The sequence below is a fragment of the Borostomias antarcticus genome, assembly GCF_949987555.1.
Source record: "Borostomias antarcticus genome assembly, chromosome: 15".
NCBI lineage: Eukaryota > Metazoa > Chordata > Actinopteri > Stomiiformes > Stomiidae > Borostomias > Borostomias antarcticus.
The window spans coordinates 5162643-5234731 of NC_140248.1; positions in this window are offsets into that span (position 1 = coordinate 5162643).

The window sequence follows — 72089 nt, forward strand, 5'->3', positions numbered from 1 at the left end:
AGCTACCTATGAAGAACACTCACAACTTTTGTTTCTCTCTACACCTCACAGTTTCCAGAAGAATGGCCCCCCTACACTTGGTGTAAGAAGGCTATGTAGTCTGTGGGCTACTGTCCTCTCCCAGGATGAAGTGTTTAGATTGAAGGCTAAAACCCTCTCCCTGGTTGAAGTGTGTAAGCTATATACTGCAAAAGGTACACTATCCAAACTTCATACTCTTTACCACTCTACCATCCAGTTTGTCACCCATGCCACATACAATACACACCACTGCACTCGTTACTCTTTGGACAACTAACCTTCCCATCAAACCTGTCATAACATTCCCTAGTTTAATCTCATTTGGACCCTTCTCCAACTATCACCTCTCTACCTATGTCACATGTTACACTAAATGCCTCTCACACACTGACTCCTACAAAAGCCAGTTCATTTACAATGGCTCTACACAATATCCAGTCTTAAAGCAGACTTTAAAGATGTACACACATCAATTCTTTATGAACGCTGATTGCATTTGTGTAACAGAAACATGGCTAACATCTGCCATAGCTACATTTGAGCTATGCATGTGACTATTTCTCTGCATGTCAACATCCCACCTGGTCATTGTCCAGGCCTTACATCTGCCTGGGAGTCCCACCTTTACCATCAAGTATCACTGCAAGGATAGCTTGACAATTCAGCAATCTGTGAACAACACTCACACTTCTTGTTTCTCTCTTAACCTCACAGTTTTCAGAAGAATGCCCCTCTCCTACCCATACATTTGGTGTAAGTAGGCTATGTAATTTAAGGTCTACATTTCCATCCAATTGACCTGAATGACTACTGTCAAACTAACGTGGAGTCCATATGCATTCAATTGTAGTGATCTTGATTATTTCAGTTAAACAAGCACATTCTTCATATAAGAAGAGACGACACATTGGTTTAATTCTAGCAATGAAAATACAATGAAAGTGCAATGGGGGTCCCTTTGCACAACAATGCTTATATAAACATCAAAATGTAATCTGACAGTGTTGTGCCCAATTAGTAATTTGTAGAGCATGCCATCAGCTACCCATACAAGCATTATGAACCCCATTTAGCCACGGGGGGCGCTACAGCAATCAATTGCGTTTTAGCCACTTTTAAGAATTTTGGCTCGTTATAGCGTTACCCTTTGGCCTAACTGCTTCATATTTCTTCAGTTACCTCAATATATGCTCTGGTACTACTATATCTGTTTTCGGAAATACCATCCAAGCGGTTAGGCCTCAACAGGAAATGAGCTCTCTAGCGCCCCCATTCAGTTTATTCTGGCCAGTAATGGAGGCTTAGCCTTGGGCTGACATTGTTGATATGACCACAACGTTTTGTGATGTTCCATGCATTCCTTCAGAAGTTATATGCCTTTTTGTGAAAAGCCACACCCTCTGCAATATTCAATTGCTCACAGTGGCTACTTTCATCAAGTTTTCTAAATTATGCCGAGATGGAACTTTAGATATTCATTGCTAGATTCTATAAACTGTGCTTTATGTAGATTGACAAAACTTCCTAGGAAGAGATAGATTTCAAGTGTTTTTCCAAAAATGCTTATTTGTTGCAAATTAACATAATCTGAAGTCATGGCTCCTTGAGGCAAATTTGTTCAACCTGATGAGACATATATGCCTCCAAAGCTTCCAAGAATCTAGCTCCAACGGGGCATGAGATATGATTGTTCAAAGTTTGCATTTTAGCCCCTTTTATGTATTTTGGCTTATTATAGCACCACCATGTGGCCAATCAGGCTCTTCTTTCTCCAGTCACCATTAGACATACCGTGGTACCACTGTACTGTTTTTCGGAAAACTCTGCATGGCGGTTAGGCCTAAAATGAAAATGAGCTCTCTAGCGCCCCCATTTGGTTTTATTGGGCCAATAATGCAGTGGCCGCCTCAGGTTATATCTGCAGAGATGTCTTCAAAGTGGCATGGTGTTCTGCACAACCCTTAAGAAAGTATACCACTTTATGTGAAAAGCCACGCCCTATGCCATTTTCATTGGCTCATAGTTGCTGTTAAATTTAACTTTTTCAACTTTTGCCGAGATGGAATTTTAGATATCGGTCGCTAGATTGTGTGTACCCAGTATCATGCAGATTGGTCAAAGTCTCTAGGAGGAGATAGATTTTAAGCGTTTTTCAAAAAATTCAAAATGGCGGAAAATCTATATAACCGGAAGTTATGGGTCCTTGAGGCAAATTTGTTCATCATGAGGAGAGACATATGTGTGAGAAGTGTCATGTCTGTAGGTCAAACAGGGCCTGAGATATGCCTGTTCAAAGTTCGCAACTTCAGTCGGCTGCTATAGCGCCCCCTTTTGGCCAATCAATGTGAGACTTGCTCCATGGCTTCGGGCCATAAGCCTCTACCATCTTGCAAAGTGTCGTAAAAAGTTACCAATCGGCTATAGGGCCTGCCATAGACTCCCATGGCAGATGAATAATAATAATAATAACACTAACAATTACAATAGGGGCTTCGCCCTTTCGGGCTTGGCCCCTAATAAATATAGCTGCAAGCAGCAATAACGGGGCCAAGCACAATGGACGCAAGAAAGACAACAAGGGAAACGTGGCATTGGAACCATGCATATGAGTGTCTGTGTCACCTGACCAGGTAAATCAGGTTAAATTCATGCAACAAAAATATGATCATGCAAGTGCAAAGACATTCAATTCATCTGACGGCATCAAGTGAGTGTTAGGTCCTTTTTTGCATCTCATTATATTCATTGTAATTTGGGAGCTATCTACATTTTAGGACCTTTTTCTCTGCATGTCTACATGCCACGTGATCATTCTCCAGGCCTTCCATTTGCATGTGAGTATCTATATATGTCGCCTGACCAGATGAATCAGTGCAATCACATTGAATTCATGGCATCAAGTGAGTGTGAGGTTTATTTTTTGCATGTCATTACATTGATTGTATTTTGGTACATATGTTTTAGAACCTATTTCTCTGCATGTCTACATGCCACATGTTCGTTCTCCAGGCCTTCCATCTGCCTGGAAGGCCCACCTTTACCATCAAGTCTCAGTGCGGGGATTTCTTGATAATTCAGCTACCTATGAAGAACACTCACAACTTTTGTTTCTCTCTACACCTCACAGTTTCCAGAAGAATGGCCCCCCTACACTTGGTGTAAGTAGGCTATGTAGTCTGTGGGCTACTGTCCTCTCCCAGGATGAAGTGTTTAGATTGAAGGCTAAAACCCTCTCCCTGGTTGAAGTGTGTAAGCTATATACTGCAAAAGGTACACTATCCAAACTTGATACTCTTTACCACTCTACCATCCAGTTTGTCACCCATGCCACATACAATACACACCACTGCACTCGTTACTCTTTGGACAACTAACCTTCCCATCAAACCTGTCATAACATTCCCTAGTTTAATCTCATTTGGACCCTTCTCCAACTATCACCTCTCTACCTATGTCACATGTTACACTAAATGCCTCTCACACACTGACTCCTACAAAAGCCAGTTCATTTACAATGGCTCTACACAATATCCAGTCTTAAAGCAGACTTTAAAGATGTACACACACATCAATTCTTTATGAACGCTGATTGCATTTGTGTAACAGAAACATGGCTAACATCTGCCATAGCCACATTTGAGCTATGCATGTGACTATTTCTCTGCATGTCAACCTCCCACCTGGTCATTGTCCAGGCCTTACATCTGCCTGGGAGTCCCACCTTTACCATCAAGTATCACTGCAAGGATAGCTTGACAATTCAGCAATCTGTGAACAACACTCACAATTCTTGTTTCTCTCTTAACCTCACAGTTTTCAGAAGAATGCCCCTCTCCTACCCATACATTTGGTGTAAGTAGGCTATGTAATTTAAGGTCTACATTTCCATCCAATTGACCTGAATGACTACTGTCAAACTAAAGTGGAGTCCATATGCATTCAATTGTAGTGATCTTGATTATTTCAGTTAAACAAGCACATTCTTCATATAAGAAGAGACGACACATTGGTTTAATTCTAGCAATGAAAATACAATGAAAGTGCAATGGGGGTCCCTTTGCACAACAATGCTTATATAAACATCAAAATGTAATCTGACAGTGTTGTGCCCAATTAGTAAGTTGTAGAGCATGCCATCAGCTACGCATACAAGCATTATGAACCCCATTTAGCCACGGGGGGCGCTACAGCAATCAATTGCATTTAAGCCACTTTTAAGAATTTAGGCTCGTTATAGCGCCACTCTTTGGCCTAACTGCTTCATATTTCTTCAGTTCACTCAAGATATGCTCTGGTACTACTATATCTGTTTTGAAAAATACCATCCAAGCGGTTAGGCCTAAACAGGAAATGAGCTCTCTAGCGCCCCCATACAGTTTATTCTGGCCAGTAACGGAGGCTTTGCCTCGGGCAGACATTGTTGATATGAACACAAGGTTTTGTGGTGTTCCATGCATTCCTTCAGAAGTTGTATGCCTTTTTGTGAAAAGCCACACCCTCTGCAATATTCAATTGCTCACAGTGGCTATTTTCATCAAGTTTTCTTAATTATGCCGAGATGGAACTTTAGATATTCATTGCTAGATTATATATACTGTGCTTCATGTAGATTGACAAAACTTCCTATGAGGAGATAGATTTTAAGTGTTTTTCAAAAAATGCAAGATTGTTGCAAATTAACATAATCTGAAGTTATGGCTCCTTGAGGAAAATTTGTTCAACCTGATGAGACATATATGCCTCCAAAGCGTCATGACTCTAGCTCCAACGGGGCATGAGATATGACCTTTCAAAGTTAGCATTTTAGCCCCTTTTATGTATTTTGTCTTGTTATAGCGCCACCCTGTGGCCAATCAGGCTCTTCTTTCTCCAGTGACCATGAGACATACCCTGGTACCACTGTACCGTGGTTCGGAAAGCTCTGCATGGCGGTTAGGCCTAAACTAAAAATGAGCTCTCTAGCGCCCCCATTTGGTTAAATTGGGCCAATAATGCAGTGGCCGCCTCAGGTTATATCTGCACAGATGTCTACCAAGTGGCGTGGTGTTCTGCACAACCCTTAAGAAAGTATACCACTTTATGTGAAAAGCCACGCCCTATGCCATATTCATTGGCTCATAGTTGCTGCTAAATGTAACTTTTTAAACTTTTGCCGGGATGGAATTTTAGATATCGTTCCCTAGATTGTGTGTAAAGGATTTCATGCAGATTGGTCAAAGTCTCTAGGAGGAGATAGATTTTAAGCGTTTTTCAAAAAATTCAAGATGGCGGAAAATCTATATAACCGGAAGTTATGGGTCCTTGAGGCAAATTTGTTCATCATGAGGAGAGACATATGTGTGCAAAGTGTCATGTCTGTAGGTCAAACGGGGCCTGAGATATGCCTGTTCAAAGTTCGCCACTTCAGTCGGCTGCTATAGCGCCCCCTTTTGGCCAATCAATTTGAGACTTGCTCCATGGCTTCGGGCCATAAGCCTCTACCATCTTGCAAAGTGTCGTAAAAAGTTACCAATCGGCTATAGGGCCTGCCATAGACTCCCATGGCAGATGAATAATAATAATAATAATAATAATAACACTAACAATTACAATAGGGGCTTCGCCCTTTCGGGCTTGGCCCCTAATAATAGCACTACCAATAACAATAGGGTCTTCGCCCCTTAGGGGCTTGGCCCCTAAATATAGCTGCAAGCAGCAATAACGGGGCCAAGCGCAACGAACGCATCAAAGCCAACGAGGAAAATACGCCATAGCTACATTGGAGCTATGCATGTGAGCATCTATGTCGCCTGACCAGGTGAATCAGGTCAAATTCATGCAACAGTATCATCATCACCATGATCATCATTATCATCATCATCATTATACAACTGCATTCACATTCAATTCATCTGACAGCATCAAGTGAGAGTCAGGTCCTTTTTATAATCTCATTACATTTATTCTATTTTGGTACATATGTTTTAGGACCTATGTCTCTGCATGTCTACATGCCACATGATCATTCTCCAGGCCTTCCATCTGCCTGGAAGGCCCACCTTTACCATCAAGTCTCAGTGCGGGGATTTCTTGATAATTCAGCTACCTATGAAGAACACTCACAACTTTTGTTTCTCTCTACACCTCACAGTTCCCAGAAGAATGCCCCCCCTACACTTGGTGTAAGTAGGCTATGTAGTCTGTGGGCTACTGTCCTCTCCCAGGATGAAGTGTTTAGATTAAAGGCTAAAACCCTCTCCCTGGTTGAAGTGTGTAAGCTATATACTGCAAAAAGTAGACTTTCCAAACTTGATACTCTTTACCACTCTACCATCCAGTTTGTCACCCATGCCACATACAATACACATACTGCACTCGTTACTCTTTGGACAACTAACCTTCCCATCAAACCTGTCATAACATTCCCTAGTTTAATCTCATTTGCACCCTTCTCCAACTATCACCTCTCTACCTATGTCACATTTTACACTAAATGCCTCTCACACACTGACTCCTACAAAAGCCAGTTAATTTACAATGGCTCTATACAATATCCAGTCTTAAAGCAGACTTCAAAGATGTACACACACATCAATTCTTTATGAACGCTGATTGCATTTGTGTAACAGAAACATGGCTAACATCTGCCATAGCCACATTTGAGCTATGCATGTGACTATTTCTCTGCATGTCAACATCCCACCTGGTCATTGTCCAGGCCTTCCATCTGCCTGGGAGACCCACCTTTACCATCAAGTATCACTGCAAGGATAGCTTGACAATTCAGCAATCTGTGAACAACACTCACAATTCTTGTTTCTCTCTTAACCTCACAGTTTTCAGAAGAATGCTCCTCTCCTACCCATACATTTGGTTTAAGTAGGCTATGTAATTTAAGGTCTACATTTCCATCCAATTGACCTGAATGACAACTGTCAAACTAACGTGGAGTCCATATACATTCAATTGTAGTGATCTTGATTATTTCAGTTAAACAAGCACATTCTTCATATAAGAAGAGACGGCACATTGGTTTAATTCTAGCAATGAAAATACAATGAAAGTGCAATGGGGGTCCCTTTGCACAACAATGCTTATATAAACATCAAAATGTAATCTGACAGTGTTGTGCCCAATTAGTAAGTTGTAGAGCATGCCATCCGCTACCCATACAAGCATTATGAACCCCATTTAGCCACGGGGGGCGCTACAGCAATCAATTGCGTTTAAGCAACTTTTAAGAATTTTGACTCGTTATAGCGCCACCCTTTGGCCTAACTGCTTCATATTTCTTCAGTTACCTCAAGATATACTCTGGTACTACGACATCTGTTTTCAGAAATACCATCCAAGTGGTTAGGCCTGAACAGGAAATGAGCTCTCTAGCGCCCCCATACAGTTTATTCTGGCCAGTAACGGAGGCTTTGCCTCGGGCTGACATTGTTGATATGATCACAAGGTTTTGTGGTGTTCCATGCATTCCTTCAGAAGTTATATGCCTTTTAGTGAAAAGCCACACCCTCTGCAATATTCAATTGCTCACAGTGGCTTTTTTCATCAAGTTTTCTAAATTATGCCGAGATGGAACTTTAGATATTCATTGCTAGATTCTATATACTGTGCTTCATGTAGATTGACAAAACTTCCTAGGAGGAGATAGATTTTAAGTGTTTTTCAAAAAATGCAAAATTGTTGCAAATTTACATAATTTGAAGTTATGGCTCCTTGAGGTAAATTTGTTCAAACTGATGAGACATATATGCCTGCAAAGCCTCATGACTCTAGCTCCAACGGGGCATGAGATATGACCTTTCAAAGTTTGCATTTTAGCCCCTTTTATGTATTTTGGCTTGTTATAGCGCCACCCTGTGGCCAATCAGGCTCTTCTTTCTCGAGTGACCATTAGACATACCCTGGTACCACTGTACCGTGGTTCGGAAAGCTCTGCATGGCGGTTAGGCCTAAACTGAAAATGAGCTCTCTAGCGCCCCCATTTGGTTTGATTGGGCCAATAATGCAGTGGCCGCCTCAGGTTATATTTGCACAGATGTCTACTAAGTGGCGTGGTGTTCTGCACAACCCTTAAGAAAGTATACCACTTTATGTGAAAAGCCACGCCCCATGCCATTTTCATTGGCTCATAGTTGCTGTTAAGTTAAACTTTTTAAACTTTTGCCGAGATGGAATTTTAGATATCGTTCCCTAGATTGTGTGTACCTGATTTCATGCAGATTGGTCAAAGTCTCTAGGAGGAGATAGATTTTAAGCATTTTTCAAAGAATTCAAAATGGCGGAAAATCTATACAACCGGAAGTTATGGGTCCTTGAGGCAAATTTGTTCATCATGAGGAGAGACATATGTGTGCAAAGTGTCATGTCTGTAGGTCAAACGGGGCCTGAGATATGCCTGTTCAAAGTTCGCAACTTCAGTCGGCTGCTATAGCGCCCCCTTTTGGCCAATCAATGTGAGACTTGCTCCACTGCTGCGGGGCCTAAGCCTCTATGACTCTGCCTATTTTTCGTAAAAAGCGACCAGTCGGTTATAGGGCCTTGCATAGACTCCCATGGCGGAATAATAATAATAATAAATATAGCTGCAAGCAGCAATGAACGGGGCCAAGCCATTGAGCATCAAAGCCAACAAGCGAAACAAACCATAGACACATTGAGCTACCATTGAGCGACCACTAGCCATTGATATCTATGAAAATACGATGAAAGCGCAATGGGGGTGTTGTTGTACAAAAATGCTTATATTGACATCAAAATGTAATCTGACAATGTCGCATCCAATGAGGGAGTTGTAGAGCAGGACATGGTCTACCCATACAAGCAGGATGAACTCCATCCGACCACAGGGGGCGCTACAGCAATAGATTGCGTTTTAGCAACTGTTAAGAATTTTGGCTTGTTATAGCGCCACCCTGTGGCCGATTTGCTTCATCTTTCTCCAGTGGCCATTAGGAGTGCTCTGCTGCCACTGGACCCGGTTTCGGAAAAATCAGCATAGTGGTCATGCCTTAACCGGAAATGAGCTCTCTAGCGCCCCCCTTTGAATTGATCGGGCCAATAATGCAAAGCAAACCTCTGGATGTATATAGGGACATGTCTATACGTTTTTGTGTTATTCTTTACAAGCCTTCAATAATGATAACCCTTTATTTGAAAAGCCACACCCTCTGCAATGTTCATTGGCTCTTAGTTTCTGTTTTATTCAACTTTTCCAAAATGTGCCGAGATGGAACTTTAGATATTGGTCCCTAGATTCTTTGTACCGAGTGCCATCTGAATCGGTGAAACTTTCTAGGAGGAGATAGATTTTAAGCGCTTTTCAAAAAATGCTAAATAGCCAAAAATTTACATAACCGGAAGTAATGCAACCCCGGGGTGCATTTGTTCCTTGTGAGGAGAGGAATGTGTGTGCGAAGTGTCACCACTGTAGGTCAAACGGGGCATGAGATATGCCTGTTCAAAGTTTTCAAATTCAATCGATTGCTATGGCGCCCCCCTTTGGCCGATCCATGTATATTCCGGTCCAGGGCATCTTGGCATGACCCTCTACTACTATGCACATTTTCGTAAAAAGCGACCTGTCGGTTTAGGTTTTAAAGTCATTTCAAATGATTAGCTTTTCAATTACAAGCTTTAATATAGCTGCAAGCAGCAATAACGGGGCCAAGCACAATGGACGCAAGAAAGACAACAAGGGAAACGTGGCATTGGAACCATGCATATGAGTGTCTGTGTCACCTGACCAGGTAAATCAGGTTAAATTCATGCAACAAAAATATGATCATGCAAGTGCAATGACATTCAATTCATCTGACGGCATCAAGTGAGTGTTAGGTCCTTTTTTGCATCTCATTATATTCATTGTAATTTGGGAGCTATCTACATTTTAGGACCTTTTTCTCTGCATGTCTACATGCCACGTGATCATTCTCCAGGCCTTCCATTTGCATGTGAGTATCTATATATGTCGCCTGACCAGATGAATCAGTGCAATCACATTGAATTCATGGCATCAAGTGAGTGTGAGGTTTATTTTTTGCATGTCATTACATTGATTGTATTTTGGTACATATGTTTTAGAACCTATTTCTCTGCATGTCTACATGCCACATGTTCGTTCTCCAGGCCTTCCATCTGCCTGGAAGGCCCACCTTTACCATCAAGTCTCAGTGCGGGGATTTCTTGATAATTCAGCTACCTATGAAGAACACTCACAACTTTTGTTTCTCTCTACACCTCACAGTTTCCAGAAGAATGGCCCCCCTACACTTGGTGTAAGTAGGCTATGTAGTCTGTGGGCTACTGTCCTCTCCCAGGATGAAGTGTTTAGATTGAAGGCTAAAACCCTCTCTCTGGTTGAAGTGTGTAAGCTATATACTGCAAAAGGTACACTATCCAAACTTGATACTCTTTACCACTCTACCATCCAGTTTGTCACCCATGCCACATACAATACACACCACTGCACTTGTTACTCTTTGGACAACTAACCTTCCCATCAAACCTGTCATAACATTCCCTAGTTTAATCTCATTTGGACCCTTCTCCAACTATCACCTCTCTACCTATGTCACATGTTACACTAAATGCCTCTCACACACTGACTCCTACAAAAGCCAGTTCATTTACAATGGCTCTACACAATATCCAGTCTTAAAGCAGACTTTAAAGATGTACACACACATCAATTCTTTATGAACGCTGATTGCATTTGTGTAACAGAAACATGGCTAACATCTGCCATAGCCACATTTGAGCTATGCATGTGACTATTTCTCTGCATGTCAACCTCCCACCTGGTCATTGTCCAGGCCTTACATCTGCCTGGGAGTCCCACCTTTACCATCAAGTATCACTGCAAGGATAGCTTGACAATTCAGCAATCTGTGAACAACACTCACAATTCTTGTTTCTCTCTTAACCTCACAGTTTTCAGAAGAATGCCCCTCTCCTACCCATACATTTGGTGTAAGTAGGCTATGTAATTTAAGGTCTACATTTCCATCCAATTGACCTGAATGACTACTGTCAAACTAAAGTGGAGTCCATATGCATTCAATTGTAGTGATCTTGATTATTTCAGTTAAACAAGCACATTCTTCATATAAGAAGAGACGACACATTGGTTTAATTCTAGCAATGAAAATACAATGAAAGTGCAATGGGGGTCCCTTTGCACAACAATGCTTATATAAACATCAAAATGTAATCTGACAGTGTTGTGCCCAATTAGTAAGTTGTAGAGCATGCCATCAGCTACGCATACAAGCATTATGAACCCCATTTAGCCACGGGGGGCGCTACAGCAATCAATTGCATTTAAGCCACTTTTAAGAATTTCGGCTCGTTATAGCGCCACTCTTTGGCCTAACTGCTTCATATTTCTTCAGTTCACTCAAGATATGCTCTGGTACTACTATATCTGTTTTGAAAAATACCATCCAAGCGGTTAGGCCTAAACAGGAAATGAGCTCTCTAGCGCCCCCATACAGTTTATTCTGGCCAGTAACGGAGGCTTTGCCTCGGGCAGACATTGTTGATATGAACACAAGGTTTTGTGGTGTTCCATGCATTCCTTCAGAAGTTGTATGCCTTTTTGTGAAAAGCCACACCCTCTGCAATATTCAATTGCTCACAGTGGCTATTTTCATCAAGTTTTCTTAATTATGCCGAGATGGAACTTTAGATATTCATTGCTAGATTATATATACTGTGCTTCATGTAGATTGACAAAACTTCCTATGAGGAGATAGATTTTAAGTGTTTTTCAAAAAATGCAAGATTGTTGCAAATTAACATAATCTGAAGTTATGGCTCCTTGAGGCAAATTTGTTCAACCTGATGAGACATATATGCCTCCAAAGCGTCATGACTCTAGCTCCAACGGGGCATGAGATATGACCTTTCAAAGTTAGCATTTTAGCCCCTTTTATGTATTTTGGCTTGTTATAGCGCCACCCTGTGGCCAATCAGGCTCTTCTTTCTCGAGTGACCATTAGACATACCCTGGTACCACTGGACCGTGGTTCGGAAAGCTCTGCATGGCGGTTAGGCCTAAACTGAAAATGAGCTCTCTAGCGCCCCCATTTGGTTTGATTCGGCCAATAATGCAGTGGCCGCCTCAGGTTATATCTGCACAGATGTCTACCAAGTGGCGTGGTGTTCTGCACAACCCTTAAGAAAGTATACCCCTTTATGTGAAAAGCCACGCCCCATGCCATTTTCATTGGCTCATAGTTGCTGTTAAATGTAACTTTTTCTACTTTTGCCGAGATGGAATTATAGATATCGGTCCTTAGATTGTGTGTACCCAGTATCATGCAGATTGGTCAAAGTCTCTAGGAGGAGATAGATTTTAAGCATTTTTCAAAAAATTCAAAATGGCGGAAAATCTATATAACCGGAAGTTATGGGTCCTTGAGGCAAATTTGTTCATCGTGAGGAGAGACATATGTGTGCAAAGTGTCATGTCTGTAGGTCAAACGGGGCCTGAGATATGCCTGTTCAAAGTTCGGAACTTCAGTCGGCTGCTATAGCGCCCCCTTTTGGCCAATCAATGTGAGACTTGCTCCATGGCTTCGGGCCATAAGCCTCTACCATCGTGCCAAGTTTTCGTAAAAAGTTACCAATCGGCTATAGGGCCTGGCATAGGCTCCCATGGCGGAAAAATAATAATAATAATAACACTACCAATAACAATAGGGTCTTCGCCCCTTTGGGGCTTGGCCCCTAAATATAGCTGCAAGCAGCAATAACGGGGCCAAGCGCAACGAACGCATCAAAGCCAACGAGGAAAACACGCCATAGCTACATTGAAGCTATGCATGTGAGCATCTATGTCGCCTGACCAGGTGAATCAGGTCAAATTCATGCAACAGTATCATCATCACCATGATCATCATCATCATTATACAACTATGTCAAATGTTACACTAAATGCCTCTCTCACACAGACTCCCACAAAGTCACAGTTCATTTATAATGGCTCTACACAATATCCAGAGTCTTAAAGCACACTTTAAAGATGTACACACACATCAATTCTTTATGAACGCTGATAGCATTTGTGTAACAGAAACATGGCTGGCATCTGCCATAGCCATATTTGAGCTATGCATGTGACTGTCTTTGTCACCTGACAAGGTACATCAGGTCAAATTCATGCAACAGCATCATCATCACCATGATCATCATCATCATCATCATCATCATCATCATTATACAACTGCATTCACATTCAATTCATCTGACAGCGTCAAGTGAGAGTCAGGTCCTTTGTAGAATCTCATTACATTCATTCTATTTTGGTACATATGTTTTAGAACCTATTTCTCTGCATGTCTACATGCCACATGATCGTTCTCCAGGCCTTCCAGCTGCCTGGAAGGCCCACCTTTACCATCAAGTCTCAGTGCGGGGATTTCTTGATAATTCAGCTACCTATGAAGAACACTCACAACTTTTGTTTCTCTCTACACCTCACAGTTTCCAGAAGAATGCCCCCCCTACACTTGGTGTAAGTAGGCTATGTAGTCTGTGGGCTACTGTCCTCTCCCAGGATGAAGTGTTTAGATTGAAGGCTAAAACCCTCTCCCTGGTTGAAGTGTGTAAGCTATATACTGCAAAAGGTACACTATCCACACTTGATACTCTTTACCACTCTACCATCCAGTTTGTCACCCATGCCACATACAATACACACCACTGCACTCGTTACTCTTTGGACAACTAACCTTCCCATCAAACCTGTCATAACATTCCCTAGTTTAATCTCATTTGGACCCTTCTCCAACTATCACCTCTCTACCTATGTCACATGTTACACTAAATGCCTCTCACACACTGACTCCTACAAAAGCCAGTTCATTTACAATGGCTCTACACAATATCCAGTCTTAAAGCAGACTTTAAAGATGTACACACACATCAATTCTTTATGAACGCTGATTGCATTTGTGTAACAGAAACATGGCTAACATCTGCCATAGCCACATTTGAGCTATGCATGTGACTATTTCTCTGCATGTCAACATCCCACCTGGTCATTGTCCAGGCCTTACATCTGCCTGGGAGTCCCACCTTTACCATCAAGTATCACTGCAAGGATAGCTTGACAATTCAGCAATCTGTGAACAACACTCACAATTCTTGTTTCTTTCTTAACCTCACAGTTTTCAGAAGAATGCCCCTCTCCTACCCATACATTTGGTGTAAGTAGGCTATGTAATTTAAGGTCTACATTTCCATCCAATTGACCTGAATGACTACTGTCAAACTAACGTGGAGTCCATATGCATTCAATTGTAGTGATCTTGATTATTTCAGTTAAACAAGCACATTCTTCATATAAGAAGAGACGACACATTGGTTTAATTCTAGCAATGAAAATACAATGAAAGTGCAATGGGGGTCCCTTTGCACAACAATGCTTATATAAACATCAAAATGTAATCTGACAGTGTTGTGCCCAATTAGTAATTTGTAGAGCATGCCATCAGCTACCCATACAAGCATTATGAACCCCATTTAGTCACGGGGGGCGCTACAGCAATCAATTGCGTTTAAGCCACTTTTAAGAATTTTGGCTGGTTATAGCGCCACACTTTGGCCTAACTGCTTCATATTTCTTCAGTTACCTCAAGATATGCTCTGGTACTACTATATCTGTTTTCGGAAATACCATCCAAGCGGTTAGGCCTGAACAGGAAATGAGCTCTCTAGCGCCCCCATTCAGTTTAATCTGGCCAGTAATGGAGGCTTTGCCTCGGGCTGACATTGTTGATATGAACACAAGGTTTTGTGGTGTTCCATGCATTTCTTCAGAAGTTATAGGCCTTTTTGTGAAAAGCCACACCCTCTGCAATATTCAATTGCTCACAGTGGCTATTTTCATCAAGTTTTCTAAATTATGCCGAGATGGAACTTTAGATATTCATTGCTAGATTCTATCTACTGTGCTTCATGTAGATTGACAAAACTTCCTAGGAGAAGATAGATTTCAAGTGTTTTTCAAAAAATGCAAAATTGTTGCAAATTAACATAATCTGAAGTTATGGCTCCTTGAGGCAAATTTGTTCAACCTGATGAGACATATATGCCTCCAAAGCTTCATGACTCTAGCTCCAACGGGGCATGACATATGACCATTCAAAGTTTGCATTTTATCCCCTTTTATGTATTTTGTCTTGTTATAGCGCCACCCTGTGGCCAATCAGGCTCTTCTTTCTCCAGTGACCATGAGACATACCCTGGTACCACTGTACCGTGGTTCGGAAAGCTCTGCATGGCGGTTAGGCCTAAACTAAAAATGAGCTCTCTAGCGCCCCCATTTGGTTTAATTGGGCCAATAATGCAGTGGCCGCCTCAGGTTATATCTGCACAGATGTCTACCAAGTGGCGTGGTGTTCTGCACAACCCTTAAGAAAGTATACCACTTTATGTGAAAAGCCACGCCCTATGCCATTTTCATTGGCTCATAGTTGCTGCTAAATGTAACTTTTTAAACTTTTGCCAAGATGGAATTTTAGATATCGTTCCCTAGATTGTGTGTAAAGGATTTCATGCAGATTGGTCAAAGTCTCTAGGAGGAGATAGATTTTAAGCGTTTTTCAAAAAATTCAAGATGGCGGAAAATCTATATAACCGGAAGTTATGGGTCCTTGAGGCAAATTTGTTCATCATGAGGAGAGACATATGTGTGCAAAGTGTCATGTCTGTAGGTCAAACAGGGCCTGAGATATGCCTGTTCAAAGTTCGCAACTTCAGTCGGCTGCTATAGCGCCCCCTTTTGGCCAATCAATTTGAGACTTGCTCCATGGCTTCGGGCCATAAGCCTCTACCATCTTGCAAAGTGTCGTAAAAAGTTACCAATCGGCTATAGGGCCTGGCATAGGCTCCCATGGCGGAAAAAGAATAATAAATATAGCTGCAAGCAGCAATAACGGGGCCAAGCACAATGAACGCATCAAAGCCAACGAGCAAAACACGCCATAGCTACATTGGAGCTATGCATGTGAGCATCTATGTCGCCTGACCAGGTGAATCAGGTCAAATTCATGCAACAGTATCATCATCACCATGATCATCATCATCATTATACAATTGCATTCACATTCAATTCATCTGACAGCGTCAAGTGAGAGTCAGGTCCTTTTTAGAATCTCATTACATTCATTCTATTTTGGTACATATGTTTTAGAACCTTTTTCTCTGCATGTCTACATGCCACATGATCATTCTCCAGGCCTTCCATCTGCCTGGAAGGCCCACCTTTACCATCAAGTCTCAGTGCGGGGATTTCTTGATAATTCAGCTACCTATGAAGAACACTCACAACTTTTGTTTCTCTCTACACCTCACAGTTTCCAGAAGAATGCCCCCCCTACACTTGGTGTAAGTAGGCTATGTAGTCTGTGGGCTACTGTCCTCTCCCAGGATGAAGTGTTTAGATTAAAGGCTAAAACCCTCTCCCTGGTTGAAGTGTGTAAGCTATATACTGCAAAAAGTACACTTTCCAAACTTGATACTCTTTACCACTCTACCATCCAGTTTGTCACCCATTCCACATACAATACACATACTGCACTCGTTACTCTTTGGACAACTAACCTTCCCATCAAACCTGTCATAACATTCCCTAGTTTATTCTCATTTGCACCCTTCTCCAACTATCACCTCTCTACCTATGTCACATTTTACACTAAATGCCTCTCACACACTGACTCCTACAAAAGCCAGTTAATTTACAATGGCTCTATACAATATCCAGTCTTAAAGCAGACTTCAAAGATGTACACACACATCAATTCTTTATGAACGCAGATTGCATTTGTGTAACAGAAACATGGCTAACATCTGCCATAGCCACATTTGAGCTATGCATGTGACTATTTCTCTGCATGTCAACATCCCACCTGGTCATTGTCCAGGCCTTCCATCTGCCTGGGAGACCCACCTTTACCATCAAGTATCACTGCAAGGATAGCTTGACAATTCAGCAATCTGTGAACAACACTCACAATTCTTGTTTCTCTCTTAACCTCACAGTTTTCAGAAGAATGCCCCTCTCCTACCCATACATTTGGTGTAAGTAGGCTATGTAATTTAAGGTCTACATTTCCATCCAATTGACCTGAATGACAACTGTCAAACTAACGTGGAGTCCATATACATTCAATTGTAGTGATCTTGATTATTTCAGTTAAACAAGCACATTCTTCATATAAGAAGAGACGGCACATTGGTTTAATTCTAGCAATAAAAATACAATGAAAGTGCAATGGGGGTCCCTTTGCACAACAATGCTTATATAAACATCAAAATGTAATCTGACAGTGTTGTGCCCAATTAGTAAGTTGTAGAGCATGCCATCCGCTACCCATACAAGCATTATGAACCCCATTTAGCCACGGGGGGCGCTACAGCAATCAATTGCGTTTAAGCCACTTTTAAGAATTTTTGCTTGTTATAGCGCCACCCTTTTGCCTAACTGCTTCATATTTCTTGAGTTACCTCAAGATATGCTCTGGTACTACTATATCTGTTTTAGGAAATACCATCCAAGCGGTTAGGCCTTAACAGGAAATGAGCTCTCTAGCGCCCCCATTCAGTTTGATCTTGCCAGTAATGGAGGCTTTGCCTCAGGCTGACATTGTTGATATGAACACAAAGTTTTGTGGTGTTCCATCTATTCCATCAGAAGTGATATGCCTTTTTGTGAAAAGCCACACCCTCTGCAATATTCAATTGCTCATAGTGGCTCTTTTCATCAAGTTTTCTAAATTATGCTGAGATGGAACTTTAGATATTCATTGCTAGATTCTACCTACTGTGCTTCATGTAGATTGACAAAACTTTCTAGGAGGAGATAGATTTTAAGTGTTTTTCTACAATTGCAAAATTGTTGCAAATTAACATAATCTGAAGTTATGGCTCTTTGAGGCAAATTTGTTCAACCTGATGAGACATATATGCCTCCAAAGCGTCATGACTCTAGCTCCAACGGGGCATGAGATATGACCTTTCAAAGTTAGCATTTTAGCCCCTTTTATGTATTTTGGCTTGTTATAGCGCCACCCTGTGGCCAATCAGGCTCTTCTTTCTCGAGTGACCATTAGACATACCCTGGTACCACTGTACCGTGGTTCGGAAAGCTCTGCATGGCGGTTAGGCCTAAACTGAAAATGAGCTCTCTAGCGCCCCCATTTGGTTTGATTCGGCCAATAATGCAGTGGCCGCCTCAGGTTATATCTGCACAGATGTCTACCAAGTGGCGTGGTGTTCTGCACAACTCTTAAGAAAGTATACCCCTTTATGTGAAAAGCCACGCCCCATGCCATTTTCATTGGCTCATAGTTGCTGTTAAATGTAACTTTTTCTACTTTTGCCGAGATGGAATTATAGATATCGGTCCTTAGATTGTGTGTACCCAGTATCATGCAGATTGGTCAAAGTCTCTAGGAGGAGATAGATTTTAAGCGTTTTTCAAAAAATTCAAGATGGCGGAAAATCTATATAACCGGAAGTTATGGGTCCTTGAGGCAAATTTGTTCATCATGAGGAGAGACATATGTGTGCAAAGTGTCATGTCTGTCGGTCAAACGGGGCCTGAGATATGCCTGTTCAAAGTTCGCAACTTCAGTCGGCTGCTATAGCGCCCCCTTTTGGCCAATCAATTTGAGACTTGCTCCATGGCTTCGGGCCATAAGCCTCTACCATCTTGCAAAGTGTCGTAAAAAGTTACCAATCGGCTATAGGGCCTGGCATAGGCTCCCATGGCGGAAAAAGAATAATAATAATAATAATAATAATAATAACACTACCAATTACAATAGGGTCTTCGCCCCTACGGGGCTTGGCCCCTAATAATAATAATAATAATAATAACACTACCAATTACAATAGGGTCTTCGCCCCTACGGGGCTTGGCCCCTAATAAATATAGCTGCAAGCAGCAATAACGGGGCCAAGCACAATGGATGCAAGAAAGACAACAAGGGAAACGTGGCATTGGAACCATGCATATGAGTGTCTGTGTCACCTGACCAGGTAAATCAGGTTAAATTCATGCAAGAAAAATATGATCATGCAAGTGCAATGACATTCAATTCATCTGACGGCATCAAGTGAGTGTCAGGTCCTTTATTGCATCTCATTATATTCATTGTAATTTGGGAGTTATCTACATTTTAGGACCTTTTTCTCTTTAGTCTACATGCCACGTGATCATTCTCCAGGCTCCACTTGCATGTGAGTATCTATATATGTCGCCTGACCAGATGAATCAGTGCAATCACATTGAATTCATGGCATCAAGTGAGTGTGAGGTATATTTTTTGCATGTCATTACATTGATTGTATTTTGGGACATATTTTTTAGGACGTATTTCTCTGCATATTGACTTGCCACATGGTCATTCACAAGGCCTGGCATTTGCCTGGGATAACCAACTTTACTATCAAGTGTGTGTGGGGATTTATTTATCATTAACCTATTCATGATCAATGCTCACAGGTCTTGTATCTGTATTAACATCATAGTTTTCAGAACAATGCCCCACACCTCACACACACACACACACACACACACACACAGACATACACTTGGTGTGTGTAGGCTATGTAGTCTATGGGGTGCTGCAGGCTACTACTCTCTCCCTGGTTGAAGTGGGTAGAATGCAGGCTACAACTATCTCCAGGGGTGGATTGTGTGGGCTAATAGGCCTTTTCATATGTCCCAGATGTCTGGCGTTCTGTTTAAGTAATCAGTATGTCATTGTATATGACAAGAATACATGTAGTAATCAATATTGTATGTTGAATGCGTCTTACAAAGCTTCTTCATGTGAAATAATTTAATTATGTAATTTCTTTAAGGAATCATCTTAAAATGTCTTAAAGAGTGTAATGACCAGTTTTTACCAGCAGGTGGGGTGGCGCTCCTGGAAATATAATGATAGAGAGCTGCTGGTGAGATAGACATTAGGTTACTGCTGAATGTTAGTCAATGTATCTTGATATGCCTTGCGTCGATGCAGGCTAATATGATGTATTTTTTGATGAAGTTGTTAATGTTGACATCATGCATCAAGATTGTGGAAGCACGTGACTTGTTGACACGTAGGCTAGTCTACTAGACTAACTTTTGATCCAGTGCAATATGTGTCTCTGTCCTACATGACAGTCTTCTGTTATTCTATTGTTGCATGTGCTGATGTATGAAGAATGCTCACAGCTCTTGTTTGTCTCTTAACATCATAGTTTTCAGAACAGTGCCCCACCCCTCACACATACAGACACACACACATACACTTGGTGTGTGTAGGCTATGTAGTCTATGGGGTGCTGCAGTTTCCCTGGATGAAGTGTTTAGGCTAAAGGCTACTACTGTCTCCCTGGTTGAAGTGGGTAGAATGCAGCCTACAACTATGTCCATGGGTGGATTGTGTAGGCTAATAGGCCTTTTCATATGTCCCAGATGTCTGGTGTTCTGTTTAAGTAATCAGTATGTCATTGTATATGACAAGAATACATGTAGTAATCAATAATGTATGTTGAATGCGTATTTCATGCTTTTTCATGTGAAATAATTTCATTATGTAATTTTTTTAAGGAATCATCTTAAAATCTCTTAAAGAGTGTAATGACCAGTTTTTACCAGCAGGTGGGGTGGCGTTCCTGGAAACATAATGATAGAGAGCTGCTGGTGAAATAAACATTAGGTTACTGCTGAATGTTAGTCAATGTATCTTGATATGCCTTGTGTCGATGCAGGCTAATATGATGTATTTTTTGATGAAGTTGTTAATGTTGACATCATGTATCAAGATTGTGGAAGCAAGTGACTTGTTGACACGTAGGCTAGTCTACTAGACAAACTTTTGATGCAGTGCAATATGTGTCTCTATATGACAGTCTTCTTTTACTCTATTGTCGCGTGTGCTGAGTGAGCTGAGTGTAATATAGCCTGATCAAACTTGTTATCATTTCAAAGTTGTCTTGTGATTATAGGCTACCGATTCACAAAATGAGGTAGATTGTTATTATTATTATTGGTTGTTTTTGGTGGTGAATGTTTTTCATGCAGATATTTTTAAAGGCTAAAGCCTGTGTCATTTCTAACGTGTCTTGATATATATCCGCCCCCAAAATCAGGTAGATGATTATAACAGTAGGTTATTTTTGAGGGTTAGTCCGTTTCATTCCGCTCATAAATGTGGGTTCTAGCAGGGCACTGTTTTGAGTCAGCGTTCAAACATCATGTTGACGTAATTGATCATATGGCAATATATTCTATAGTTATTGACGTTGCTTGTCTGATTTAGCTGTAGCCTACTCGTCATCCGGTTGATAGCACTCACAACACAAATGAACCGTTGTTTATGCTAGGTTATGGAATGTTTCGCATTTGCCCCGGAAACTTCTGAGGGCTGCGCCTGCGGTGATAGATTGATCGTGGGTAGCCTACACTTTACCCCGTGTGTCAAATGTAGCCTATAGGAGATTTGGAGAGCTGTATCATGCGGTTAATCTTGTACCTTCTTTTTCGTCCACTGCGACAGGAAGGTCTATATACATCTCAAGAGCATATAGGCCATGAATGCTAGTCGTGAGGCGGCCATGGCGTTGGAGCAGTAATATTGCAGGGTTGGCTGTGTATGATATGTATGGTAGCCTATGTATGATGAAGTGATAGGATGACGTTTTTCGATAGTAGCCTGAAATCCCAGATTCTCATCATGCTATGTTTTCACCATATCCATAATCGACAATATGCTATGATATATGTTGTAAAAAAGGACACTATGTAATAAATATCTGTTTTTCATTCTACGACATTGTTTCTGTAGGTTATAGGCACAATCTTTGTATAATAAAGGCCTATAATTGAAGTCCTGGGTGTTTAATCTAAATGTGATGAAGGTAAAACAAGAGAATGTAACTTAACTTTTGTATCCTGTCTTCCTTGACATGCTAGACTAGCAGGCACCAGGCCAGAGTATCTGTACTTTGCATATGTATTGATGAATGTGTATTGGACTTAGACTTGAGACACTAGGGCTCAGACTGGGAACGCGGTCTAGAGGCTAGGATTGTATTGCACGTTCATGGTGATTGTATTGCACATTCATGGTGTAGGCTACTGTAGACTCTACTGTCAGTATTGTAGACTCTATTTGTCAGGAGATAATCTGAGGCACCAAATTAAAAGGAAAAAATGAGTCATGGAAAAAAAATTAGATGTTCCCTAACTCTAACCCTATATTTATTATATGTCTACAGCCCAGGGCTGTAGAATTGGGGCAGCTTAGTAATCCGTGTATGGTTCGTTCTTTGGTTTTTCTGTTTCAAAACGAAATTGGAAAAACCAAAAAACGAGTGAATTTTCGTTTTTCCGTTTTGGTTTTAAAACGAAAAAAGAGAAAAACCAAACCGAGAAAAACCGAGATGATTTGGTTTGGTTTTTCAAAACGGAAAAACGAAAAATCAGAAAAACAAACGCTGTGTGGTTTGTTTTGGTTTGCGTTCGGTGTACGCTCGGCGCATATACCGGCTGCTGCCGAGTGGGCGTCATCTGCCTGTCATCCATGGACTGACTATGAAACGTGCCTAACCCCCGAGTCGCTCTGGCTCCTTCCGACCGTAACACATCTAGAAATCACCAGGGGGGTGGTTATTCTACTTACGGCTCTGGGAACAAAGGGTGCTGTTCCTAAATAAACTAGGTTGATGCACACTTTTGGCTTCTTCGATCAGTCCATTTTGAGGCAGCATTCCAGGGTGCTGAACCGATCGACACATGCGTAGCCTACAGCATTCATAATTGGCTACATTGTTGATGGAAAATACTCTTTTACATTCTAAGTGCCTTATATATATTTCATATATTTACATTTATGAATCACCAGTGACAGGCCTACTTGTGTTCCCCACAAAAGTGCCATTGCGCACGCAGCAGAATGTCTGACTCTGAAAACATCAACTGACGCAAATAATGTCCAATAAATAATGTCCTTAAATAATTAAGCTGTCGGACGGCGGTACACCTGGACCAAGGTAGATTTTGTAGTGCATATTTTTCGGTGTTGTCCACACTGGACCCGCCCGCGAGATGGAACAGGTTTGACCATGATTATTCTGCAACCGTCCCTTATTTGAATGGACATACAGTATAAGATACAGTAGTTCATCCCCATCAAATGTGTGCAACTACCCCCGGATCATTATATACAATAGTCTGCATTAACCAATAGCCCTAGCTGTTCGTAATTGGATGTGATTGCCATTTGGATAGCTGTTGGATAGTCTGTCATCACACACACGAGCAACGGGGAGTTGGTGCATTGGGTATCAGGCCACCACGGTTGACTATGTATTCATACTCTATCATATGGGCCATTTTTGTTGCCTATACATGTTGTTTGTTGTGTCATCTTGAATGTGTCCTTTGCTATTATTTCTAGCCTACCTGTCACATTGTCCCGTGCATCTGTGAGCTGTTGATATTTGGAGGGCATGGCTTCGACTCCTGCTCTCCATGCATATCTCAGCGTTTTCCCCATTATGTTTGTTGGGGTCACGGCATCATGTAATGTTATTTCTTTTTTTTTTCCATTTAATTTATTTTCCGATTTTTTATCAGGGTTATTGGACATTATTTGCGTCAGTTCATGTTTTCCGAGTCAGACATTCTGCTGCGTGCGCAATGGCACTTTTGTGGGGAACACAAGTAGGCCTGTCACTGGTGATTCATAAATGAAAATATATGAAATATATATAAGGCACTTAGAATGTAAAAGAGTATTTTCCATCAACAATGTAGCCAATTATGAATGCTGTAGGCTACGCATGTGTCGATCGGTTCAGCACCCTGGAATGCTGCCTCAAAATGGACTGATCGAAGAAGCCAAAAGTTTGCATCAACCTAGTTTATTTAGGAACAGCACCCTTTGTTCCCAGAGCCGTAGGTAGAATAACCACCCCCCTGGTGATTTCTAGATGTGTTACGGTGGGAAGGAGCCAATATTGCAGGGTTCGCTGTGTATGATATGTATGGTAGCCTATGTATGATGAAGTGATAGGATGACGTTTTTCGATAGTAGCCTGAAATCCCAGATTCTCATCATGCTATGTTTTCACCATATCCATAATCGACAATATGCTATGATATATGTTGTAAAAAAGGACACTATGTAATAAATATCTGTTTTTCATTCTACGACATTGTTTCTGTAGGTTATAGGCACAATCTTTGTATAATAAAGGCCTATAATTGAAGTCCTGGGTGTTTAATCTAAATGTGATGAAGGTAAAACAAGAGAATGTAACTTAACTTTTGTATCCTGTCTTCCTTGACATGCTAGACTAGCAGGCACCAGGCCAGAGTATCTGTACTTTGCATATGTATTGATGAATGTGTATTGGACTTAGACTTGAGACACTAGGGCTCAGACTGGGAACGCGGTCTAGAGGCTAGGATTGTATTGCACGTTCATGGTGATTGTATTGCACATTCATGGTGTAGGCTACTGTAGACTCTACTGTCAGTATTGTAGACTCTATTTGTCAGGAGATAATCTGAGGCACCAAATTAAAAGGAAAAAATGAGTCATGGAAAAAAAATTAGATGTTCCCTAACTCTAACCCTATATTTATTATATGTCTACAGCCCAGGGCTGTAGAATTGGGGCAGCTTAGTAATCCGTGTATGGTTCGTTCTTTGGTTTTTCTGTTTCAAAACGAAATTGGAAAAACCAAAAAACGAGTGAATTTTCGTTTTTCCGTTTTGGTTTTAAAACGAAAAAAGAGAAAAACCAAACCGAGAAAAACCGAGATGATTTGGTTTGGTTTTTCAAAACGGAAAAACGAAAAATCAGAAAAACAAACGCTGTGTGGTTTGTTTTGGTTTGCGTTCGGTGTACGCTCGGCGCATATACCGGCTGCTGCCGAGTGGGCGTCATCTGCCTGTCATCCATGGACTGACTATGAAACGTGCCTAACCCCCGAGTCGCTCTGGCTCCTTCCGACCGTAACACATCTAGAAATCACCAGGGGGGTGGTTATTCTACTTACGGCTCTGGGAACAAAGGGTGCTGTTCCTAAATAAACTAGGTTGATGCACACTTTTGGCTTCTTCGATCAGTCCATTTTGAGGCAGCATTCCAGGGTGCTGAACCGATCGACACATGCGTAGCCTACAGCATTCATAATTGGCTACATTGTTGATGGAAAATACTCTTTTACATTCTAAGTGCCTTATATATATTTCATATATTTACATTTATGAATCACCAGTGACAGGCCTACTTGTGTTCCCCACAAAAGTGCCATTGCGCACGCAGCAGAATGTCTGACTCTGAAAACATCAACTGACGCAAATAATGTCCAATAAATAATGTCCTTAAATAATTAAGCTGTCGGACGGCGGTACACCTGGACCAAGGTAGATTTTGTAGTGCATATTTTTCGGTGTTGTCCACACTGGACCCGCCCGCGAGATGGAACAGGTTTGACCATGATTATTCTGCAACCGTCCCTTATTTGAATGGACATACAGTATAAGATACAGTAGTTCATCCCCATCAAATGTGTGCAACTACCCCCGGATCATTATATACAATAGTCTGCATTAACCAATAGCCCTAGCTGTTCGTAATTGGATGTGATTGCCATTTGGATAGCTGTTGGATAGTCTGTCATCACACACACGAGCAACGGGGAGTTGGTGCATTGGGTATCAGGCCACCACGGTTGACTATGTATTCATACTCTATCATATGGGCCATTTTTGTTGCCTATACATGTTGTTTGTTGTGTCATCTTGAATGTGTCCTTTGCTATTATTTCTAGCCTACCTGTCACATTGTCCCGTGCATCTGTGAGCTGTTGATATTTGGAGGGCATGGCTTCGACTCCTGCTCTCCATGCATATCTCAGCGTTTTCCCCATTATGTTTGTTGGGGTCACGGCATCATGTAATGTTATTTCTTTTTTTTTTCCATTTAATTTATTTTCCGATTTTTTATCAGGGTTATTGGACATTATTTGCGTCAGTTCATGTTTTCCGAGTCAGACATTCTGCTGCGTGCGCAATGGCACTTTTGTGGGGAACACAAGTAGGCCTGTCACTGGTGATTCATAAATGAAAATATATGAAATATATATAAGGCACTTAGAATGTAAAAGAGTATTTTCCATCAACAATGTAGCCAATTATGAATGCTGTAGGCTACGCATGTGTCGATCGGTTCAGCACCCTGGAATGCTGCCTCAAAATGGACTGATCGAAGAAGCCAAAAGTTTGCATCAACCTAGTTTATTTAGGAACAGCACCCTTTGTTCCCAGAGCCGTAGGTAGAATAACCACCCCCCTGGTGATTTCTAGATGTGTTACGGTGGGAAGGAGCCAATATTGCAGGGTTCGCTGTGTATGATATGTATGGTAGCCTATGTATGATGAAGTGATAGGATGACGTTTTTCGATAGTAGCCTGAAATCCCAGATTCTCATCATGCTATGTTTTCACCATATCCATAATCGACAATATGCTATGATATATGTTGTAAAAAAGGACACTATGTAATAAATATCAGTTTTTCATTCTACGACATTGTTTCTGTAGGTTATAGGCACAATCTTTGTATAATAAAGGCCTATAATTGAAGTCCTGGGTGTTTAACCTAAATGTGATGAAGGTAAAACAAGAGAATGTAACTTCACTTTTGTATCCTGTCTTCCTTGACGTGCTAGACTAGCAGGCACCAGGCCAGAGTACCTGTACTTTGCATATGTATTGATGAATGTGTATTGGACTTAGACTTGAGACACTAGGGCTCAGACTGGGAACGCGGTCTAGAGGCTAGGATTGTATTGCACGTTCATGGTGATTGTATTGCACATTCATGGTGTAGGCTACTGTAGACTCTACTGTCAGTATTGTAGACTCTATTTGTCAGGAGATAATCTGAGGCACCAAATTAAAAGGAAAAAATGAGTCATGGACAAAAAATTAGATGTTCCCTAACTCTAACCCTATATTTATTATATGTCTACAGCCCAGGGCTACACGAAGATGCAAAAGAATAGAATTTAGTTGGTCATTTAGATAGTGTAGTAACATGTATTTAACCATATCCACTTTTATGAAATCACTCATCTACATCGTTAACCTTATGAAGGCAATGTAATAATGTAGATATGGCAGGCTGGAGATTATAGGCTACACATTTGTTCTGATATATGCAACGTCAAGAACAGTCTATATTTTATGTAGGCTACAGCTAATGGTCTTATTATTATCAGGGTTTACATGGTAGTAGCGTATCGCTGCAGTAGGCTATGAAAATATTGGCATGGCAAACTGATGAGTATTGTAAGACTATTTTCATTTTGCATTGTATTTAATTATGTAGGAATAAGCCTATGCTATATCTACAATTCCAAATGCACTATGCTTAGGCTACTAAAGTTAGTGTTAAGGTCAGATCTTCTTCTTCTGACAAAATGTATTAGTTTTAAGTAACCTGTGGAGCAAGATTTCTGAGGGGTTGAAGGTTAGAATTGGGGCAGCTTAGTTTCCCCCCTCCCCCCGCTCTAACATGTCGGTTTTTGGCCATTGTAGCCATGCAGGTATACACACAATCACTTAATGTAGTCAGTGGTTGCGAACGAACGGAAAGGGGAGATAGTAGACTAGCGACCTTGTGCATTTGCGCCTTGTAATAATTCTAGCTAATTGTGCTTCGTTTTTCATATTGTGAAATACTGATTTGTAGGTTTCAACATTGGCTACATATTAAATATTTGTATTGTTTGAAATATTTTCATTAATGAGTTGCGTAGCCTAAGACATAGCTTAAATGCAGTTAGAAAATAATGGTCTATAACTACGTTGTAAGAAAATAGGCAATTGCGCATTTTTTGTCTCTTTGGAAAAAAAAAAACTGTAGAGGGACAAGTCCCAAGACTTTTGGGGAACTTGGGGTGGGTCAGGGTCTTTGGTACGAACTTCATTCAGAACGCGTCGTCCAATCACAGCGCCAGATTGGAACAATGCGCTACCTGGCGCAGGTCAAGGCCTATAAAGGTTGTGAGCCTGCAGAGCGATTACCCATTTTGAGTGCAGTGTACAGTTGTTTTTTCAGGTCAGCGTTATCATATTTTTGCAATGGCACATCTGGCGGCGAAAAGAATGAAGGTCAGTCAGGAAGAAGATATAGTAGCAGAAGAAGGCTTTATGCACTGTGTCAGTCCGGTGAAGATTTCAAAGAAAAGCAGTAAATACTTCAATTACGTGCTGCAAACTGATAGAGACACATTTCGAAACGGGGTCTCCTTTTCACCCGAGAAGCATAGCAGCTTCCAACAGGCCGAAGAAAGGAAGACGCCGATTAAGCTGAAAAACATCAGGAGAGTTTTGAGTAAGTTTATTTTGGTTAATATTCCTATGTAATAAGTAGGCTATTCCGCAGTGGGAACCGGATCCTTGTAGCACATGTGTAATGTAGTGTTGTTTAAAACGCACGTTGGCTACATATTATTTGCAAACTATGCATGTAAAGCAAAATAATATTTGATTATCATTCTGTATTTGGAGATGAAAGATTTACGTAGCTTGAATGCTGTGGAAAGCTATTACTGTATATATAAAGTCAGTTGTAATTTCAACTTTTTGAACTGAGTCGCAATAATGCGTGCGCATTAATGCGTGGAGGCCTTTGGTCTCTGAGTATCCCTTCTAGTGTGCTAGATGTTGTTATAGTACTTAAGTGCGCGCACACACACACACACACACACACACACACACACACACACACACACACACACACACACACACACACAACACACACACACAGCGTGGAAAGGATGCATTTGCATTGGCTTCTATGGATATGTATGTTAATACGTGTTTTTTTGTTTGTTCTGGTTCTTGTTTTGTTTTCCAGGCATCAGTGGTGGCGAATATGACGTGCAGGTGACGCGGTCTTCATCGTTGGAGGTGAGGCCAGGCCTTGATTTCAACTGCAGGACACCAAGTCAAAGCAGCAGCTTGAACCTGGAGCAGGTTGCTTTACTTCATGCTCATCAGAAAGTAAGTAATTTACATTGTGAAGGATATAGCATGCAAGTTTATACTGCATTTGTAGGAGAGGATAAAATGACTTTTAAATGAAACATAGGTCATTGGTGAGATTGTATGTGACTAGCTGACATATGTCATCACCTCCTCTGTCCATATATTGTGTGGGGAAACTCATATTGCAAGTAATACAAGTAGGTTGCCTTTTATGCTGCATTAAGCAAAGTAGTTATACTGATGACTCTTTACAGGTTGTTATGAACATATAGGCATTCATTAGATTAATATTTGATTGCGCCTCTTGAGAGCATGAGCAAAACATTTGTATTTCTGTACATTTGTTAACAGTAGCAACTTTTCCTTGTGTTTGTATTTTAGGTGGGCAGGATCCAGGTGAAGGTGACTTCTGTTCAAGTTGGCAGTGAGATGGTGAAGGTCTTTGGAACGGATCTGGAGAAGAAAGACTGTTATGTTGCAGACAGGACCGGGAGGATCAAGCTCATTTTGTGGGACAGGCTGATTGGGCAGGTGGTTCAGGGGAACAGCTATGCCATCTCCAATGTGACATTGCGCCAGATCGACGGGGTGTTAGCTCTGACCACCACTCGGGACACGACCATTGGGAGCATAGCAGCTGTGGAGGTGCCAGAACACATCGCCAGTGCAGTGGTGGAGGTGCATGAAGAGGAGCTTGTCAGTGTGGAAGGGGAGATCGTTGGCGCTGACCTCACGGACATGCGGCGTTGTATACACTGTCACACGTATCAGAAAGCCTTTGACCCCAAGGACAAGTTTCACCAGTGTGAAGGGTGTAACTTACGTCAGAAGGCAGGACGGTTTTTGTCTTCCATAAGTGGGAAGGTGGTTGTTGGCAACAAAAGTCTGCTGCTCACAATGTCAGTGTTGTGTGTTTACTTGAACGCCAACAAGCTGCAGGAGCTCCTTTCGGACGTGAGGCTCGTGTCGGACCACTTGCTGGACGGGGGTGACTTCAAGGTCACGTACACTAAAGAAGAAGTGGTGACTTCGCTGGTCAAAGCATCTGTTGCTGGTGTGAGCCAAGAAGTGGAGGTGGAGAACTGGGATGACTGGAATGAGGTGTCTACTGACGTACAGCAACCTTCAACGAGTTCTGCCTAAGTTAGGCATAGTGGACATTTTTTGTATAGTTTGTTGGTGTAGTGTTTTTTTGATATTGTGTGTTTTTCATTGTACTTAAATTGTTTTGGGGAGTTTCACTACAGTGTACTTGTATGTGTGTGTTGTGATGTTGTTCAAGAGAAGGCCCCCCTGAGTGATTGTAATGTGTGATACATTTTGACTAGGTTTGAGGTGTCTGTGGACCCACATCAAACCTCCAGTACTTATTGGTAATGTTGGCAGGATAAAACATTTTTATCTATAGTTTTGTGTGTATTTTTTGTACTTACATGGCTTTTATAAGTTGTACTTATGTGTAATTGAATTGTGTATTTTGATATTCATCAAGAGCAGTCCACCATTACTGTGAGTTTTCTGTACTTACATGGCTTGCAGCAGTTATAGGTAACCGTTTTTAAATAGCATTTGCATGCTGTGTAGTTTTTCTGTCTTTAGTGATAGTGTACTTTACTGTAGGTAAATCTCTTTGTTTCCATTTATTTATCAATGTCTTATTGCAAAGTGAGCTATTTTATATTGATGTTGGTGTGTTGACTGTTTCAGTGGTGTTCAATAAAAACACATGACCATCCCTCTGGCTCAAATGTATTATTTTCTTGAACCTTGTTAAGTGATTGCAATTTCCTTTATCTTGTCATTCAGAAGATGTTTCTGAAAGAGTTCATATGGATGGGTGGTGAGTAGGAAGGGAGGAAAGATGTTACAAGCAAACAATGAGCATATTTCTCAGTGTTGAAATGGAAATAAAGAAATAATTGAATCACAGAGATATATATAATGGTTTCTCCAGTAGCATCACTTCCTTTGTTGGATGTACTAGAGAGAGGGACAGAGTCAAGTTTTGTTGATATAGTGGTGTGGTTAGGACAAAACAGACTAGATGACAAAGTGAAACATTGATACTCTAATGCCATCTAGTGGTCATATTTATGGTCATATTTATATTGGGATCGAATGACATCAGAATATTTTGTATTGCTATATTTTTCAACGTACTAGCAATGTGATTTTGCCTATGGTCCATAACATGGAGACAGCATTGGACAGGGTGCAGGGACAAGACAGGGCAGTGCAGAGACAGGACAATGTAAAGAGCAAGTATAACGTCTATATACTGTGCCACTTATATTTTAAGGGTAGGCTATGTGTTGTTATTTTTTTGAGGATGATCAGTTAAGACTTAAGAGTGTTTAGGAATTACTGGCATGTTTGTGTAGACTAGGGCTATTTCACACTTGGAACTTCCAAACATGAGGTTATGGTTTAGAGAATATTATTTAGAACGTGGTTGGATTGTTTGCCATTGTTTTAGAAAACATATGAGTTCTTAGAGACTAGATTTGTGTTGTTCACGAACCAGTTGTTGATGTGGTATGAAAGTACTGAGTGACTCGTTCCTTCAGGGAGCTCAGAATACTCTGGCGAAACTAACGGTTCAACATCATAATCTCCATTTGCCGTTGTGTGCTTCGACAACCAGTGGGTGGCGGTAATGCACCTATAAGTTGTTTGTCAACCGCCATTAACCCCAAGAAGAAGACGAAGAAGCAGCAGTAGTAGAAGAAGAAGAAGAAGAGGAAGAAGAAGAAGAAGGAAAAAAACATTGTTCAACGTTGTCCACAGTTTACACGAAAATACATTTTGTAAAAGGGATTTTTTTGGCAAGTCATTGAGGTAACGTAGCTTCACATGCGTAGTATCGTTCGTTGGCTAAAAATGTTGGCTTTGCTGTGTTATGTCGCTCTGATGTTACCTGAATGCACGGCAAAGGGGATAGCTAAAGGCGCTAGCTGTATGCTACGTTGTTTACTGCTAGCAAGCTAGCTAGCTATTGCTGGCTAATGTTAGGTAGCTACGTGCGCTATGTTGATGATGCTAACAAGCTATTTCGCTATTTAGGCGACGTCGCTTGATATACTAGACACGTTTCCACTTTCAACATAAATGTTATTCAGGCATTTGTCCGACTTCGTCACGGGCAGTAGATACTGTGGCACCTATTTGGCTGAACGGGTAGGCGCGCTAGCCAGCTAAGTTAGGGTTAGGGCATGCTAAAGCACCACGTGAGAGCTAGCTAGGCAGCTATGTTAGGGCTAAAGCACCACGTGAGAGCTAGCTAGGCAGCTATGTTAGGGCTAAAGCACCACGTGAGAGCTAGCTAGGCAGCTATGTTAGGGCTAAAGCACCACGTGAGAGCTAGCTAGGCAGCTATGTTAGGGCTAAAGCACCACGTGAGAGCTAGCTAGGCAGCTATGTTAGGGCTAAAGCACCACGTGAGAGCTAGCTAGGCAGCTATGTTAGGGCTAAAGCACCACGTGAGAGCTAGCTAGGCAGCTATGTTAGGGCTAAACCACCACGTGAGAGCTAGCTGGGCAGCTATGTTAGGGCTAAACCACCACGTGAGAGCTAGCTAGGCAGTAGTTCATGGGCCAGACAGATATCGGTACCATCTTGGTGGGCAAATTGTAGTTTGTGATTTTATTGTACCTATACATCTGTAGTTTATGCTTTGATTTCATGGAACTGTCAGACTGCTAGCTTTTTAGTGGTTGTCTCTTCATGAAGTGAATCGCCCTCTAAAAAATGGCATTGTAGAGTAGACGATGGTGGAGATCCTGGTTTCAGGTCATGGTCAAGACACTTTTCATTGTTTTATAATATTCTGTTTGGTATAATCTTAAAGCGGACATTCTAAGCTTTCATTGAAGCCTATTGGTGCAGCTTTCTGATAAATATAGAAGTCACTGGAGCTTCAAACCATCAAAATACTCTACATACTTTCCCACAATTTCAGCCTAAACTTATTACCTTATTTTAGCCCTGTGGCATCAATAAACATTATAGAAACAAAAGACACAAACTGCAATACTCACAGGATTCCAAGGATTCAGTAAATGTATAATATACTGAGAGTATTTCATTGTTACATGTGATTTCAGGTGTAATATTAGAAGGGTGACTTTAGCTTGTATAACTGGTCAGTGTGGGTGGTTGGTATAGCCTAGCTGGCTAAGAGTAACCAATTTTAATTTAGATGATTCCTAATGTATACATTATTTGATTTAACAATGACATTTCTCAATTATATGAGACTGGGGCTTCTGTTATGAATATAATATAATGGTTACATGTTATTCTTTTCTTTACATTTGTATTAGCACTTTCTTAACATAAAAATGTACTGCTGCACACTGAAGTGCTATAGGCTACACAAGATAGCAGTCAGTGGGCTCTTCATAGTATTTGAATGGATATTATATTATTCATTTTCTTGCATGGTGTCAGTGCTTGTATTTGTTTTCTGTATGGCTCATACAAGAATGACAGGATATCTAATTTAATGTCTTTGTCTTCCATGTGTGTATGCTGCTTTGACGATGCTTTACAATATCAGGTAAGATCTTACAGTCCCACTGTATAGATTGGTTCTAAGTAACCTCCCGTGCAGTTCTTTAAATGTCCACTAGTTGGCATAGTTGGTAAGCAATTGAGTTAATGATGCTTGGCACATGTAAGAAGGGTATCATCTGTTAAGATCAGATTGAAGTTAAAAATGAAACCTTGTGATGTTGTTGAAGTTATTATATTACTGTAAAAGTAACCACTTGAATCTATATGCTAAGAATCATGCCAATGATTTGATGTAACAAGTATCTTAATCATATGAAACTGGAGCGTATGTTTAGATATAATATAATGGTTACATGTTATGTTTTTTGTCACATTTGTGTTTGCACTTTCATAACATACAAATGTACTGATGCAAACTGAAGTGCTGTAGGATGTAGGTTCACATTGGCCATTAGGGCAATTTTGTGTGAGCAGTCAGTATTATGTGCGTAATCAGCATGGAACTTTAAGCTTTTGGGGGAGCCATCACTTCAAGTGAGTGGATTTTGTAATGATAGGATATCTAATTTTACTTCATCTTTGTCTTCCATGTGTGTCTTCCATCTCTGCTTTGGCGATGGTGTAACATATCAGGTGAGTTTACAGTACCACTGTATAGGTTTGTTCTGATTAATCTCAGGATTCTGTTTATTTAAATAGGTTGCACAAGAGGTCACTAATTGAACTAGTGACATCAGGTTGAGATCAGATTGAAGTTAAAAATGAAATGTTATTAGTTGCTGAAGTCATACCAATACTCAGGGCTCCCATTGGGTTGTGAAATCCTTTAAAGTTTGTGAATTTGAGGGGAAAAAATCAAGGCCTTCAAAGTGCTTGAAAATAGACATGGGTCATAGTTGGAATTTATATATTTTGTGCAATATGTTAGATTATGTTGTGTGCATGTCTCCCTCCATCTGAGTCGGGCGCGAGTCACGCTGCCTGGCCAAAAATAGTGCGGTCAAATGTTTCTGGCGGGAAGCAAGATATAGGCTAGTAAGTAGCTAAGCGAAGTTCCAGCATATGTAGCTTGATAAAGACATCAACAATGAATGGCTGCTTAAAGATTCACTGGACATGCATATGGCCTGATGCAGAGCCTCCCTACTAGCACAGCACGTAAAGTTGACACAGTGGTCGTAGTTTCGTAAATTGCGACGGTACCAACAGCTTAAGTTGTTGACACCGTGCCTATATAGTTGCAAAATAACTTGCCTCAAGGAGACTGTATGGCAATGTTGCTGTCACTGCTGCTGAAATATGTAACTATGATGTAGTTAAATAATGTGGCAATGCTGTTACGTCACAGTCCCACCCTGACTATTCAAGGCTCTCTTTTTAATAGTGGTCTGTGAGCGGCTAGTACCTCTTATAAACATTTGCATCTTGATCTACATCTCAAACTATGCTGTATAGGGTCCTTGAATTTGAGGGTTTTGGCCTTGAAAGTCTTTGAATGGTCCTTGAATTTGATGTTGCAGAAGGTGTGGGAACCTGAATTCTCTAGGAATCATGGCAATGCTTTGATGTAACAATTACATTTCTCAATTATGAAACACGAGACTGTTTAAATAGAATGTAATGGTAACATGTTATTATTTTCTTTAAATTTGTGTTTGCACTTAAATAAAATAAAAATGTAATGATGCACACTGAAGTACTATAGGCCACACATGATATCAGCCAGTTGCCTCATTAAGTACTGTCTTCATAGTATTTGAATGGATAATCTAATATTCGTTATCTTGCATGATCTCAGTGCATGTATTTGTTTTGTAGATGCCCCATACAATTTAGTAATGACAGGATATCTAATTGTACTTTGTCTTTCTGTCTTCCATGTGTGTTTTGCTGCTGGCGATGGTGTACAATATCAGGTAAGATTTTACAGTCCCACTGTTTGCATTGGAAATGTACAGTCCACCATCACTCGGGTAGTTGTATCACAAAAACATGTTTAATGGTAGAAACTTATAATACATGATTGCTTTTGGATATTTTAATAAGCCTGCACTCAATAGAAGTGGATGACAGGAAATGCTGTATATACCTAGTTGTAGCCACATACTGTAACTACTGGTTTACCTTATTTACTGTAGCTCACGCAAATAGGAAATCTCTGTGTTGCATTGTGTAATTGTGTAAGCCTTGATAAAAGTTGCAGCACAATCTAATATGGACCACGATGTTAACTGCCTTCTTGTTGTGATAGTCATTGATGAAATCACCCAACATGGGACCGGAAGCGGCGACAGATGATAGATTTATTGTACAAAGATACAATCACATGGAACACTGGGATGTTTCCCTAGTCTCTCTCTCTCCCTGCTTCTCTGCTGGCTGCGGCGCAAAGTCAAGACTTTAGACTTCCCTCCTTGCATGGTGTTATCAGTGTGTCTGCGTGCTGGGAGCGAGTTGGCTGCTCTTTCCAAATAAAAGTCTCAAGGTTTGGTTGAGACATTAAATAGTGCTCTCTCGCCCCACCCCTATGCGTAAACTTCCCGATTAGGCCTAGTGAAGCCAGATTGGTCGAGGACTGACCATACAGATGTGTCGCCTGTCACCCTAACATGATATCTATCACCAATGGTTGTCAGTTTGGGTTTTGTCTGTTTATAGTGTCCCATAGAGATGTGTCATTGATACCCCAGAGGAGATGCCTCCTCTGTAGCTTAAGTGTGACCTCTTGACATCCACTCCCCTGAACAGCAGCAGCAGCAGTCTCCATCACTCTATTGACAATACAGTGTCCATGTGAGAACAAACAAACACATTAAATCCAATACATAGCAGTAAGATGTTATATACATTTCTCCCTAGATTCTTCAACCCTTTCAACAAGTTATGCAGGCAATTATTTTACATTGTCAGGCATAGTAAGGTTAGCCGGGCCAAAAGTAGTGCTAGTTAGTTAGGGCTACCTAAAAACACTAGCGTAGCAGGCCATGGATCTCTGTTTACATTGCTGTTGGTGTAGTGCTAGCTGGCTGGCTTAATGTTGATAGCTATACAAGCCAGACAGCTTTTCATCCATTTATAGGTCTGGTTTATATTGTGTAATTTATTTGCTTTTTTTGGAATTGATGTGCTGCGATCTTATAGTGGTGTTAAATGAGTGACATGAATAACCTACTGTGATCTGCTATTCTATGCAACACTATTTTTTGGTTACATACTCAGGGTAAACAAAATGTCAAATGTAACCCTTTAAGCAAGCATTACATTGGCTTCTGATCATGTCTTGTACTTGTCAGTAATTTTATTACAGGGATGAGAAGTATGCCTATTGCGTGTGCTGAATATTGATTTATGATAGTTTACTTCCAAATGATAATCTCTCATCTTAGTGTGGTTCTAAAATTAATTCATGTCTGACTAGTTGTATTTCATAGATCCTAGTCTTTATTTTGCTTAAAATACACTCCTATCTTTTTCATTGATTTTGGTTGTGAAACTAGGACATGATCTACAGAACAAATGCTGTAGGATGTAGTTTTCATATTGGCCATTAGGGCAATTTTGTGAGTAATCAGTATTATGTGAATAATCAGCATGAAACCTTTAGCTTTGGTTAAGCCATCACTTCAAGTGAGTGCATTTTTTATTGACAGGTTATCTAATTTTACATCTTTTTTTCTTCCATGTGTTACTTTGCTGCTTTGGCGATGGTGTACACTATCAGGTGAGTTTACAGTACAACTGTATAGATTTTTTTTGATTAATCCCTCAGGATTCAGTTTTTTTGAATAGATTGCACAAGAGGTCATTTATTGAACTATTCACGCTTGCCAGATGTTAGAAGGACATCAGCTTGAGATCAGATTAAAGTAAAAAATGAAATGTTGTGTTGCTGAAGTCATTCCAATACTCTAAAAGTAACCTATTGAAATCTATACACTGGGAATCATGGCAATGCTTTGATGATGATCATTGCCATGATGATTGATGACTGTCGTTCTCTTAATTTCTTTGACAAGTGTATATTATTCATTGTCTTGCATGGTCTCAGTGCATGTATTTGTTTTGTAGATGCCACATACAATGTTGTAATGACAGGATATCTAATTTTACTTTATCTTTCTGTCTTCCATGTGCGTCTTTGCTGCTTTGGCGATGGTGTACAATATCAGGTAAGATTTTACAGTCCCACTGTTTGCATTGGAAATGTACAGTCCACCATCACTCAGCTAGTTGTATCAAAAACACATGTTTAATGGTAGAAACTCATGACACATGATTGTATTTGGATATTTTAATAAGCCTGCACTCAATAGAAGTGGATGACTGAAAATGCTTATCAGCTGATAATTTGCCTCTAAAAGAATCCATATTTTTTGAACAAAAAATAGTTCTTAATTATGTTTGATTTGGGTATTGAAAGTAGTTCATGGTCTGCAGATCAAAATGCTGTAACATGCCCATTTTCGTTCATTTTGGGCAATAGGGCAATTTTAATGTGAGTAAACATAAGATGACTAATAGCATTTTCATATTGCCTGCTCACATTCTAAATTCTAAAAGAAATCTTCTGAATGTGTAAATCTTGAATAAAACATTATTTTTGAATATACAACTATGTGTAAATGTCCAGAGAAGCAACTGTTGCATTCATGTTGGCTGCTAATATTCTTAATGCTGAGAGTCATCTTGTGAATATTTACAATTTGGAAGAAGAAAAAAAAAAAAACCTATTTGAATATACAACTATGTATAAGGGTCCAGAGGAGACTGTCTTCATTTCCTTATCACTTAGAGAAGTGCATATGGCAGGCAATTACATTTGTCCAGAAGTGTCAAGAGAGCAGTGGTCTAGTATGAGCAATCAGCCAACATTTATGTTTGCAACCTCATGAAAGAACTATGTAAGCATACACACTGAAGTGCTATACATGTGATACAAGCAAGTTGCATTATATTTACTGTGATTAGATACTTGCAAATAGTGTCTTGATACTATTTTAAAAGATAATGTATTCATTGTCTTGCATGATCTCAGTACATGTATTTATTTTCTAGATGCCACGGAGACGGCAGTCCTGGCGTGTGGAGGCGATGAGGGGGATGAGGGGGACCGACTGTCCTCCTCCACCTAAGACGACCCAGACTGAGGTTTCACCACCTCATGCAAAAAAGACACAGACTGACTTGACCCGGACTGACAAGGTTAAACCTCCTCAAAAGGTCGACGAGGTTGTGGCGCCTCTTGAAATAAAGCCGTCAAAACCTGGCAACTATTCGCCGCCGCTATATTGCAACATATTACAGCTCAATGAAACTGGCAACTATTCGCCGCAGCTATCTTGCACGCTATCATGCTCACAAACTGGCAAAAGCACAAGCTCAAAAATGCACAAGATCCAACAAAACTGCACAAAAAACAATGAAAGTTCTCACAAAAGCTCTACCACTAACTCTGCAACAAGCTCTGCATGTAACTCTGAAAAATCTTCTGATGTGTCTCCAAAACCCTGTGTATCTACTTCTGTAAATCCAGCTGTCAACACAACGCTGTCACCAAGCACAACTGCTGATTGCCCACAAGTATCTTATGTACGTGGTTCGTACCATCAAGGTCATCAACACTTTGGTTTGTATGGTGGAAAACAATGTGTCCCTAATAGTCTTTGTGCAATTATCATGAGTGAAATGACAAATGTTTTAGCATGGGAAACAAAGGACCTGGATGAGATTCTACACCATGGTAATGTGCTGTATGGTTCATTGAGCAAAGCAGGTCAAATTGCAGATCAGACAAATGGTTTTGTTGCAGTCCATGAATTACCAGTGAGCCATAAACTGTGTAACACAACTGTTTCAATAAACTATGGAGCTCCATTTACTGGTGTGGTTATGTCTGATTATGAAGAACCATCGCTAAATGTGTTGCCATTGGATGAGTCATTGCAAAGCATTTTTTCAGAATTTGATGCATGCTTGCTAACTTTACATACGAGCACCTGTGCAGTTGTGAGAAAGAATGGCTGGTATGCTGTCTTTGATCCACATGGACGCAGTGCTGAAGGACTTCGTGATGCATATGGTAAAAGTGTTGTGGTTTATCATGCTGATATTGTAGCGCTGTACAGAAACATATGTAACCTTGCACACTCTTTGAATGTACATGATGAGCAATTTGAGTTGACCGGAGTTCAAGTGAATGTGATCGATCATGCAGCAAAACAACACCCTGAACAGGAGCCATCTGCCAGCACAAGTGCCTGTAACAGTCAACCACTCTACAGTGACATGTTGAAAGGTAAACTCAGGACAAGACATGCTACAAACAGTGTCATGAGGATTGAGCCATCTACCAGCACAAGTGCCAGTAACGGTCGACAGCCATTCTACAGTGCAGTGTTAAGAGGTAAACACATGGCAGGTGATGACATGACAAGTTCCTTTAGCGATGTGAATGTAGTGACATCAAACAGTACAGTGACACGTGATGATCCATGTCAATATACAAACCACTGTAATCGATCACAAAACAGCCCATTGTCACCAGGGAAGAGAGTTATGCGTGGTAAAACCAGCAATGGGATGAACACCAGAAATACAGGAGTAAAGAGAAAAAGAGCTGACCTAACATCTGATATGTCCAGTTGCACACAGCCGTATGCGTCTACAAAAGCACCACATAGGGAAACTTGCTCAACAAGTGTTCAAAGCAGTACAACATTTGAACAAGGTTCTGATATGGTTATGGAAATAAATACAGGACATGACAGTGACACTTGTGAAATAACAGATGATCTCGTACTTACTGACATTGTAAGACCAGAATTGACTTTTTCACCACTTACATCTGTGGATCAAGATATCTTGTGCTCTCAATTAAACATCATAAATGAAAGTGTCAACGTTACTGAACCAAGTAAAGAGTTTACACCAATGGGCCATCCTTGTGAGACAAAGCAAATCAAAGGTGATGGGAACTGTTTCTTCAGAGCGCTGTCTTTTGCTATCTGTGGCAATGAAAACAGACATGTAAAAATCCGCCGTGCTATATTTCACCATGTCTGTCAGAACCCTTCAGTATTTCAGCAGTATTTGAGAGAAGGTTATCCATCAATGCAGCAATACGTAACATCATCAAGAATGCAATATTCAGGAAACTGGGCTACAGAACTTGAGATATTTGCTGCTGCGGACTTGATTCAGACAACCATAATGACATTTAATGCTGGTAGATGGAATATCTTCCCTAGTTATCATATGCCTACAGATGTTCAGACATCCACTCTGACATGCAATGCAATATATCTGAATAATGCAAATGGAAACCATTATGAGGTTGTAACATGTGTCAATAAAAGAGATAATCAAATGCTTTGTGCAGGGATGTGTAAAATTCTAGCAATAAGCAAAATGGCATTGAGAAAAAGGTCACACAATGCAACTGAGGAAAGTTGGAAAAGGCGCAAAGCTGAGAAGGATATGAATAGATATCACAAAGATGCAAACTATAGTGCCAATAAAATTCTGTCAATCAAGAGGGAATACGCAACAAATTCACAGTTCCGAGAAAATGCTTGTGAATCCAGCAAGGTGAAATATGCTACAGATGACATACATCGAGCACATAAACGTGAGTCCAGCAAGATTAAATACAGTAGTAATGCCGAGTTTCAAGCAAACGTTTGTGAGTACAGCAAAAATAAATATGCAACCAATCCAGAGTTCCAAGCAAACGTTCGTCAGTACAGCCAGGAGAAATACTCGACCAATCCAGAGTTCCAAGCAGACGTTCGTCAGTACAGCAAGGACAAATACTCAACCAATCCAGAGTTCCAAGCAGACGTTCGTCAGTACAGCCAGGAGAAATACTCAACCAATCCAGAGTTTCAAGCAGACGTTCGTCAGTACAGTAAGGACAAATACTCGACCAATCCTGAGTTCCAAGCAGACGTTCGTCAGTACAGCAAGGAGAAATACTCGACCAATCCAGAGTTTCAAGCAGACGTTCGTCAGTACAGTAAGGAGAAATACTCGACCAATCCTGAGTTCAAAGCAGACGTTCGTCAGTACAGCAAGGAGAAATACTCGACCAATCCAGAGTTTCAAGCAGACGTTCGTCAGTACAGCAAGGAGAAATATTCGACCAATCCTGAGTTCCAAGCAGACGTTCGTCAGTACAGCAAGGACAAATACTCGACCAATCCTGAGTTCCAAGCAGACGTTCGTCAGTACAGCAAGGACAAATATTCGACCAATCCAGAGTTCCAAGCAGACGTTCGTCAGTACAGCAAGGACAAATATTCGACCAATCCAGAGTTCCAAGCAGACGTTCGTCAGTACAGCAAGGACAAATATTCGACCAATCCAGAGTTCCAAGCAGACGTTCGTCAGTACAGCAAGGACAAATATTCGACCAATCCTGAGTTCCAAGCAGACGTTCGGCAGTACAGGAAGGACAGATATGCGGAAAAGAAACAAAAACAAAATGACATTGATTTTGTAATTGAATATTTCAAAAAACAAGTCTGTGTAGGCCCTCAATTTGCTTGCTGTGTTTGTCATCGTCAACTTTTTAGAAAGCAGGTTATTGAATGCAAGAAATCTACTTATGAGAACAAAGGTAAAGACATTACTTCATTAGCAGAGAAGTGCATTACATTGAAATATTTGCATAAATGTGATGATAAGTGCTTATATGATTGTGAAATGTCAAAGGGATCATTTTCTAAACTGTGGATTTGTCACACATGCCATCGAAAACTGATGTCTGGCAAAATGCCTCAAGAGAGTGTTTCAAACAATCTACACCTGGAAGAAGTACCACCAGAATTGAAATCTCTTAATGTTTTGGAACAACACCTGATAGCTCAACATATTCCATTCATGAAAGTGGTTGCATTGCCCAAAGGAGCGCAAAACGGTGTACATGGACCTGTTGTGTGTGTACCTGCCAACTTAGCTGATGTGAACACTGTTCTCCCAAGAAATGAGTGTGACGACATGATGATAAGAATTAAACTGAAAAGGAAGCTGACATATAAAGGTCATTATGATTATCAATATGTCCATACAGATCATGTAAGAAATGCTTTGGAATACTTGGTTGCTCATAACCCCTACTATGCTGACATACAGATCAATAAAGAGTGGACAAACCCTTTAATTCAAACCGATGAGATTGATGAGGTTGTTACTGAACAGAATGATCAGTCAGTCAGAGAAGACGATGCCAATGATGATGAAACCCTTGAGGACAATACCAAAAATGATCATGAAACAGAAGACAATGATGAAGATCTTACATATACTGAGCAACAACCTGGACTCTACCTTGACTCATGCCTTCAACCAGTTGATCTGGCACAAGACATAGCCGACCAGCATTTTGACAGTATAATGTGTGTGGCCCCTGCAGAAGGAAACAGCCCTGTTAGACTATTAATGGATAAAACAAATGAGGCTAAATGTTTTCCAGTTCTGTATCCAAAAGGAAGTCCTACTTTTCATGATGAAAGAGAGGAGAAAATTACACTTGCAAGGTACCTCAACAACAGACTATTAAATGCTGATGGCAGGTTTGCAAAGAATACAGATTTCATATTTTATGCTCAATATATATCTGAAGTTGAACAGGTTGTTTCTAGTGTTTCTATAGCGATGAGAAAAGGAGTAGAGAAAAAAAAAGCCAAGTCCATCACAGCTGACATGTTAACAGATCCAGAGTCATTAAGGAAAATATTACACTTTGATGAAGGGTACAAGTATCTAAGACAGATTCGTGGCAGTCCAGCATTCTGGCAATGTGCACAAAAAGACCTGTTTGCTATGATAAGACAGCTGGGTATTCCTACATGGTTTTGCTCATTTTCAGCAGCGGATATGAGATGGCCCGAAATGCTTAGCACCCTATTACACCAAGAAGGAAAACAGGTTGATGTTGAAGAACTTGATTGGGCAGGAAAAAGCAGCATACTTAAACAGAACCCAGTGACAGCTGCAAGGATGTTTGATCACCGTTGGCATTGCTTCCTAAAAGAAGTAATATTATCTTCAGCAGCACCTATTGGACAAGTAATTGATTATTTTTACCGTGTGGAATTTCAACAAAGGGGAAGTCCTCATTGCCATTGTCTGTTCTGGGTCAAAGATGCACCACAAATCGATAAAAATACAGATGCAGATGTTGTTGAATTTGTGGACCAGTATGTAACATGTGAGATGCCATCAACAGATGATGAAGAGCTGCACGAGATCGTGAATAGTGTTCAAAAGCACAGCAGCAGACATTCAAAGACATGCAGAAAAAATAAAACAGTTTGTCGATTCAATTTTCCTAGGCCAGTTTCTTGTCAAACATTCATTAGCCGAGCAAAATCTCTAGAACAGAAAAGTCATTCAATGGAGGAACTAAAGATGAAGCTGTATGGTGTAGACGACTGTCATAATACACACAATGATAAAGAGGAATTTATTTTGACCATAGAGGACGCACATAACATTCTTGAAATGGTACGACAAGCAGAATCAAGTTTACCGGTAGATGCTAAGTTTGATTCAATAGATGACAGACTTCAAGCAGCTGGCATTAATCCAGAAATGTATCATTTAGCTTGGAAGACAGTTCAAGAGGACTTGAAAAGAGATACTGCAATAAAAATTCTCGAAATGGTGAAGAAAACAGTATCGAATCCTGAGGCTACATTTGATTCAACAGATGATTTATTTACATCAATAGGTATTACTCAAGAAATTTTTGAATTAGCATACAACAGACTTGCTAAGAAAACAAGCGTTGTTTTGAAACGATCGCCAAATAGTACCTGGGTAAATCAATACAACAAAGATTTGTTACGTGGCTGGAATGCTAATATGGATATTCAATTTGTTGTAGATGCATATTCATGTGTTGTGTACATTATCTCATACATCTCGAAAGCTGAGCGCCAAATGGGACTGCTACTTGATCGCACGCAGAAGGAAAGCCTCAATGGAAACCTTGATGCTAAACAAGCATTCAAAAGAATTGGTGCTGCTTATCTTCACAATCGAGAAGTTAGTGCACAAGAGGCTGTATATAGAGTAACAAACATGCACTTAAAGGAATGCTCTCGCAAAGTTCAGTTTATTCCTGTTGTGGATACTGTTAGAATGTCAAAACCTTTGAATGTACTCAAGAACATGTCCTTGCAGGAGACAGATGATGACTCAAGTTTATGGATGATTAGTCTGACAGACAGGTATAAAAACCGACCACAAACAGAACAATTTCAACATGTATGCCTTGCTACATTTATTTCAGAATATAGGGTGCTGTCAAAAGCAGAGGTTTCCACATCAAAATCTGAAACATTTCAACTGAAACAAAATATGGGATATGTGAAAAGACGTACACGAACACAAGGTGCAGTTGTGAGGTATCCAAGATTTTCACCCACAAAAGATCCTGAAAAATACCATCATTCACTTTTACAACTGTTCTTGCCATATTATCAAGATCATCAATTAAAACCTTCAGGTTTTGAGTCATTTGAAGACTTTTACAAACTTGGTGCTGTGACAAATGCTGATAATGTTTTAGAAACAGTGAAATCCATTGTTGACACAAACAGGTCCCTTTATGAAAAAGAAAGTACCAAAATTGATGAAGCTCAAGAGCTGTTGGAGCAGAATGGTGATTTGGAAGATGCTTGGGCCCAACTCTGTCCTGAATCTGAAAATGAACGGTTAGAATGTGTTGACCTAAGGAAAAAACAAGTAAATGATGATGATTACAATGATGATGATAGAAACATCCCTGACCTGACCTCAAATGCACAAAAGGTTTGCACCACTGAAGCTCAAAATGCCCAAATATGTAGAGAAGATGCATTACATCTCATGAGATCTTTAAATGAGGAGCAATCAAGTATCTTTTATAAAATCCGCAACTGGTGTTTACAAAAAGTATGTGGAGAAAGTCCAGAACCATTCAATTACTTTATCACTGGAGGTGCAGGCACAGGGAAAACACACTTGCTGAAAGCTATACATTATGAATCAAGCAGACTGTTGTCTCAAATGTCTGTAAATCCTGACAATATCACAGTTCTTTTAACAGCTCCAACCGGTGTTGCTGCTTTCAATATTGGTTCGTCAACCATACACAACACTTTCTCCATTGGTGCTAATGTCACATTGCCGTATGTACCTCTCGGTGAAGAGAAAATAAATGCTCTACGTGCAAAACTGGCTGATTTACAAATACTAATTATTGATGAAATATCTATGGTTGACCATCGTCTTTTGGCCTACATACATGGCAGATTGAGACAAATAAAACAGACTGGTGACTATTCACTCTTTGGAAAAGTGAGCATACTGGCAGTCGGTGATTTTTATCAGCTACCACCTGTGAAAGGTACAGCATTACATGCAGATGCAAAAGGAGTGAATTTGTGGCAAGATAACTTCATGGTTGCTAAACTAACACAGATTGTCAGACAAAAAAATGAGACATTTGCCGAGTTACTGAATCGGTTCAGAATACGAAAAAAGAATGAACCTTTAAATGACACAGATGTCCATTTGATAAAACAATGTGAAACTGGAGAGCAATCCAACGCAATGCACATATTTGCCACCAATCAAGAAGTTGACAGGTATAATATTGAAATGCTGCATGAAAAATGTCCAAATGCGATTACCATAGAGGCAGAAGATTATGAAAGAAATCCAAAGACTGGAAGGATGGAGAAAAAAACAGGTCATCATAAGAAAGTCTTTAACTCTTGTTTATCACAATCTGTAAGTATTGGAAAAGGTGCAAGAGTTATGTTAAAGAAGAATATAGATGTTTCAGATGGTCTTGTGAATGGTGCATTTGGAACTGTTGTCCATATAATGTCTTCATCTGAAAGTTCATTTCCCTCTGAAGTTCATGTTCTATTTGATAATCCAAAAGTTGGCAAAAATCAAAGATCAAAGACCCGACAAAACATCTCTCAGAATGGAACGATAATTCAACCACAAGAAGATCACGTGACAAACAGTGGTGGAGTACGACGCCAATTTCCTCTTAAACTAGCATGGGCATGTACAGTTCACAAAGTCCAAGGTTTGACCGTTGACCATGCAGTCGTTTCACTGAAAAAAATCTTTGCGGCAGGACAAGCATATGTTGCACTAAGTCGTGTGAGGACTCTCAGTGGCCTTATTATTGAAGATTTTAAGGATTCTGCGATATATTGCAATGAGAAAATTGAGGAGGCAATTAAAAACATGCCAGAGTTTCTTGTGCCCAAACAGAACCCCACCAAAACCACTTCATTTACAATGGTTTTACACAATGTCCAAAGTCTAAAAGCACATTTTAAAGATATACAAGCACATAAAATATTTATGAAAGCTGATTGCATTTGTTTAACAGAAACATGGCTAACATCTGATGACTCCCACAATGAGCCACATTTGTCAGGTTTTAAATTTCAACACAATCCAAGATCAAATTGTTATGATAACAGCCATCCAGTGCTAACCAAATTAAAACAACAGGCAAGAGGTGGAGTTGGAATATATTGTAGCCTTGATCAGACCATCAATGCCTGGATTCCACAAACCTATAATTTAGAGTGTTTGATGTTTGACATTCCACAAATTAATATGACAGCTGCTGTCTTGTACAGACCAAATTCATATTCAATGGATCTCTTTCGTCACAACTTGGCAAAACTCATTAATGCTTTGGATAGATATCCTGGAGGTAAACTAATTATGGGAGATTTCAATGAAGACATATTGACATCATCTACCATTGTAAATTTGATGAAACAACACAACTACCTACAATGTGTACAAAATGCAACAACAGAGAAAGGTACCTTGATTGATCATGTATATATTAAAGATGTTGACAATGTGACTGTCCGTGTGTTGCCAACTTACTATAGTTTCCATGAAGCTATTAGCATTTCAATAGTGTGACTTGTTGCGTTGCTAAAAATTATTTTTGCCAATTGTTGTGTAATAGACAAATGATGGAGTAATTGCTTAACATTTTTTATTGAAATCTTACATCCTTATTGCTTAACACTTGTAAATGAAATCTTATTCTGGCATTAATTGCTTCCGTCCACTATTTAAGGGGGAGGGTGGAAGCAGGGGGGTATCATATTTTGGGCGGCCCCCTGCGGGAAACCAACAACAGGTGCTTTCTTACTGGCCATGCGCCCCTTAAATAAGACTATTGAAAAAAAATCTTGCCACTGTTCTCAGTTCTGAGTTGAATTTTAATGAACAAATTTACAATGTCACTTACGTTGCCTTCCTTCATTTTAGATATATTTCATGAATTACAGCCTTTCTCTCACTGAAGGATGATTTTTCTTGCTCTTATGTGATAACATTTATCTTAATGTTTTATGTTGTGTTACATTTCATTATTACCCTATTTATTTGTGTATACACTGTTATTTCTTGCTTTTACTTGATCTTGCTTTTATTGTTTATTGCTCTTGCCCTATGGTTTGATCATATTTTCTGCTTCTATTTTTTTTACCCTGTTTTATGATAGTTTAGATATTTTAATTAGCTCTTCTTTAAGTAAAGCACTTTGAGCTGCATTTTATGGCATGAAAGATGCTATACTAATAATGTCTGTTGTTGTTGTTGTTATTATTATTATTATTATTATCATGGTGGGCGAGTGAGCCAAACGTAAAATCGACTCACCCAAGTTCACCAAGCAGCAACAGACTAGAGCACTGAAAAAGAAAGCCTGCTACTGCATCTGAGGATTTAACAGGGAGAAGACCTGGCCCTCACGCTGCAACAGACCAGAGGACAATCTGCATGACCACCACTACACCTGCTAGGGGTTAAACAGGGGGAACACCTGGCCCTGACACTGCAACAGACAAGAGGACAATGTCCATGACCACCACTACACCTGCTAGGGTTTAAACAGGGGGAACACCTGGCCCTGACACTGCAACAGACCAGAGGACAATGTCCATGACCACCACTACACCTGCTAGGGGTTAAACAGGGGGAACACCTGGCCCTGACACTGCAACAGACAAGAGGACAATGTCCATGACCACCACTACACCTGCTAGGGGTTAAACAGGGGGAACACCTGGCCCCGAGGCAGCAAGTACTCTGAGGGCAGCTGGCTCCCTATACCAACAACAAATAATAACTGTGACACCTTCTGTGGACTTTGCACCTTTTCGAAGCAATGCTCGGATGGGAGACTGGATCACACTGCAGGGGTGGGAGAATGTTAGCCTTGCTAACCTTGTCCTGAAAAAGAAACCATCCTGGGTAATTTGTTTAAAAACATCCATGTAATGTTAATGATGTTCCTATTCTTACAATTCATATTTAATATGTTGTACTATTATTTTTATTATCAACAACAATAATATTCCATATTATTACTACTATGTTGTACTGGAGTCCAATTTAAAAATAGAAAAAAAGAAAAGTATTTGTAATGCATGTTTTGTTTGTTTTCTTAAAGGCCTTCCAGAACAGTCTGAAGATGGAAAAGCCTCTTCCTAATGGTACAGCATTTCATCAAATAATACCATACAATCCAGGAACATTTGATGGACCAATGACTGAGGACTTTAATGGACAGAGACAGGTATGAATTGATTTACAAAGAAGTTATAACTTCATGAAAATAGCATTTGACAGATTCTGAGAGAAAGCATGCATGCATGTTGTACTTCTGATTCTCTTCTCAGACTGTTTCACATGACAACATTCAAATCTTAGATATCTTAAGAAGATGGAACAGCCTCTACTGAATGGTACAGCATTGCAATACACTACAATCCAGGCAGCTTTGAGCAACACCTGAAGACTTCAATGGACAAGACAGGTATATATTGATGAAATATAACTCATAATTTCATTCAAATTGAATTAGACTGGAGAGCGTCACAATATTACATAATGAAGTGCGAGGACTCTATGAACATGATGAATGTTCTTTAAAAAAGTACATACTGTGTTTTCTGACAAGAGATTCCATGAACTACAGATACTGGACAAACTGAAGGACAAAAGGAAGACAATCTTCAAGAGTGACATCAATAAGAAGGTCTGGGCAGATGTCTCCCCATGCTATTTTGGAAAGGATATCACACTGATATCTCCTCTGAGAAAGAAACAGAGAAAATATCATTGTCATGTAATGCCCTGGTAGTGACAGACTGTGACATGTTGTATGTTGTACAAAAATGTTTGGGAGTGAAAAGGGAGGTAGGGACACATTTTAATTTATATTTATATTTCATAACTAAATAAAAATAATAAAAAAGAGTGGGTAATTTCATAAACATAGGGTTGGCAGATAGAATCCTAGCTCCCCTTGTCTACATTTCACTGTGTCCTTAGCCAAAACACTGAACTACAATTTGCTCCCAATGAGCAAGCTAGCACCTTGCATGGTAGCTGGTTGAAAGTATTTTCATGAAGAGACAACAGAAATAAACATGATCTGTGAAAAAGAGTGATGATTTTGGTAAGATCATTGATTAACTGTAAAAAAAACTATAACAATGGAAGTAAATATGAGATGTTTTTTTTTAAATGTGTCCATAATTAAGATCCAGCTGCTAAAGAAACAAATGTTAATATGTGGATTTACATATCAAACAAGCAGTGCCTTTTAGATTGAATGTGTTATATTTTCCAATCTTCATTTTATTTTGCCCCTCATGAGATTGAGAGTGTCGTGTATTTATTTTTCTTGGGGAAAAATCACATTAAGTTGGATTTCTACATTACTATGCAAATTAATAAAATTAATACATTTGAAGATGAAAGAAAAGAGTTCAATGACTTATTTCGTCTTCAGCACCAAAACCATGAAGAAGAATGCATAAGATCAGATAGATGCACATTGGTAAGTGTGCAGATTACAGGACAACAGCATAAATGTTGCATTATAAAGGTCTGAATAACATGTTTACAAAGAATGTTATGCAAATTACAAACTATAAACAACCACAAATTCAATCATTTTTATGTACTATTTCAGTCACACAATATACATATATGCATGCAAAAGTACAGTTTCCAAGCGCCTGACCAGGTAAATCAGGTTAAATTCATGCAACAGCATCATCATCACCATGATCATCATCATACAACTGCAATCACATTCAATTCATCTAAAGGCGTCAAACGAGTGTCAGGTCCTTTTAAGCATCGCATTACATTAATTATATTTTGGGACATATCTTTTAGGACCTATTTCTCAACATGTCTACAGGCCACATGGTTATTCTCCAGGCCTTCCATCTGCCTGAAAGACCCACCTTTTCCATCAAGTCTCAGTGTGGGGATAGCTTGATAATTCAGCTATCTGTGAACAACACTCACAACTCTTGTTTCTCTCTAAACCTCACAGTTCTCAGAAGAATGCCTCCCCTACACTTGGTGTAAGTAGGCTATGTAGTCTGTGGGCTACTGTGCTCTCCCAGGATGAAGTGTTTAGATTAAAGGCTAAAACCCTCTCCCTGGTTTAAGTGTGTAAGCTATATACTGCAAAAGGTACACTATCCAAACTTGATACTCTTTACCACTCTACCATCCAGTTTGTCACCCATGCCACATACAATACACACCACTGCACTCGTTACTCTTTGGACAACTAACCTTCCCATCAAACCTGTCATAACATTCCCTAGTTTAATCTCATTTGCACCCTTCTCCAACTATCACCTCTCTACCTATGTCACATGTTACACTAAATGCCTCTCACACACTGACTCCTACAAAAGCCAGTTCATTTACAATGGCTCTACACAATATCCAGTCTTAAAGCAGACTTTAAAGATGTACACACACATCAATTCTTTATGAACGCTGATTGCATTTGTGTAACAGAAACATGGCTAACATCTGCCATAGCCACATATGAGCTATGCATGTGACTATTTCTCTGCATGTCAACCTCCCACCTGGTCATTGTCCAGGCCTTACATCTGCCTGGGAGTCCCACCTTTACCATCAAGTATCACTGCAAGGATAGCTTGACAATTCAGCAATCTGTGAACAACACTCACAATTCTTGTTTCTCTCTTAACCTCACAGTTTTCAGAAGAATGCCCCTCTCCTACCCATACATTTGGTGTAAGTAGGCTATGTAATTGAAGGTCTACATTTCTATCCAATTGACCTGAATGACTACTGTCAAACTAACGTGGAGTCCATATGCATTCAATTTTAGTGATCTTGATTATTTCAGTTAAACAAGCACATTCTTCATATAAGAAGAGATGACACATTGGTTTAATTCTAGCAATGAAAATACAATGAAAGTGCAATGGGGGTCCCTTTGCACAACAATGCTTATATAAACATCAAAATGTAATCTGACAGTGTTGTGCCCAATTAGTAATTTGTAGAGCATGCCATCAGCTACCCATACAAGCATTATGAACCCCATTTAGCCACGGGGGGCGCTACAGCAATCAATTGCATTTAAGCCACTTTTAAGAATTTTGGCTGGTTATAGCGCCACACTTTGGCCTAACTGCTTCATATTTCTTCAGTTACCTCAAGATATGGTCTGGTACTACTATATCTGTTTTCCGAAATACCATCCAAGCGGTTAGGCCTGAACAGGAAATGAGCTCTCTAGCGCCCCCATTCAGTTTAATCTGGCCAGTAATGGAGGCTTTGCCTCAAGCTGACATTGTTGATATGAACACAAGGTTTTGTGGTGTTCCATGCATTCCTTCAGAAGTTGTATGCCTTTTTGTGAAAAGCCACACCCTCTGCAATATTCAATTGCTCACAGTGGCTATTTTCATCAAGTTTTTGAAATTATGCCGAGATGGAACTTTAGATATTCATTGCTAGATTCTATATACTGTGCTTCATGTAGATTGACAAAACTTCCTAGGAGGAGATAGATTTCAAGTGTTTTTCAAAAAATGCAAAATTGTTGCAAATTAACATAATCTGAAGTTATGGCTCCTTGGGGCAAATTTGTTCAACCTGATGAGACATATATGCCTCCAAAGCGTCATGACTCTTGCTCCAACGGGGCATGACATATGACCATTCAAAGTTTGCATTTTATCCCCTTTTATGTATTTTGTCTTGTTATAGCGCCACCCTGTGGCCAATCAGGCTCTTCTTTCTCCAGTGACCATGAGACATACCCTGCTACCACTGTACCGTGGTTCGGAAAGCTCTGCATGGCGGTTAGGCCTAAACTGAAAATGAGCTCTCTAGCGCCCCCATTTGGTTTGATTGGGCCAATAATGCAGTGGCCGCCTCAGGTTATATCTGCACAGATGTCTACCAAGTGGCGTGGTGTTCTGCACAACCCTTAAGAAAGTATACCACTTTATGTGAAAAGCCACGCCCCATGCCATTTTCATTGGCTCATAGTTGCTGTTAAATTTAACTTTTTAAACTTTTGCCGAGATGGAATTTTAGATATCGTTCCCTAGATTGTGTGTAAAGGATTTCATGCAGATTGGTCAAAGTCTCTAGGAGGAGATAGATTTTAAGCGTTTTTCAAAAAATTCAAAATGGCGGAAAATCTATATAACCGGAAGTTATGGGTTCTTGAGGCAAATTTGTTCACCCTGAGGAGAGACATATGTGTGCAAAGTGTCATGTCTGTAGGTCAAACGGGGCCTGAGATATGACTGTTCAAAGTTTGCAACTTCAGTCGGCTGCTATAGCGCCCCCTTTTGGCCAATCAATGTGAGACTTGCTCCATGGCTTCGGGCCATAAGCCTCTACCATCTTGCAAAGTTTCGTAAAAAGTTACCAATGGGCTATAGGGCCTGGCATAGGCTCCCATGGCGGAAAAAGAATAATAATAATAATAATAGTAATAATAATAATAATAATAATAATAACACTACCAATAACAATAGGGTCTTCGCCCCCTTCGGGGCTTGGCCCCTAAATATAGCTGCAAGCAGCAATAACGGGGCCAAGCACAATGGACGCAAGAAAGACAACAAGGGAAACGTGGCATTGGAACCATGCATATGAGTGTCTGTGTCACCTGACCAGGTAAATCAGGTTAAATTAATGCAACAAAAATATGATCATGCAAGTGCAATGACATTCAATTCATCTGACGGCATCAAGTGAGTGTTAGGTCCTTTTTTGCATCTCATTATATTCATTGTAATTTGGGAGCTATCTACATTTTAGGACCTTTTTCTCTGCATGTCTACATGCCACGTGATCATTCTCCAGGCCTTCCATTTGCATGTGAGTATCTATATATGTCGCCTGACCAGATGAATCAGTGCAATCACATTGAATTCATGGCATCAAGTGAGTGTGAGGTTTATTTTTTGCATGTCATTACATTGATTGTATTTTGGTACATATGTTTTAGAACCTATTTCTCTGCATGTCTACATGCCACATGTTCGTTCTCCAGGCCTTCCATCTGCCTGGAAGGCCCACCTTTACCATCAAGTCTCAGTGCGGGGATTTCTTGATAATTCAGCTACCTATGAAGAACACTCACAACTTTTGTTTCTCTCTACACCTCACAGTTTCCAGAAGAATGGCCCCCCTACACTTGGTGTAAGTAGGCTATGTAGTCTGTGGGCTACTGTCCTCTCCCAGGATGAAGTGTTTAGATTGAAGGCTAAAACCCTCTCCCTGGTTGAAGTGTGTAAGCTATATACTGCAAAAGGTACACTATCCAAACTTGATACTCTTTACCACTCTACCATCCAGTTTGTCACCCATGCCACATACAATACACACCACTGCACTCGTTACTCTTTGGACAACTAACCTTCCCATCAAACCTGTCATAACATTCCCTAGTTTAATCTCATTTGGACCCTTCTCCAACTATCACCTCTCTACCTATGTCACATGTTACACTAAATGCCTCTCACACACTGACTCCTACAAAAGCCAGTTCATTTACAATGGCTCTACACAATATCCAGTCTTAAAGCAGACTTTAAAGATGTACACACACATCAATTCTTTATGAACGCTGATTGCATTTGTGTAACAGAAACATGGCTAACATCTGCCATAGCCACATTTGAGCTATGCATGTGACTATTTCTCTGCATGTCAACCTCCCACCTGGTCATTGTCCAGGCCTTACATCTGCCTGGGAGTCCCACCTTTACCATCAAGTATCACTGCAAGGATAGCTTGACAATTCAGCAATCTGTGAACAACACTCACAATTCTTGTTTCTCTCTTAACCTCACAGTTTTCAGAAGAATGCCCCTCTCCTACCCATACATTTGGTGTAAGTAGGCTATGTAATTTAAGGTCTACATTTCCATCCAATTGACCTGAATGACTACTGTCAAACTAAAGTGGAGTCCATATGCATTCAATTGTAGTGATCTTGATTATTTCAGTTAAACAAGCACATTCTTCATATAAGAAGAGACGACACATTGGTTTAATTCTAGCAATGAAAATACAATGAAAGTGCAATGGGGGTCCCTTTGCACAACAATGCTTATATAAACATCAAAATGTAATCTGACAGTGTTGTGCCCAATTAGTAAGTTGTAGAGCATGCCATCAGCTACGCATACAAGCATTATGAACCCCATTTAGCCACGGGGGGCGCTACAGCAATCAATTGCATTTAAGCCACTTTTAAGAATTTCGGCTCGTTATAGCGCCACTCTTTGGCCTAACTGCTTCATATTTCTTCAGTTCACTCAAGATATGCTCTGGTACTACTATATCTGTTTTGAAAAATACCATCCAAGCGGTTAGGCCTAAACAGGAAATGAGCTCTCTAGCGCCCCCATACAGTTTATTCTGGCCAGTAACGGAGGCTTTGCCTCGGCAGACATTGTTGATATGAACACAAGGTTTTGTGGTGTTCCATGCATTCCTTCAGAAGTTGTATGCCTTTTTGTGAAAAGCCACACCCTCTGCAATATTCAATTGCTCACAGTGGCTATTTTCATCAAGTTTTCTTAATTATGCCGAGATGGAACTTTAGATATTCATTGCTAGATTATATATACTGTGCTTCATGTAGATTGACAAAACTTCCTATGAGGAGATAGATTTTAAGTGTTTTTCAAAAAATGCAAGATTGTTGCAAATTAACATAATCTGAAGTTATGGCTCCTTGAGGCAAATTTGTTCAACCTGATGAGACATATATGCCTCCAAAGCGTCATGACTCTAGCTCCAACGGGGCATGAGATATGACCTTTCAAAGTTAGCATTTTAGCCCCTTTTATGTATTTTGTCTTGTTATAGCGCCACCCTGTGGCCAATCAGGCTCTTCTTTCTCCAGTGACCATAAGACATACCCTGGTACCACTGTACCGTGGTTCGGAAAGCTCTGCATGGCGGTTAGGCCTAAACTAAAAATGAGCTCTCTAGCGCCCCCATTTGGTTTAATTGGGCCAATAATGCAGTGGCCGCCTCAGGTTATATCTGCACAGATGTCTACCAAGTGGCGTGGTGTTCTGCACAACCCTTAAGAAAGTATACCACTTTATGTGAAAAGCCACGCCCTATGCCATATTCATTGGCTCATAGTTGCTGCTAAATGTAACTTTTTAAACTTTTGCCGGGATGGAATTTTAGATATCGTTTCCTAGATTGTGTGTAAAGGATTTCATGCAGATTGGTCAAAGTCTCTAGGAGGAGATAGATTTTAAGCGTTTTTCAAAAAATTCAAGATGGCGGAAAATCTATATAACCGGAAGTTATGGGTCCTTGAGGCAAATTTGTTCATCATGAGGAGAGACATATGTGTGCAAAGTGTCATGTCTGTAGGTCAAACGGGGCCTGAGATATGCCTGTTCAAAGTTCGCCACTTCAGTCGGCTGCTATAGCGCCCCCTTTTGGCCAATCAATTTGAGACTTGCTCCATGGCTTCGGGCCATAAGCCTCTACCATCTTGCAAAGTGTCGTAAAAAGTTACCAATCGGCTATAGGGCCTGCCATAGACTCCCATGGCAGATGAATAATAATAATAATAATAATAATAACACTAACAATTACAATAGGGGCTTCGCCCTTTCGGGCTTGGCCCCTAATAATAACACTAACAATAACAATAGGGTCTTCGCCCCTTAGGGGCTTGGCCCCTAATAACACTACCAATAACAATAGGGTCTTCGCCCCTTCGGGGCTTGGCCCCTAATAATACTTACAATAACAATAGGGTCTTCGCCCCTTTGGGGCTTGGCCCCTAATAAATATAGCTGCAAGCAGCAATGAACGGGGCCAAGCGCAACAAACGCATCAAAGCCAACGAGGAAAACACGCCATAGCTACATTGGAGCTATGCATGTGAGCATCTATGTCACCTGACCAGGTGAATCAGGTCAAATTCATGCAAAAGTATCATCACCATGATCATCATCATCATTATATAACTTTATTCACATTCAATTAATCTGACAGCATCAAGTGAGAGTCAGGTCCTTTTTTGAATCTCATTACATTTATTGTATTTTGGTACATATGTTTTAGAACCTATTTCTCTGCATGTCTACATGCCACATGATCGTTCTCCAGGCCTTCCATCTGCCTGGAAGGCCCACCTCTACCATCAAGTCTCAGTGCGGGGATTTCTTGTTAATTCAGCTACCTATGAAGAACACTCACAACTTTTGTTTCTCTACACCTCACAGTTTCCAGAAGAATACACCTCACAGTTTCCAGAAGAATGCCCCCCCTACACTTGGTGTAAGTAGGCTATGTAGTCTGTGGGCTACTGTCCTCTCCCAGGATGAAGTGTTTAGATTAAAGGCTAAAACCCTCTCCCTGGTTGAAGTGTGAAGCTATATACTGCAAAAGGTACACTATCCAAACTTGATACTCTTTACCACTCTACCATCCAGTTTGTCACCCATGCCACATACAATACACACCACTGCACTCGTTACTCTTTGGACAACTAACCTTCCCATCAAACCTGTCATAACATTCCCTAGTTTAATCTCATTTGCACCCTTCTCCAACTATTACCTCTCTACCTATGTCACATTTTACACTAAATGCCTCTCACACACTGACTCCTACAAAAGCCAGTTCATTTACAATGGCTCTACACAATATCCAGTCTTAAAGCAGACTTTAAAGATGTACACACACATCAATTCTTTATGAACGCTGATTGCATTTGTGTAACAGAAACATGGCTTACATCTGCCATAGCCACATTTGAGCTATGCATGTGACTATTTCTCTGCATGTCAACATCCGACCTGGTCATTGTTCAGGCCTTACATCTGCCTGGGAGACCCACCTTTACCATCAAGTATCACTGCAAGGATAGCTTGACAATTCAGCAATCTGTGAACTACACTCACAATTCTTGTTTCTCTCTTAGCCTCACAGTTTTCAGAAGAATGCCCCTCTCCTACCCATACATTTGGTGTAAGTAGGCTATGTAATTTAAGGTCTACATTTCCATCCAATTGACCTGAATGACTACTGTCAAACTAACGTGGAGTCCATATGCATTCAATTGTAGTGATCTTGATTATTTCAGTTAAACAAGCACATTCTTCATATAAGAAGAGACGACACATTGGTTTAATTCTAGCAATGAAAATACAATGAAAGTGCAATGGTGGTCCCTTTGCACAACAATGCTTATATAAACATCAAAATGTAATCTGACAGTGTTGTGCCCAATTAGTAAGTTGTAGAGCATGCCATCCGCGACCCATACAAGCATTATGAACCCCATTTAGCCACGGGGGGCGCTACAGCAATCAATTGCGTTTAAGCCACTTTTAAGAATTTGGGCTCGTTATAGCGCCACCCTTTGGCCTAACTGCTTTATATTTCTTCAGTTACCTCAAGATATGCTCTGGTACTACTATATCTGTTTTCGGAAATACCATCCAAGCGGTTAGGCCTCAACAGGAAATGAGCTCTCTAGCGCCCCCATTCAGTTTATTCTGGCCAGTAATGGAGGCTTTGCCTCGGGCTGACATTGTTGATATGAACACAAAGTTTTGTGGTGTTCCATCTATTCCATCAGAAGTGATATGCCTTTTTGTGAAAAGCCACACCCTCTGCAATATTCAATTGCTCATAGTGGCTCTTTTCATCACGTTTTCCAAATTATGCCGAGATGGAACTTTAGATATTCATTGCTAGATTCTACCTACTGTGCTTCATGTAGATTGACAAAACTTTCTAGGAGGAGATAGATTTTAAGTGTTTTTCTAAAATTGCAAAATTGTTGCAAATTAACATAATCTGAAGTTATGGCTCTTTGAGGCAAATTTGTTCAACCTGATGAGACATATATGCCTCCAAAGCATCATGACTCTAGCTCCAACGGGGCATGAGATATGACCTTTCAAAGTTAGCATTTTAGCCCCTTTTATGTATTTTGGCTTGTTATAGCGCCACCCTGTGGCCAATCAGGCTCTTCTTTCTCGAGTGACCATTAGACATACCCTGGTACCACTGTACCATGGTTCGGAAAGCTCTGCATGGCGGTTAGGCCTAAACTGAAAATGAGCTCTCTAGCGCCCCCATTTGGTTTGATTCGGCCAATAATGCAGTGGCCTTCTCAGGTTATATCTGCACAGATGTCTACCAAGTGGCGTGGTGTTCTGCACAACCCTTAAGAAAGTATACCCCTTTATGTGAAAAGCCACGCCCCATGCCATTTTCATTGGCTCATAGTTGCTGTTAAATGTAACTTTTTCTACTTTTGCCGAGATGGAATTATAGATATCGGTCCTTAGATTGTGTATACCCAGTATCATGCAGATTGGTCAAAGTCTCTAGGAGGAGATAGATTTTAAGCGTTTTTCAAAAAATTCAAAATGGCGGAAAATCTATATAACCGGAAGTTATGGGTCCTTGAGGCAAATTTGTTCGTCATGAGGATAGACATATGTGTGCAAATTGTCATGTCTGTAGGTCAAACGGGGCCTGAGATATGCCTGTTCAAAGTTCGCAACTTCAGTCGGCTGCTATAGCGCCACCTTTTGGCCAATCCATGTGAGACTTGCTCCATGGCTTCAGGGCCTAAGCCTCTACGACTCTACCGCTTTTTGTAAAAAGCGACCAGTCGGTTATAGGGCCTGCCATAGACTCCCATGGCAGATAAATAATAATAATAATACCATCAATTACAATAGGGTCTTCGCCCCTACGGGGCTTGGCCCCTAATAATAATAACACTAACAATTACAATAGGGGCTTCGCCCTTTCGGGCTTGGCCCCTAATAATAATAATAATAACACTACCAATAACAATAGGGTCTTCGCCCCTTTGGGGCTTGGCCCCTAAATATAGCTGCAAGCAGCAATAACGGGGCCAAGCGCAACGAACGCATCAAAGCCAACGAGGAAAACACGCCATAGCTACATTGCCCACCTTTACCATCAAGTCTCAGTGCGGGGATTCTTGATAATTCAGCTATCTATGAAGAACACACAGCTTTTGTTTCTATCTACACCTCACAGTTTCCAGAAGAATGCCCCCCCTACACTTGGTGTAAGTAGGCTATGTAGTCTGTGGGCTACTGCGCTCTCCAAGGATGAAGTGTTTAGGCTAAAGGCTACAACCCTCTCCCTGGTTGAAGTGTGTAAGCTATAGAATGCAAAAGGTACACTTTCCAAACGTGACACTCTTTACCACTCTACCATTCAGTTTTTACACATGACACATACAATACACACCACTGCACTCGTTACTGTTTGGACAACCAACCTTCCCATCAAACCTGTCATAACATTCCCTAGTTTATTCTCATTTGCACCCTTCTCCAACTATCACCTCTCTACCTATGTCACATGTTACACTAAATGCCTCTCTCACACAGACTCCCACAAAAGACAGTTCATTTATAATGGCTCCACACAATATCCAGAGTCTTAAAGCACACTTTAAAGATGTACACACACATCAATTCTTTATGAACGCTGATAGCATTTGTGTAACAGAAACATGGCTAGCATCTGCCATAGCCACATTAGAGCTATGCGTGTGACTGTCTTTGTCGCCTGACTAGGTACATCAGGATAAATTCATACAACAGCATCATCATACAACCTCAATCACAGTTAATTCATCTGATGATGTCAAGTGAGTGTCAGGTCCTTTTAAGCATCTCAACACATTTCTTCTATTTTGGGACATATTTCTAGGACCTCTTTCTCTGCATGTCTACATCCCACATGGTCATTCTCCTGGCCTTCCATCTGCCTGGGAGACCCAGCTTAACAATCAAGTATTACTGCAGAAATAGCTTGACAATTCAGTAATCTGTGAACAACACTCACAATTCTTGTTTCTCTCTTAACCTCACAGTTTTCATAAGAATGCCTCTCTCCCCCCCTTACATTTGGTGTAAGTAGGCTATGTAATCTAAGGTCTACTGCGATGTCCCTGGATGAAGCATGTATGCTATAGACCATTCCCTTTCCCTAGATGAAATGTGTATGGTATAGACTACTCCACTCTCCCTAGGCTAATCGTTACTACCCTCTCCCAGGATGAAATGGGAAGAATGGAACTACCCTACAGCATCTAGAAGATTCAAAAACAATCAATAATCTACCCTCTCCCTAGGTATAATTCTGTAGTCTAATTGGCTACCCTCCCTTTTCCTGTGAAGTATGTTATATATAATATAGCTGATAATAGTGTTTCTGGGAGATTGGAATTGTGTCAATTACCTAAGATTTGCTCTTAACATGTTGCAGTAAACCTAGCCTACAAGGCTACTAATGACATGTCTGTAATGTTTAAGAAGTCTCACAGTTAAAGTACTTAATGTCCATCCAATTGACCTGAATGACTACTGTCAAACTAAAGTGGAGTCCATATGCATTCAATTGTAGTGATCTTGATTATTTCAGTTAAACGAGCACATTCTTCATATAAGAAGAGACGACACATTGGTTTAATTCTAGCAATGAAAATACAATGAAAGTGCAATGGGGTCCCTTTGCACAACAATGCTTATATAAACATCAAAATGTAATCTGACAGTGTTGTGGCCAATTAGTTAGTTGTAGAGCATGCCATCAGCTACCCATACAAGCATTATGAACTCCGTTTAGCCATGGGGGGCGCTACAGCAATTAATTGCGTTTAAGCCACTTTTAAGAATTTTGGCTCGTTATAGCGCCACCCTTTGGCCTAACTTCTTCATATTTCTTCAGTTACCTCAAGATATGCTCTGGTACTACTATATCTGTTTTCGGAAATACCATCCAAGCGGTTAGGCCTGAACAGGAAATGAGCTCTCTAGCGCCCCCATTCAGTTTATTCTGGCCAGTCATGAAGGCTTTGCCTCGGGCTAACATTGTTGATATGAACACAACGTTTTGTGGTGTTCCATGCATTCCTTCAGAAGTTAGATGCCTTTTTGTGAAAAGCCACACCCTCTGCAATATTCAATTGCTCACAGTGGCTATTTTCATTAAGTTTTCTAAATTATGCCGAGATTGAACTTTAGATATTCATTGCTAGATTATATATACTGTGCTTCATGTAGATTGACAAAACTTCCTAGGAGGAGATAGATTTCAAGTGTTTTTCAAAAAATGCAAAATTGTTGCTAATTAACATAATCCGAAGTTATGGCTCCTTGAGGCAAATTTGTTCACCCTGATGAGACATATATGCCTCCAAAGCTGCATGACTCTAGCTCCAACGGGGCATGACATATGACCATTCAAAGTTTGCATTTTAGGCCCTTTTATGTATTTTGTCTTGTTATAGCGCCACCCTGTGGCCAATCAGGCTCTTCTTTCTCCAGTGACCTTTAGACATACCCTGGTACCACTGTACCGTGGTTCGGAAAGCTCTGCATGGCGGTTAGGCCTAAACTGAAAGTGAGCTCTCTAGCGCCCCCATTTGGTTTGATTCGGCCAATAATGCAGTGGCTGCCTCAGTCTATATCTGCACAGATGTCTACCAAGTGGCGTGGTGTTCTGCACAACCCTTAAGAAAGTATACCACTTTATGTGAAAAGCCACGCCTTATGCCATTTTCATTGGCTCATAGTTGCTGTTATATTTAACTTTTTCAACTTTTGCCGAGATGGAATTTTAGATATTGTTCCCTAGATTGTGTGTACCGGATGTCATGCAGATTGGTCAAAGTCTCTAGGAGGAGATAGATTTTAAGCGTTTTTCAAAAAATTCAAAATGGCGGAAAATCTATATAACCGGAAGTTATGGGTCCTTGAGGCAAATTTGTTCATCCTGAGGAGAGACATATGTGTGCAAAGTGTCATGTCTGTAGGTCAAACAAGGCCTGAGATATGCCTGTTCAAAGTTCGCAACTTCAGTCGGCTGCTATAGCGCCCCCTTTTGGCCAATCAATGTGAGACTTGCTCCACTGCTGCGGGGCCTAAGCCTCTATGACTCTGCCTATTTTTCGTAAAAAGCGACCAGTCGGTTATAGGGCCTTGCATAGACACCCATGGCGGAATAATAATAAATATAGCTGCAAGCAGCAATAACGGGGCCAAGCACAATGAACGCATCAAAGCCAACGAGCAAAACACGCCATAGCTACATTGGAGCTATGCATGTGAGCATCTATGTCGCCTGACCAGGTGAATCAGGTCAAATTCATGCAACAGTATCATCATCACCATGATCATCATCATCATCATTATACAACTGCATTCACATTCAATTCATCTGAAGGCGTCAAGTGAGAGTCAGGTCCTTTTTAGAATCTCATTACATTCATTCTATTTTGGTACATATGTTTTAGAACCTATTTCTCTGCATGTCTACATGCCACATGATCATTCTCCAGGCCTTCCATCTGCCTGGAAGGCCCACCTCTACCATCAAGTCTCAGTGCGGGGATTTCTTGATAATTCAGCTACCTATGAAGAACACTCACAACTTTTGTTTCTCTCTACACCTCACAGTTTCCAGAAGAATGCCCCCCCTACACTTGGTGTAAGTAGGCTATGTAGTCTGTGGGCTACTGTCCTCTCCCAGGATGAAGTGTTTAGATTAAAGGCTAAAACCCTCTCCCTGGTTGAAGTGTGTAAGCTATATACTGCAAAAGGTACACTATCCAAACTTGATACTCTTTACCACTCTACCATCCAGTTTGTCACCCATGCCACATACAATACACACCACTGCACTCGTTACTCTTTGGACAACTAACCTTCCCATCAAACCTGTCATAACATTCCCTAGTTTAATCTCATTTGCACCCTTCTCCAACTATCACCTCTCTACCTATGTCACATTGTACACTAAATGCCTCTCACACACTGACTCCTACAAAAGCCAGTTCATTTACAATGGCTCTACACAATATCCAGTCTTAAAGCAGACTTTAAAGATGTACACACACATCAATTCTTTATGAACGCTGATAGCATTTGTGTAACAGAAACATCGCTAGCATCTGCCATAGCCACATTTGAGCTATGCATGTGACTGTCTTTGTCGCCTGACTAGGTACATCAGGTTAAATTCATGCAACAGCATCATCATACAACCACTATCACAGTTAATTCATCTGATGATGTCAAGTGAGTGTCAGGTCCTTTTAAGCATCTCAACACATTTCTTCTTTTTTGGGACATATTTCTAGGACCTATTTCTCTGCATGTCTACATCCCACATGGTCATTCTCCCGGCCTTCCATCTGCCTGGGAGACCCACCTTAACAATCAAGTATTACTGCAGGGATAGCTTGACAATTCAGTAATCTGTGAACAACAATCACAATTCTTGTTTCTCTCTTAACCTCACAGTTTTCAGAAGAATGCCCCTCTCCTACCCATACATTTGGTGTAAGTAGGCTATGTAATCTAAGGTCTACTGCGATGTCCCTGGATGAAGCATGTATGCTATAGACCATTTCCTTTCCCTAGATGAAATGTGTATGGTATAGACTACTCCACTCTCCCTAGGCTAATAGTTACTACCCTCTCCCGGGATGAAATGGGAAGAATGGAACTACCCTACAGCATCTAGAAGATTCAAAAACAATCAATAATCTACCCTCTCCCTGGGTATAATTCTGTAGTCTAATTGGCTACTCTCCCTTTTCCTGTGAAGTATGTTATATATAAAATAGCTGATAATAGTGTTTCTGGGAGATTGGAATTGTGTCAATTACCTAAGATTTGCACTTAATGTGTTGCAGTAAACCTAGCCTACAAGGCTACTAATGACATGTCTGTAATGTTTAAGAAGTCTCACAGTTAAAGTAAGGTAATGTCCATCCAATTGACCTGAATGACTACTGTCAAACTAAAGTGGAGTCCATATGCATTCAATTGTAGTGATCTTGATTATTTCAGTTAAACAAGCACATTCTTCATATAAGAAGAGACGACACATTGGTTTAATTCTAGCAATGAAAATACAATGAAAGTGCAATGGGGGTCCCTTTGCACAACAATGCTTATATAAACATCAAAATGTAATCTGACAGTGTTGTGCCCAATTAGTAAGTTGTAGAGCATGCCATCAGCTACCCATACAAGCATTATGAACCCCATTTAGCCACGGGGGGCGCTACAGCATCCAATTGCGTTTAAGCCACTTTTAAGAATTTTGCCTCGTTGTACCGCCACCCTTTGGCCTAACTGCTTCATATTTCTTCAGTTACCTCAAGATATGCTCTGGTACTACTATATCTGTTTTCGGAAATACCATCCAAGCGGTTAGGCCTGAACAGGAAATGAGCTCTCTAGCGCCCCCATTCAGTTAAATCTGGCCAGTAATGGAGGCTTTGCCTCGGGCTGACATTGTCGGTATGAACACAAAGTTTTGTGGTGTTCCATGCATTCCTTCAGAAGTTATAGGCCTTTTTGTGAAAAGACACAGCCTCTGCAATATTCAATTGCTCATAGTGGCTCTTTTCATCAAGTTTTCTAAATTATGCCGAGATGGAACTTTAGATATTCATTGCTACATTCTATCTACTGTGCTTCATGTAGATTGACAAAACTTCCTAGGAGGAGATAGATTTCAAGTGTTTTTCAAAAAATGCAAAATTGTTGCAAATTAACATAATCCGAAGTTATGGCTCCTTGAGGCAAATTTGTTCACCCTGATGAGACATATATGCCTCCAAAGCTGCATGACTCTAGCTCCAACGGGGCATGACATATGACCATTCAAAGTTTGCATTTTAGCCCCTTTTATGTATTTTGTCTTGTTATAGCGCCACCCTGTGGCCAATCAGGCTCTTCTTTCTCCAGTGACCATTAGACATACCCTGGTAACACTGTACCGTGGTTCGGAAAGCTCTGCATGGCGGTTAGGCCTAAACTGAAAATGAGCTCTTTAGCGCCCCCATTTGGTTTGATTGGGCCAATAATGCAGTGGCCGCCTCAGGTTATATCTGCACAGATGTCTACCAAGTGGCGTGGTGTTCTGCACAACCCTTAAGAAAGTATACCACTTTATGTGAAAAGCCACGCCCCATGCCATTTTCATTGGCTCATAGTTGCTGTTAAATTTAACTTTTTAAACTTTTGCCGAGATGGAATTTTAGATATCGTTCCCTAGATTGTGTGTAACGGATTTCATGCAGATTGGTCAAAGTCTCTAGGAGAAGATAGATTTTAAGCATTTTTCAAAAAATTCAAAATGGCGGAAAATCTATATAACCGGAAGTTATGGGTCCTTGAGGCAAATTTGTTCATCATGAGGAGAGACATATGTGTGCAAAGTGTCATGTCTGTAGGTTAAATGGGGCCTGAGATATGCCTGTTCAAAGTTCGCAACTTCAGTCGGCTGCTATAGCGCCCCCTTTTGGCCAATCAATGTGAGACTTGCTCCATGGCTTTGGGCCATAAGCCTCTACCATCTTGCAAAGTTTCGTAAAAAGTTACCAATCGGCTATAGGGCCTGGCATAGGCTCCCATGGCGGAAAAAGAATAATAATAACACTACCAATAACAATAGGGTCTTCGCCCCTTCGGGGCTTGGCCCCTAATAAATATAGCTGCAAGCAGCAATAACGGGGCCAAGCACAACTAACGCATCAAAGCCAATGAGCAAAACACACCATAGCTACATTGGAGCTATGCACGTGAGGATCAATGTCGCCTGACCAGATGAATCAGGTCTAATTCATGCAACAGTATCATCATCACCATGATCATCATCACCATGATCATCATCATCATCATACAACTGCAATCACATTCAATTCATCTGAAGGCGTCAAACGAATGTCAGGTCCTTTTAAGCATCGCATTACATTAATTATATTTTGGGACATATCTTTTAGGACCTATTTCTCTACATGTCTACAGGCCCCATGGTCATTCTCCAGGCCTTCCATCTGCCTGAAAGACCCACCTTTTCCATCAAGTCTCAGTGTGTAGTTTGTTTGATAATTCAGCTATCTGTGAACAACACTCACAACTCTTGTTTCTCTCTAAACCTCACAGTTCTCAGAAGAATGCCCCCCCTACACTTGGTGTAAGAAGGCTATGTAGTCTGTGGACTACTGTGCTCTCCCAGGATTAAGTGTTTAGATTAAAGGCTAAAACCCTCTCCCTGGTTTAAGTGGGTAAGCTATATACTGCAAAAGGTACACTTTCCAAACTTGACACTCTTTACCACTCTACCATCCAGTTTGTCACACATGACACATACAGTACACACCTCTGCACTCGTTACTCTTTGGACAACTAACCTTCATACCCGTCATAACATTCCCTAGTTTAATCTCATTTGCACCCTTCTCCAACTATCACTTCTCTACCTATGTCACATGTGACACTAAATGCCTCTCACACACTGACTCCCACAAAAGTCAGTTCATTTACAATGCCTCTACACAATATCCAGAGTCTTAAAGCACACTTTAAAGATGTACACACACATCAATTCTTTATGGACGCTGATTGCATTTGTGTAACAGAAACATGGCTTACATCGGCCATAGCCACATTTGAGCTATGCATGTGACTGTCTGTGTTTCCTGACTAGGTACATCAGGTTAAATTCATGCAACATCATCATCATACAACCACAATCATATTTCATTCATCTGATGATGTCAAGTGAGTGTCAGGTCCTTTTAAGCATCTTAATACATTTCTTCTATTTTGGGACATATATCTAGGACCTATTTCTCTGCATGTCTATATCCCACATGGTCATTCTCCCGGCCTTCCATCTGCCTGGGAGACCCACCTTAACAATCAAGTATTACTGCAGGGATAGCTTGACAATTCAGTAATCTGTGAACAACACTCACAATTCTTGTTTCTCTCTTAACCTCACAGTTTTCATAAGAATGCCTCTCTCCCCCCCTTACATTTGGTGTAAGTAGGCTATGTAATCTAAGGTCTACTGCGATGTCCCTGGATGAAGCATGTATGCTATAGACCATTCCCTTTCCCTAGATGAAATGTGAATGGTATAGACTACTCCACTCTCCTTAGGCTAATAGTTACTACCCTCTCCCTGGATGAAATGGGAAGAATGGAACTACCCTACAGCATCTAGAAGATTCAAAAACAATCAATAATCTACCCTCTCCCTGGGTATAATTCTGTAGTCTAATTGGCTACTCTCCCTTTTCCTGTGAAGTATGTTATATATAATATAGCTGATAATAGTGTTTCTGGGAGATTGGAATTGTGTCAATTACCTAAGATTTGCTCTTAACATGTTGCAGTAAACCTAGCCTACAAGGCTACTAATGACATGTCTGTAATGTTTAAGAAGTCTCACAGTTAAAGTAAGGTAATGTCCATCCAATTGACCTGAATGACTACTGTCAAACTAAAGTGGAGTCCATATAAATTCAATTGTAGTGATCTTGATTATTTCAGTTAAACAAGCACATTCTTCATATAAGAAGAGACGACACATTCGTTTAATTCTAGCAATGAAAATACAATGAAAGTGCAATGGGGGTCCCTTTGCACAACAATGCTTATATAAACATCAAAATGTAATCTGACAGTGTTGTGCCCAATTAGTAATTTGTAGAGCATGCCATCAGCTACCCATACAAGCATTATGAACCCCATTTAGCCACGGGGGGCGCTACAGCAATCAATTGCATTTAAGCCACTTTTAAGAATTTTGACTGGTTATAGCGCCACACTTTGGCCTAACTGCTTCATATTTCTTCAGTTACCTCAAGATATGCTCTGGTACTACTATATCTGTTTTCCGAAATACCATCCAAGCGGTTAGGCCTGAACAGGAAATGAGCTCTCTAGCGCCCCCATTCAGTTTAATCTGGCCAGTAATGTTGCCTTTGCCTCGGGCTGACATTGTTGATATGACCACAAGGTTTTGTGGTGTTCCATGCATTCCTTCAGAAGTTATATGCCTTTTTGTGAAAAGCCACACCCTCTGCAATATTCAATTGCTCACAGTGGCTATTTTCATCAAGTTTTTGAAATTATGCCGAGATGGAACTTTAGATATTCATTGCTAGATTCTATATACTGTGCTTCATGTAGATTGACAAAACTTCCTAGGAGAAGATAGATTTCAAGTGTTTTTCTAAAAATGCTTATTTGTTGCTAATTAACCTAATCTGAAGTCATGGCTCCTTGAGGCAAATTTGTTCAACCTGATGAGACATATATGCCTCCAAAGCTTCCAAGAATCTAGCTCCAACGGGGCATGAGATATGACCGTTCAAAGTTTGCATTTTAGCCCCTTTTATGTATTTTGGCTTGTTATAGCACCACCATGTGGCCAATCAGGCTCTTCTTTCTCCAGTCACCATTAGACATATTGTGGTACCACTGTACTGTTTTTCGGAAAACTCTGCATGGCGGTTAGGCCTAAAATGAAAATGAGCTCTCTAGCGCCCCCATTTGGTTTTATTGGGCCAATAATGCAGTGGCCACCTCAGGTTATATCTGCAGAGATGTCTACAAAGTGGCATGGTGTTCTGCACAACCCTTAAGAAATGATACCCCTTTATGGGAAAAGCCACGCCCTCTGCAAATTTCATTGGCTCATAGTTGCTGTTATATTTAACTTTTTCAACTTTTGCCGAGATGGAATTTTAGATATTGTTCCCTAGATTGTGTGTACCGGATGTCATGCAGATTGGTCAAAGTCTCTAGGAGGAGATAGATTTTAAGCGTTTTTCAAAAAATTCAAAATGGCGGAAAATCTATATAACCGGAAGTTATGGGTTCTTGAGGCAAAATTGTTCATCATGAGGAGAGACATATGTGTGCAAAGTGTCATGTCTGTAGGTCAAACGGGGCCTGAGATATGCCTGTTCAAAGTTCGCAACTTCTGTCGGCTGCTATAGCGCCCCCTTTTGGCCAATCGATGTGAGACTTGCTCCATGGCTTCAGGGCCTAAGCCTCTACGACTCTGCCGATTTTCATAAAAAGCGACCAGTCGGTTATAGGGCCTGCCATAGACTTCCATGGCAGATCAATAATAATAATAAATATAGCTGCAAGCAGCAATAACGGGGCCAAGCACAATGAACGCATCAAAGCCAACGAGGAAAACACGCCATAGCTACATTGGAGCTATGCATGTGAGCATCTATGTCGCCTGACCAGGAGAATCAGGTCAAATTCATGCAACAGTATCATCATCACCATGATCACCATGATCATCATCATCATCATCATCATCATTATACAACTGCATTCACATTCAATTCATCTGACAGCGTCAAGTGAGAGTCAGGTCATTTTTAGAATCTCATTACATTCATTCTATTTTGGTACATATGTTTTAGAACCTATTTCTCTGCATGTCTACATGCCACATGTTCGTTCTCCAGGCCTTCCATCTGCCTGGAAGGCCCACCTTTACCATCAAGTCTCAGTGCGGGGATTTCTTGATAATTCAGCTACCTATGAAGAACACTCACAACTTTTGTTTCTCTCTACACCTCACAGTTTCCAGAAGAATGGCCCCCCTACACTTGGTGTAAGTAGGCTATGTAGTCAGTGGGCTACTGTCCTCTCCCAGGATGAAGTGTTTAGATTGAAGGCTAAAACCCTCTCCCTGGTTGAAGTGTGTAAGCTATATACTGCAAAAGGTACACTATCCAAACTTGATACTCTTTACCACTCTACCATCCAGTTTGTCACCCATGCCACATACAATACACACCACTGCACTCGTTACTCTTTGGACAACTAACCTTCCCATCAAACCTGTCATAACATTCCCTAGTTTAATCTCATTTGGACCCTTCTCCAACTATCACCTCTCTACCTATGTCACATGTTACACTAAATGCCTCTCACACACTGACTCCTACAAAAGCCAGTTCATTTACAATGGCTCTACACAATATCCAGTCTTAAAGCAGACTTTAAAGATGTACACACACATCAATTCTTTATGAACGCTGATTGCATTTGTGTAACAGAAACATGGCTAACATCTGCCATAGCCACATTTGAGCTATGCATGTGACTATTTCTCTGCATGTCAACCTCCCACCTGGTCATTGTCCAGGCCTTACATCTGCCTGGGAGTCCCACCTTTACCATCAAGTATCACTGCAAGGATAGCTTGACAATTCAGCAATCTGTGAACAACACTCACAATTCTTGTTTCTCTCTTAACCTCACAGTTTTCAGAAGAATGCCCCTCTCCTACCCATACATTTGGTGTAAGTAGGCTAAGTAATTTAAGGTCTACATTTCCATCCAATTGACCTGAATGACAACTGTCAAACTAACGTGGAGTCCATATACATTCAATTGTAGTGATCTTGATTATTTCAGTTAAACAAGCACATTCTTCATATAAGAAGAGACGGCACATTGGTTTAATTTTAGCAATGAAAATACAATGAAAGTGCAATGGGGGTCCCTTTGCACAACAATGCTTATATAAACATCAAAATGTAATCTGACAGTGTTGTGCCCAATTAGTAAGTTGTAGAGCATGCCATCCGCTACCCATACAAGCATTATGAACCCCATTTAGCCACGGGGGGCGCTACAGCAATCAATTGCGTTTAAGCCACTTTTAAGAATTTTGGCTTGTTATAGCGCCACCCTTTGGCCTAACTGCTTCATATTTCTTGAGTTACCTCAAGATATGCTCTGGTACTACTATATCTGTTTTAGGAAATACCATCCAAGCGGTTAGGCCTTAACAGGAAATGAGCTCTCTAGCGCCCCCATTCAGTTTGATCTGGCCAGTAATGGAGGCTTTGCCTCAGGCTGACATTGTTGATATGAACACAAAGTTTTGTGGTGTTCCATCTATTCCATCAGAAGTAATATGCCTTTTTGTGAAAAGCCACACCCTCTGCAATATTCAATTGCTCATAGTGGCTCTTTTCATCAAGTTTTCTAAATTATGCCGAGATGGAACTTTAGATATTAATTGCTAGATTCTACCTACTGTGCTTCATGTAGATTGACAAAACTTTCTAGGAGGAGATAGATTTTAAGTGTTTTTCTACAATTGCAAAATTGTTGCAAATTAACATAATCTGAAGTTATGGCTCTTTGAGGCAAATTTGTTCAACCTGATGAGACATATATGCCTCCAAAGCGTCATGACTCTAGCTCCAACGGGGCATGAGATATGACCTTTC